This window comes from Numida meleagris, chromosome 8 (genome assembly GCF_002078875.1).
Source record: "Numida meleagris isolate 19003 breed g44 Domestic line chromosome 8, NumMel1.0, whole genome shotgun sequence".
Taxonomy (NCBI): Eukaryota; Metazoa; Chordata; class Aves; order Galliformes; family Numididae; genus Numida; species Numida meleagris.
Genome location: NC_034416.1, coordinates 17522875 through 17592968, shown reverse-complemented (window position 1 = coordinate 17592968; position 70094 = coordinate 17522875). Strand labels below are relative to the sequence as shown.

Genomic DNA, 70094 nt, shown 5'->3' with positions numbered 1-70094 from the left:
TGAAGCAAGGACATTCAGCAGCAGAGGTTCCTGAGCAGGCTGAGGGAGCATCCCCTGAGACAGCGACTGAAGGGATCAGCCTTTGAGCAGAGTGTTTAATGAGTGATAAAATATAATTGTCAGCTCCTCTGGGCAAAATAGCATATTTATAGAAACAGCCAGCCACATCAAACCGGCCCATTTTATCACGCCAAACCTCACTCTATTCATCTCTTACCAGAGGAAGGGATGTTCCCCCAGTCTGGCTGAGTTGCTAAGATGCCTAGCGGTGTTACTCACGTACGAATGCCTGCAACTTGGCTTTGCCAGAGCACTTCCTCCTCACTAGCGAATTTTCGTTGTTATGGCCCAAGGAGGGAAGTGCAGGGTACTGCACGCAAGTCATTGCCACAGGGAACCAGTATCATTTTTCTTCCCATGTCTTTATCTAAAACTGCACTTTACTGATGATAAAAATTATTTTAATAAGAAAACGAGAAGCATTAACACATTGGCATGGGATGTAGCGGAGCATGTGACTGAGGTGAGGTACAAAGTAAGGAACACTCATTGCTGCTGTGAGGCTGACTCTAATGAGTAGAGATCAAAATCCAAACTACTCCACCATCCCAACTTTTCTCATTCAGAGACTACACTCTTCCAAGGCTGGAACACCAAGGTGGCTTTGTCTTGTTCACTGTAGTAACAGTGGCTGTGGAGGGGGCATCTCCCTTTTTTGTGCCTTCGTCGCTAGCAGACGGCTGTGTTCCTCAGATGCTGACATCCAGAGGTGATGTAGGCTAGTGCTGTGTGCTTGCTTGCCCTCCTGACCAATATATTCTGTGAATGGTATTGTTGAGTGTGTTAGTCATAGGTATGGCTGTGCCACATCTGGAGTCCTTATCAATAGAAGAAAAGCCTGCTTGTGCTGCTGGGTTATATAAAGTGAAAAGAACTAGAAAGACGTAGGGCAATAGCATTGCCATTATCTTTTGAGCTTTATATTTGTGCGAAGTAGAGATTTTAAATTGCAGTTACATCAGAGGGTGGCAGGTATGAATTGAGGATACTGGGCTGAACTTCAGCATGAAGAACATTAACTAAATTTCTACCTCAAAAGCAATAAAATAAATGAACATAATTATTCATTAACTGCAAAATCTGGACTGTTTGAATTAAATGCAGTCATTTAGCTCAATTTTGTAATTGCATTAATAATGGAAACCTCAATGTTGCTAGCTTTTTTCCTTTTAAAAAGAACTTAACCCGATTTGAATTCGTATGCAATTGGCACATGATAGCAACAATATTATTAACAATTGTCATCATTAGCAATATTATTAATAATAATAATAATATCATTGTAAAGCGTCATAGAAAATGCCCCACTAGATTTTGCCAAAATTCACTCTGAAAGCCTTTATCTGTCCTGCATCTATGGGAGAAGAGCTCACGTAATCTCTCATAATTTTGGACAAGAGGCAGAAGTTCGTATTCCCAGCGAACTACAAAGTAATTTGATCAAGGCCAGTGATAAGTCTGCAAAATAGTAACTGCCATCTCCACAGTGCTTTATTGGTGTTAATGAGTACTTCCCAATGCAAGAATAGCTCAGTAGTTGTTATAGTATACATGCTAATGATGGGTTGAATTCTGAATACTTTTAGAGATGAAAGTGCTGTGTTCGATGTTATAGTTACATTGTGGAGGTACTTAGACTTCAGCAAAGCCTTCGACACTGTCTCCCACGGTATTCTGGAGAAGCTGGCAGCCCGTGGCTTGGACAGGTACACTCCTTGCTGGGTAAGGAGCTGGCTGGAGGGCCGGGCCCAGAGAGTGGTGGTGAATGGAGTTAAATCCAGCTGGCGACCGGTCACGAGTGGTGTTCCCCAGGGGTCGGTGCTGGGACCTGTCCTCTTCAATATCTTTATTGATAACCTGGATGAGGGCATCAAGAGCACCCTCAGTAAGTTTGCAGACGACACCAAGCTGGCAGGAAGTGTCGATCTGCCTGGGGGTAGCAAGGCCCTACAGAGAGATCTGGACAGGCTGGATCTCTGGGCTGAAGCCAATGGGATGAGGTTCAACAAGACCAAGTGCATCATCCAGCCTGGCCTTGAATGCCTCCAGAGATGGGGGATCCACAGCTTCCACAGCCGGGTCCTGCACTTTGGCCGCAACAACCCCGGGCAATGCTACAGGCTTGGGGCAGAGTGGCTGGAAGGTTGTGTGGAGGAAACGGACCTGGGGGTGTTGGTTGAGGCTCGGCTGAGCATGAGCCAGCAGTGTGCCCAGGTGGCCAAGAAGGCCAATGGCATCCTGGCTTGGATCAGAAATAGTGTTGCCAGTAGGAGTAGGGAAGTCATTGTCCCTCTGTACTCAGCCCTGGTGAGGCCCCACCTCGAGTACTGTGTCCAGTTTTGGGCCCCTCACTGCAAGAAAGACATTGAGGCCCTGGAGCGTGTTCAGAGGAGGGCAATGAAGCTGCTGAGGGGTCTGGAGCACAGGGCTGATGAGGAGCGGCTGAGGGAGCTGGGATTGTTCAGTCTGGAGAAGAGGAGGCTCAGGGGAGACCTCATCGCTCTCTATAACTACCTGAAGGGAGGTTGTGGTGAGCTGGGGGTCGGCCTCTTCTCTCTTGTAACTAGTGACAGGACAAGGGGGAATGGCCTCAATTGCGCCAGGGGAGATTCAGGCTGGATGTTAGGAAGTACTACTTTTCTGAAAGAGTGGTCAGGCGCTGGAATGGGCTGCCCAGGGAGGTGGTGGAGTCACCGTCCCTGGAGGTGTTCAAGAAACATTTAGATGTTGTGCTGAGAGACATGGTTGAGTGGGGTTATCGGTGGTGGGTGGATGGTTGGACTGGATGATCTTGTAGGTCTTTCCCAACCTAGCTAGTTCTATGATTCTATGATTCTACTTTCTAGATACCAAAATCACTAATTCCTGTCTGTGAGGACAATGAGTGGGAACAACAGTCTGGCGTGGTGGTAACAGCAGTGTGATGTATGGGGCTCTCTGAAAGTGGTGGTGGCTGTGCACCAACATCCTTGCAGCACCAAAGGCGCTGTGCTGTGCTCAGTGCATCCCATAGCACAGCTAGTGGGAGCCTCGAGCCTCTCCTCTGTCCTTGGGAAGGCTTCTTGAAAATCTCCTGGACTCCCTATATTGTATTTAATGTTTTGCGTGCTTGCGTAGTTCCATCAAGTAAAACAATCAACCCCGGGAAGTTTTATGTATCACTTTTCATGTAAATTGGCAGATTTCCACCTGATAAACTGACTGAGCAAGTTTCAAACCCGTCGGCTCTGCCCGTCCCTCTCCCCAGAGAGGACTGGATGCTGCCAGCTGCTCCACGTACCTCCCCTACCCTCTGAAACGAAGGACCAAAAACCTGAATATATGAAATCTCATGGTACTTCTTCATACCAGTGCATACCCAAATCTTCCTTCTGACTTTAACCAGATTATCTATATTAGTAAGAAGGATGAGATTTTCCTCGTTATTTATGAAAATAATGCTGGCAAGAAAACCGTATTTTGCACAATCATTCCTCAGTGTGAGATACTTGGAGGCTAAATATATTCTTCTAAGATATGTCTTTGGGCGTCTGTTTTCATGCTGCATTCTCTCTACGAGCTGCACAGAGATGGCTTTCTTTAACATCAACGTATGCAGTGTGGGTAGATCTGAGCAGAGAATTCTGCCCGAAGATTTCTGTTGTCTTTTTGTTCTATCAAAGGATGTAGCTCTAATTTCTCCCATTTGTAAACTGCCCACAAATCACAGTCATATGCTTGGCTGAAAGTCTCGGGTTTTACCTTCCAAGCTGCTCTGAAAACACAGCTCAGGCTCTGCAGCCGCCCAGATTTAAATCCAGTCCTCTAACACGCAGGGTGGCCTAAAAGAGCGTGCATTCTTCATAGCACACAGCTATTGCTGCGCAGTCTTCACAGAAGTGAGCTGATATTCACAAAGGCTTAGTTCCCTTGCAGCACTGCCCAGTCTGTATTTTATGAGGACACATGAGCAAAGCTGCCCTGTGTTACCATTCTGAGGGGATATTTAGAAAATGTGAGTAAGTTCTCTCCCCATTAGGCATCATCAAGGGACACCATCCCACTCTCTTTGGGAAGCATAAACAATACCAGTTTTGTAATAAAATAAAAAAACAGCCGTTTGTCCAGCTTTATTTGTACAAGTGTCAGACTTCAGCAAAGCTTAATGCCTTTCCCTTACAGTGCATATCATTCCGCAGAGCTCTCTGAGGCAGTTCTTTTCAGTATTACTGGTCATGCTCAAGTCAACCGTCGTGAGCAGGCAGTGAGCCCCACCCAATGAATTTTGCTTGTTTTTAGCACTCTGTCCAGGCTCTTGGCTGTTAGAACAACCAAAAATTTCAATTCTTTATATTCCTCTGAAAGAGGAAGGGTCCTGATACAGAGCAATTCAACCCCCTTGTAGTTGTGAGCAGTGGAATCCCTACACAGAGCAGAGAATGACCCTTGCAAGGCTGACATATCAGTGCTATCTCCAATGCCTCACATCTGCCTGTTAGACTCGGGATGGATTTGAAGTCTGTTCTGTGGATATCCACATTTCCAGCACTCAGAATGCAAACATGTTTGCCTCTTCTTTTTAATTTCTTGTGCAGTCCTTCAGCTCTGTCACGTTTTTGAACGGGGAAAGCTGAGCACACAGACCACTGCTCCAAGCTGGTCAAGGAAAGCTTGCCTTGCCCCGGTGCAGGCGTGGTTATGAGGGTAGCCTTGACATTTCAAGCCCACTCTCAAAATGACTTGGTGTAGGAAAGACACATGTTCGACAGAATAGGCACCACCTGCCAATCCAGAAAAGCAGCCAAAAAAAAAAAAAAAAAAAAAAAAACAAAAAAAAAACAATTTTACTGTTAATGCATGTTCACAATCCACCCTTGATTCTTGTTACAACTGATTGGGCAGAAGCCAGTCCACGGGTGTTGCTGGGTCTGAAAACCTCAATGAAAGGCAAAGTTTCCTTGTGGAGAACACAGCTCCTTCTCTCGCCCTGCATGCCAGCACAACCCCAGACCTGCCTGGGCTGGGTCAGGCCCAGCTTGCCCTCGCTCAGGCCCTGATCCCGTGTGGCAGCAGGTAAGCCGATCAGCCAGCCCAGCCAGCTCCCGCAGCCCCGACCTGAAATAGAAACACACAGCAGAGCGCCGGCCACGCACTGAAGGATCCCTAGTGTCCTCCAGAGGGAGGAGGAGGAGGGCACCTTGCTCCCACATCACTTGCTGCTCTCTGCCCTCAATACGCCTCAGCGAGCGCTGCCAGGAGTGGCCGATGTCCACGTGGATAGAAGGGCTTTGCCCATGGCAGGCAGGAGATGACTGAGTTCAGCCCCTCCGGCTGTAGGCCCTTATTTCAGAGGAAGCTTGTTGGAAAGTTGAGGCTCTCAGCCCAGCTCCCCCCAGGGGTTGTGTACCAAAGCGTCAAGGTACTTTTTGTTAAAAATGAAAATCAATATTATATATATTGTATTTGTTACTCAGCTGGGCGGGCACGTGAATAGTGTTTCGTAAGATGCTCTTAAAGGATACATTGGGTCCCTACAGGACGTACTGGATTGCACATCTTTAGAAACAATGCAAAACAAATTAAAAAAAAAAAAACAACTGGAAAGTAAACTACTGCCTCTATATGTCAATGGAAAATAATTTAATTATGAAATGAAACTGCTGCACAACGCTGCCAAGAGGGCAAACAAATGGGAACTTAACAAAAAGGAGAAAACTGTCAGTCTTTTAGTGCACAACCATTTTGTTCTGAACAGCAGCAATTATGGAAATGTGCAGAAGAGTGTTTCACTGATGATACATCTGCAATATGTCAGGGAATATTTGAAGATTCTTATTTAATTACTGTGACTGCACAAATTAAACAGTGGAAAAAAGTTGTCAATGCTGTTTTTTAAAGCAAAGTAATAGATCCAGTGCCAAAAGCAACATGGTTAACGTCGGCAACTGAAAGAGTTTCCCTCTAGGCTAAGCCTTGTGATAAAGAAGAGATGTCACTTGTTAAGCACTTTTGAACGTGTTTGGAAAGGTTAGGAAGTAAATAGCCAGAATGATTGCAGACTGGTTCGGTAATGGTTTGCTCAGCCATATATTTCATCTCAACACATTCTTTGTGTTCCAGGTTACCCATAATTCTTGACAACATTTCGGTGGGCTATGTCTTCCCCCCCAGAAGTCACCTGAATCCCGGGGAGTGCTGGCCGTCCCCAGTGCCACCCATAGCATTTTCAGACACAAACACCCCTTGTTTCTGATAAATAAATAAAAATAAAAGGTGTTCTCCTGTTCCCCTGGTGTGCTGACCCAAGTGACACGGCTGCAAACACCAGTCCCAATACTGCTGTGCTGCGGGGGCTCATGTAAACTTTTTGCCCAATTTTCCCACCTGTAAATTAAACAGTTTTTCTTTTTTCTTTTTTTTCTTTTTTCTTTTTCCTTTTTTCTTTTTTTCTTTTTTCTTTTTCCTTTTTTCTTTTTCCTTTTTTCTTTTTTTCTTTTTTCTTTTTTCTTTTTTCTTTTTTTCTTTTTTCTTTTTTCTTTTTTCCTTTTTTCTTTTTTTCTTTTTTTTCTTTTTTTTCTTTTTTCTTTTTGTAAGGATTACCTTTGCCAATGCTTTAAGGTCTAATATTGAAGAGCTATCTACGAAACACGTAATAACCAATTTTAGACACCAGGCAATATCCCACTGTAAAACCCAGAGAAGCGATGGCTGTGCCTAAAAGCCCCATGCTGAGCTGCTGTCAAGGACACAGAATTTGTAGGACGTATGAATGGGAGCGTTTCCTCATGAAGATGCAGCGCTGAAGTGGGTTGTGTGCCACGATCTGCCGCAGTTGTCATGGCAAGTATTCACATTTCCCATAGCAACAGAGCCGGTAAATAACGGCATAAAACGCTGCATTTAGTGACCAGGGCACAAGTTAATTCTCTCATCGGCATCCTTAACTTGAGCGCTCTTCTGGAGACGAAGCACTCCTCTGAAAAGCGAGCTTTCCTTTGTGACGTTTCCTCTTCATAGTTTCATGGTGACTCACCCCCGGTGGCTGCGCCAGTGACACGCTCGGTGCCGCGCACGCAGCGCTGCGTGCCGCCTCGGTGAGCCCGGCGACATGATGACGGGGCAGCGAAGCCGCAGGGAGGGCCGCTTCTCTAGCGCTCTGTGCCAGCGCTGCCTGATGCAGGTCAGGCCAAGTTCTGGGAGTGAAAGGACTGAGGCTCTGCAGGAAACAATGCGCTTTTCAAATTGTTGTCTGAGTGTCTCTCTCTTGTTTTCCCTCAGCTGAAGGACTGTTATTCTGCAGCCTAGCACTGCCGTCAGCGTCAGAGGCAGGCAGAGGTATTATGTGGGCAGGGTGGGGATGAAAGATGCGTGGAACTAAAAGGTGCTCTGTAATACAGCCTCAACTCTTCATTAACTGTGCTCCAAAACAAGAGGGGTTTTCATTCCCATCGAAATAAATCTGTTGTAAGCCACCATTTCCCAGAGAGTGGTTTGTGATGTTCGGAGAAGCTCTGGGCTGGGTCTGCAGAGCCAGGCTGTGTGCGTGCGGTGCTGAAGGCAGAATTGTGTGCAGGGGTGGATGGCCTCCATGAGAAACACCAAACCTTGCTGGCAGACACAAGCAGGAACCGTGTGTCTGAACCCTTTATCTGGGGGTAGACTGGAGGTGCCGTGGCAGTGCCCAGCCAGCTGGGATGCGATGGGCAGCCCTGGGGTCTGGGTGGGAGGGAGGCGGTTCCACACGGGCACCACACTGGGGCGAAGAGGAGAGACAAGCTGTCCAAAGGAAAAAAACAATCCGTTTCCCATAGGCCTTCCTCTGCAGAATGACCCGAGTTCCATTGCAGGCAGGCGCATCAGACTGCTCCCTCTTCATCCCAACCCCTCGCTCACAAATCCTGAGCAAAGGTGACAGCATTCCTACTTAGGTAAGGAAACTCCAGCTGCATATTCACCTTCTGTAGAAACACGGAGGCGTGACCACCTGCAGCTGCGCGGCACCGGCCGAGTTCAGCGGGTCGGCGGGGGTTGGTTGCACTTCTTTGGACTGAGGTTTCGCAGCCCCGCTGGTAGGTGAAATCCAGCACGTAATGTTAGCTTCCAGCATTGCAGTCAATTCATTGATGGTGCTCAGCACCTCCTCTGTGCCCAGAAAAACTGCGCACATTTCTGTGAGTAGAGAGCGCATCCCACGCGGCTCTGTCTAATTCTTGACACGTTTCAGTATCGTTTAGTGGTAGAACTCTGTGACAAAGTCTCCCAGACGTGCATTTTAACTTGCTTCTGGGCAGGTATGAGCACAGCAGCATGGCACTGCAGTGCCTGGTGCGTTCGGTCTGTCTCGCTCCCAGGGTCAGATCTCTGTGGAAGATCACATCCTTTGTTTTGTGCGTTGATGAATTCATTTAGAAGGCCTCTGTGCTTGTAAAAACAACTGAATCAATAAAAGGGCGGGAGGAAAACAGTGGGATGCACCTAACGACCAGGCTGACTTGGGATCAGGGACGCACACTGTTTCGTTTCTTGCATGTATCCTAATAGACCACTGCGGGAGATGCTCAGAGAGCTGTGCCTCTCTGCTTTCAGCCACAGGTGATGCTGCGGCCACTGCATCACTCGGTGCTCCTTCTGCACACTTGTGCTCGGGCTGCTGAATCTGGGGGGCTTTGGCCCTTTAACAAAATTATTATTAAGTTTTTATTCTATATGTCAGTTCAGGCCCCTTAGCAGCTGATTATACTAATCAGAGGTGATTATTGCCTGTGCCCACTTAGCCCATGTTTAAATGCAGCAGCCTGAATTTGTCTTCAGCGCAGCTTCCAGAAGATACAAAGCCAGGATCAAAGCAAATTAATGCACAGGTATGTTATCCTATAGGATCCCACTACGATACAGCTGGGGGAGCTTCAGAGTCACTGGATGCCCACAGAACGATACGAGGAGAAGGGGTTGGCCCTGCTCTTCCTTTTGCAAGGTTCTTTCCCCATTTCTTTGAGTCAGGCAGAATAGCAGACCATGAGGATTCTTATTTACAACAGACAGTAACAGCTTTTCCTTTATAAAAATAATAGTAATTGTTTGAAGTACGATCAGCTTCATTAAAAATATTCTTCTATTCCTTTTCCCGGCCTGATCTCTGACTTTGGCACCTCTGAGATTTCCAGATGAGTACAAACATTCCACATGACTGCAGAGGAGCTGGATATCACTCTTGCTTCCACAAGAACCACCCGAATCTATATTCTACAAAAGAAGGTGCTGGATGATGGACATGAAAATGGTCGGTCCCCTAAAGCCTTGGTGGCATTCTGTCCCCAACGGTGATTAACTCGGTTGTATTCCTAATCCTTTTAAGGGGTTGCATAAAGCTTCAAAGTGGCACTCAGGTGCTCAGTGGGACAGCGAGCGGCTCCTGCCGGGTTGGACACCAAAGGGGAATCCCATTCACACTAGAATAAATATGGTCGTTTTTTCTCTGCCTTTAATGGAGTTTCCATTCCCTTTTCTGAGCCTAAATGAGAGTGGGATTTTACCCATCTTCTCATATGACTGTGGTGCAAACCTGAGTTTTAATTTTAGTCTTTTTGAAGGGGGAAAAATGAAGGCAAAGTTGCGTAGGCCCCAAGAACAGATGCATCTGCAGAGCAGATAATACACGAGAGCACACTAATACTTGTGGGGTGCTGCTCGGAGCGCAGGGCTGCACATCGACAGGATCTGGGGCAGTAGGTTTTGTATATTACACGTGAATATGACTAAAATATCCCTGAAACTTCAGCTATATTCTTTAGATTCAACCCGCTAATTATTTAATCATCTCCCAACTTTGATTTTGTTAAATAACCAATACCATCTTTCAGAGCCGAGAACTTAATCTGCAGAAAATTCTGTCCCCGGAGAGGATCAAAGTGACTCCAGCAGCGTTAAGCACACGCCCACAGCACTTGATCTTGAAAAAAATGAAGTGTGTGTTCAGCTCAGCCTATCCCTTCCTACGGGTCCCCGTGCTCTAACCTAAGCCCCAGCACTGGGATCAAGGACCTGTAGAGATTTTGGAAAGCAGAGGTCTGAAAATGTGACAAAGGCACCAGAACACAGCCAGGCTGCGAGGGAAGCGCCTGCTCGCTCCTCTGCACCCACCGTCACCGTCATAAAAGATGGAGAGTCTCCTCACAGATATAAATACGAAAAATAGGTGTGTACATAGGAACACAAGGGTGCAGTAGCTCTGTTTCTCTGGCACAGCTCAAACGAATGAAGGATGACTAAAGAAGAGGGAGCTCAGAATCTTTGCCCGGCATGGTATTGAGGTACCAGCGTTGTGCAGCAGTGCCAGCACGATACTCTCCATGTCCTGCCTGTCCCAGAGCACAACACCTGAGCCACATCCCAGGGCCCAGCAGATACCAGACCGCCCCAGCCCCTGTGGATCCCTGCGGTGCTGCTTCCACTTCGTTGCCTCTGTTCCCCTCTGTCCTTTTGGTGTGGCTTACCCCAAGCCTCCCAGTGGCTGCTGCATGAAAAACCAGAACATTGTGTTGAATTTACGGGTGTGCTTCACAGTGAGACGGGGTTGGGTGCTGGTTCTGGTCTTGGCACTGTGTAAGGTTCCCCAGAGTGCTGGGTACGGGCCACAGGGACAGGCTGTAAACACATACATGTAAACATATATATTTTCTTTGCTGTACTTATTTTATGGCCAAACTCAGTCACTCTTTGGCTTTATAGCTGCTGGCGTGTCTTTGCAACGCAGCATTGCCAAAAAATTATACCAGCAGCTCCAAGGGTATGGCACACATGGCAGAGAAGAGCCACAGCTGCCCACCACTGCAGCATGCTGAGCAGCGCATGGGTTCTGTTGTGTTAACAATGTCTGCCTCACTGCCCCTGCTGAACTTTTGGAGGGATCTTAGCAGAGAGTGCGCTCTTCAGAATGAGGTAATTAAAGCCATCCATGTGGAAACTCTTCCAGCATTGCCATGGGGAGAACAGCCCCACGCTCACCCAGCCTGCTCCCAGCTGAGGCTCTGCCTGCCAGGGGACTGGGTTCAAACACTTCAGATACAACACAACCTCTGGTCAGACAATCACGTTACTGTGATTAATGCGTGCCGTGACGTCCCACAGGGTTTTGCTGCATTGTAGCAGTGTTGGTGTTTGCTGAGCTCGCCGGGCTCTCAGGATGGGATGTCCGGGCTTGACCCTGCTCTGCGGGGGGAATCAGCACGCACCCAGCATCTGGATCCAGAGCTGTCACCATGCGTGCAGTGCCCGCAGGGAACCCAGCCCTCTGGGGCCGCATCCTGCACACGCAGCCCACGGCATCTCTCTGTGGGGGCTCACTTTGAAGCATCACACCCGAGGAACACGTGGTGCTGTCCCCAGGATGGAGCCAGTTCCCCACATGACTGTACAGGCAGTAGCATCCTCCTGGTGGCTGCCGCTCGCTTAGGCGGGCTGCCCTGCAGAGCCACATCCCTGCTCAAGTGAAAAGCAGAGGAACGCCACATTTGGCAGCTCCTTGCGCCTTGCCTGAGAGAAGGTGGGAAGGAGTTTTGCCATGTGGAAAGCTTGCCTTCTTTCATGGGACCAGGTTGTGGTCCCACGAAACACCACTTCTCAGTGGGAAAACAAGCTTTGCCACACACGGCAGTTCACATAGCCACACCGTGCTTCCTCTCAGTAAGAGAGCAGAAATAATAACTGCACGCAGAGGTGCCCACTCCCTTGCCCTCATCAGTAACAGCAGATGCTCCTCAGGGTTCTTGCTGGAACAACATCACTTCCCTTTCTGTGCATTAGGTTTCCCTGCAGCAAAGCCCATCGTCCAGAGCCCCCTCTGGGTTCCGTTCTGTCCCCGGAGCTGCACCAGGGAGATGGAGCAATGCAGAGGGAGCCCTGAGCTGAGATCGGGTACCGCCGTGGGCAGCACTGCAGGCAGCAATGCCCAGGTCTGCAGCACCACAACGCCACAGCTTTCCAAGAGGAGCTGAAAGGCAGCAGCAAAGCCGACCTGTTGGTGTGAGTGCACTGCCTTGGGACTGTAAGGGGCTTACAGGATGCGGGTGCCCGCAGCGGGTGGGACGTAGCTCAGGGACCCCAGCGATGCCTTCAGCCTCCATGCCAACGCTTCAGGCGCTTACAGGGCAAAGAGAAGCGGCACTGAAGTCCCGTCCGTCAGCGTTACCCAAAGGAACCAACGAGAAGCGGCCGCAGAGCCCCGGGCCCGCAGCCCCCGCCGTCGGCACGGGCCGCTGCGGGAGCGGGCGGGGGCCGGGAGCTGCCCCTGCCCCTGGGAGGAGGGGAGAGATTCACGGCGGAGAAAGGGAAGGAGAAAAGGAGTCGTATGAGGAAGGAAGCAGCAAATGTTAAATCAGTGACTCATGGTGCGCAATGACTAATCACGTCAAAGAGCAGCTTGTTTGGGGCATGGACTCGGTGCCGAAAGCCGGCTGGAGAACGCGGAGCGCTGCTGTGCCCGGCGGTCGGAGCGCTCCGGTGCGTTCCCCGTGCGCCCCGCGGGCGGTGCGGGCCGGGCTGCGGCCACGCCGTACTTCGGCCGCACCGGGCGGCACTGACCCACTTTCCGCCGGCCCCGCTCGGGCTGCGGGCTGCGCTCCTGCTGCTCGCTGCCCCGTCCCTTCCCGTCCCGTCCCGTGAGTGCGGGGCGGGGCCGCGCTCCGCGGGTGTCGGTGCGGGCGGCCGCCGGTGGCAGCGGGGCGGGAGGAGGAGCGCGCCTGTGCAGTGCCGGGAGGCCGGGCTCTGCCCGCCGCCGCGTTACACAACCGGCCGCCGCCACCGGCCGCTCCCGCGAGTCCCGGCGCAGCGCCCCGGCAGCCCGCACCGCCCCATGCCGTGCGTCCCGCGGGCAGCGGCGCCCCGAGCCGGGCGGTGACCCCCGGCGCCGCGGGGGCAGCGGGCCGGGGCCGGGCATGGCACTGAGAGCGGCTCCGGAACGCGCATCCTCCTCCCGGACGGTACGTACCTGCGGGACCGCCGAGCCGCGGCGGGGGCTGAAGGTCCCCGTGCCCCCGGGGGGGAGCCCCGCTTAGCCCTGCCCGCGTCCGACACCCCCCGGCGGTCCCGGCGAAGTTTCGGGGAGATGGGAGGTTTCCAGCGGCGACTTAACGCCGAAGTCGTGTCGCGTTCCCAAAAAGCGGCGCGGGACTGGGGCTGCGGCGCGGGGCGTCGGGAGCTGGCAGCGGGGGGGCGGGGGTGCGGGGAGCGGCCCCGGGCGGGGATTTGAGGATGCGGGGATGCGGGGAACCGGCGGCGATGCGGGGAGCCGGTAGGGCTGCGGGCTGCTCCGTGCTGCCGGCAGGAGCCCGTTCGCTGCAAGCTGCCGCGGGTTCCATCGGAGTTTCCTCGTTCTGCCGGGAATTTCGGTCAGTTTGGGAACGCGGTTTTCTGAAAATACGGTAGAGAACGGCTGCGAACTGAATCTCGCGCCCAACTGTAGAACGTAAAAGCCAGGTTGAAAAGTTACTCCTCTCGCGGGGGCTACGGAAGCGTTCGGTTTTACGAAGCGTTTCCGTGAGAAGCAGGAATTCGGGGGGACTTGAGGGCTCCTCGTGGGGATCGGCCACGAGTTCGGTTTGCGGGAGGTAACTCCGAGCCGCGGGCTTTGACGGCAGAAAACACGGGCGGCCGGCGCTGGGCTGGGAGCGGAGCGGAGCGGGTTCCTCCCGCTCAGGGTTCGCGGTGGAGAACCGCCGGCCGGCACCGAGAGCTCCGTCGGGAGCCCTTCTGCGGCGGGAGCGAGCCCGCGAGGATGCAGCGGCCGCGGTGAGAGCCGCTCGGGTGCCCCGCGGGCGGCCGGGGCAGAGCTGTGCCCGAGCGGGGCTGCCTCTTGGGCACGGCGAGCGGCGGGGCTGCCGGAGCTCACGGGGTGCGGGGTGCGAGGAGTCGCTTTGTTTTTAGCAGAATGACGGCTCCCCTATGTCCTTTATTTCCTGGATCGCTGCTCACCGATCCTCAACATGTGGATACGGGAAACTTGCCTTAAAGGAGCAGCATTTGTGGCTTGCACGGTCTTCTTAGGTCCTATGAATGCTGTCTGAGCTGCAGCTGTTTCACGAGGATGCGGTGTGAACCCCTTGTTGTGAATATAGTGCAACACCACGTACCATTTGGTTGGAGAATTTGTTTAATTCTTATAAACCTCCTGGGCTGCAGTGCCTTGCTGTAGTTATCCAGTCAGAAGAAAATGTATTTAGATTTCTGGTTTCCCGGACAATACAGTCCAAAACCAAAAAGAGACTTGTCCTGCTGTGCGCTCATGGAGCAGATCAACGTGTCGGCGATGTGGTGTGGAGGAGCAGAGCACCCTGAGCACTGAGAGCGTGGCGGGGCTCCGGGGCTGCCCAGCAGCCCATGGCACGGAGGAGAGGCAGCTGGGGAAGCCAGGAAGGGAGACTGTGGATGGAAGGCACTGGTACCTCTTGGGCTAACCCAAGTGCGTTCACTGCTCGGTCTTGAAAGTTTTTCTGGACGATGTTATAGGAAAAAAGTAAATGGCTGTAGGAGTGGTTACTAATTCTGTTCATTCAGAGCAGTGGGTTAGAATTATTTGACCTAGAGAAAAAGTAGAATTGGTTTGAATTTTTTTTGGTAAACTACAGACTTCCGTGATGTTTGGCAGTAAGACCTGCAGCGGTTCCTGTTTCTTCACCACTCCGTTTATGTCTCCAATCATTTCACTGGTGTAAGACATGTCGAGTACTCAGAAACAGCTCAGGGTTCAAGATTAAAAGTAGCGAGTAAGTCTTAATTCAAGTCACATCGTGTTGGAAGCAGCATTAGATTTCAGAGGTACTGATGTCAAATCCAACTTCTGCTCATCGGTAATATCAGGAAATGGTGCCGTGTCTTGACAGTTTGGAAGCAGGGCTTGTCTATGCACACAAGTTGCATTGGTTTTGGCCTCAGTTATGCAACTGCCCAAGAATGATACAAAGGGTTTAACGCTGACATAGCTCTCTCCGAATTGGAGGAATGAGCTGTATGCCCGTACCAGAACGCTGCATCCAGGCGCATGCTGGGGTAGTTAGGGACTGTAGTGGAATAGCAGCTTTAACCAAAGGAGTAAAATCAAAATCGTGTGGAACAATACTGTTGGTACTGTTAAAGTGATCCAACTCCGTTTTCCTTACACACCTCCTGTTTCCTTGTTTCTCTGCTGTTTCTGGTTGTGTGCTGCCCGTGGCCCCGTGCCGAGCCAGCCACCAGCCAACAAAGCTTTGTCACCACAGCCCCCAAGCCCTGCAGTGAGCCCCAGCTGGTGGCAGAGCCCCATGCCAGCTGTGTCTGCAGCAAGCCCTGCCACCTTGGAGCCATTGGGTTTGGTCAGAACACGGGGGCACGTGCAATTAATGAGAGAACTCAACCTACTTCATGTTCCATTATTGGCTTTGGCCTTGCCTGCACAGAGAGATTACACCGGTTGACCTTAAGTCCATTTTTAAAGTGATTTGATTAACCTGATGTGACCTTGCGCAAGGGCATTCTTATTTTGGTGCGAATGAACTTATTTTGGTTTAACCAAAACCTGCCTTTTGTCAGCTTAGGCAGAACTGAAATAAACCATGCCCAAACTGAAAGGAGAACTTGTGTCTGTACAGAACACAACCTGTGCGTGAAAGCGGGGCCTTCTGTAGGATCTGGAGCAGAGGGCGGCATTCAACAAATCTGTAGGAGACTGGCAGCTATTCGTAGCAAAGTTAAAAAAAAACAAAACAAAAACAACAACAAAAAAAACCACAAATCAAACCAAACCAGACCAAGAAAAATTGAAACATCTTGGCGAGACAAAAGGAGTCTCAGTGATCTCGGTTCTGGAAAACCAAAAGCACTGCACCAGGCTTGCAGCGAGGCTGTCCTGGGCTCCTTAGTTGCAGAGAGGGGAAGTGTTTGCGTCCTGTACACACCGTCCCAACACAACCAAAAAATAGAAAAGTGATGCAGGGAACTCTAGGCTTGCTGGCTTGAATGCAATAGTACATGGTGTCTCGTGACGTATTTTGTAGGAAAGAATAATTAGACATGGAAATAATGAGGAAGAAGAAGAAATTGCAGTGAGATTTTATCAAAGACGGATTGTGGGAGACTAATCTAACATGTTTTTTATATAACAGATTTCTTAGGTGGGGTAATGCAGGAATGTGATTTATGTAGGGCCAAGCACTTGATACCGTGCCTCACGGGACATGGTTGCTTAAAATGAAGGTGGCTCAATGCAAGAGCTGAATGGTGGAGCTGGAGCTGGCCAAGCAGAAGGTACAGCAGCTATATCCAAATAAAGCTGTACGAATGGAGGAGAGCGGTGCTGGCAGAGCCTGGGAGGGACTGGGACAGTGAGAGCACGGTGCTGCTGCTTCAGGCCCTGCGGCACAGGGGGGCACAGGGAGCTCGGGGAGGTGGGGTCCATACGGAACAGCGCCAGGCTGTCACATGAAAGGAATTTAGATGACTTTGTTGACTGGAGTGATAGAAATGACATGACATTTAATAGCCCTGGGTGCAAAGCCGTGCCAAGTTCTGCATGTAGAGACCAACAAGAAATCCCTGTGTGAAGCAGAGCTCGCTGTGGCAGGGACAGGAGGGAGAGACACGTGGCACTGGCTGCCTGTGAGCAGGAGGTGGGACAGTGCTGTCAGGGACGGTAGCGCCGTTTGTGGGTGTCAGAGGAGAGTAATGGGGCACGTTCCAGGAAGTGTGGTTTTTTTCACTGTGCAAGAGCTTTCTGCTGCCGGTGGAGTAGCCCAATGGGATCTTGTGTAGCTCTGGAGACCCGGGGCAAGAAAATGTTAACTTAGAACAGTGGGAGGGCTAGGGATGTGGTCACACAAACGAGCTCTCTATTGTATGATGTGAGAGTAAACAGTTTAATTTGTTTAGCTCTGGCCAATTGAACAAATGAGGGGACGGGTTACAATAAGACTTTTTACGCACAGCTGGGACTCAATAGCAAGGAGGAAAACCCATGTAAGTCAAAAGTTAGCAACCACACAAGATTAGATTGTGTAAGTTGGTCGTGAATAAATTTGAATGGGAAATTAGAAGAAAGCTTCCAACTACCAACTACGGTTGTGTAATGGTCTTTCAATTAGGATGGTTTTGAGATAGATCTTGATAATCTTATGAAGGAGATTACACAATTAAATTGGAGAGCTAGAGTTCCTGGAGATAGGAAATTAAGTTTGCAGAATTAGACCTTTGGTCTCCACTATATTCGTATTTTTAACGTAAGGTTGCAAGGAGAGCGGACCTGGTTTTGTTTGTAGCGCTGCACTGACCCTTTGCATCACGGCTATATTTTTGGGAGCTGGGGTGAACTTGCTCATGAGGTGAACTGTAACTTTGTTGTAGGGTGTGAGGATGTGTTCTGGGGCTCCTGGCTGAAGGCTGAGGAGGTGCTGTCGAGTCAGCCCTAACAGCACTGATTCCTGAGGCTGGAGAGTTCATCTTGATGTCCTCGCTGATCCCTTTCTACCTGATGCTCCTGAAATGTGTTGCAAAGCTGGACTTCACGGCGAGCTCTGCTCTGGTGCCGATCAGAGCAAAATGCTGTAAATTGTGTAGAAAAAATAGGAGGTTGCTGGCCATTAGGGATGAGTTAGTATTTTTAACAGGACGGTTTTTCTATAGGGAAGTTGATGTATAATAATGCGCATTTTATTACATTTTCTTATTACAAGAAAAAGAGAAGGAAAAGGAAAAATAAAAGACAGAAAGCAAGCAGGCAAGCAAGAAGGAAAACAGCTTGACTTAGCCTGGAGCAGAGATCCCGTACCTGATAAGCTGCCTGTTAAGAGAAATTGAAATATGGAAAAATGACAGTGCAGATGAGGATAACACTGAGATTGCAGACGAGGAAGTGTGCTAACCCAACTGCGCGGAGCTGCTGAAATGCGTTGGATCATCTGACTGTGCCTTGTATTCTTAGCAAACACGATTGTATAATTGATTAATTTGCCAACATTGCTGTAGCGCAGCGCTATGGTAACTGAGAGGCTCCCCAAACATGGGCTGTGCTTTAGCCGAGTAGCAGCTCAGCACCACGCAACCATGCACAGCCTCTCCCCAGGTGGGATGGGCAAAGAATTGGGAAGGTGAAGGTGTGAGAGGTGGGTTGAGGTAAGGACAGTTCCCTAGGTAAAGCAAAAGCCACGCATGCAAGCAAAGCAAAACAGGGAGCTCATTCACGCTTCCCATGGGCAGAGCAGATGTTCAGCCGCTTCCAGGAAAGCAGAGCCCATCACGCGTAATGGTTTATTGGGAAGACCAACACCATCGCTGTGGATGTCTCCCCTTCCTCCCTCTTTACCCCAGCATGATGCTGTATGGTACGGGATGCCCCTTTGGCGGTTCTGGGTCAGCTGTCCTGGTTCTGTCCCCTCCCAGCCCCTCTCTGGGCAGGGCAGCACGCAGAGCTGGCGTCCTTGGCTCTGTGTAAGCACTGCTCTGCGACAACTAAAACATCAGTGTGTTATCACCACTACTTTCATCAAAAATGCAAAACACTGCATCATACAAGCGTCTGCGAATAACATTAACTCTCTCTCACCCAAAACCAAGACAACACTGTCCCAGAGAGCACTGTAAAATGCACCATTCCTCAGGAGGGAGGCAGGGAGGACCTCAGAGGTCCAGCTTTGGAAGGATGATACACACACAAGCATGTGCCAGCAGTTGGAAACAGCCCCTGACTGGTGGGGATAGCGAGTGTGGGGCGGTGTGTACTGATGGGCATGCTCGGGGGCCGTGCAGGTGGCGGCTCTGGCCAACAGTCGCCCTCTGAGGAGCAGGTGGGCCAGGCACAGCTGTGCCCCCTGACAGAGGCAGGGGACGCCCATGGTCCCGAGCACCCCGAGCTTGGTCTGCAGTATTGGTGTCAGCAACTGCCATCCACGCTGCCCTCAGCCCTGGCTCTGGGCAGGGATTTAGGCAGGCCCCTCTTGTCCCCGTGGCAGTGTGACTTCTCAGCAGGCACTCTCTTTCCCCACCATTATTGTTCCCTCTGCCCTGTAAGTGATGTGTAAGTCAACGTGAGGTGCTTTGCTGGGCACCAGGCGTGGACAGGTGGATTAACTGATTGACTAATAGCTAAATGCGAAGATATTTGTAGGTGTGTTTTTTCTTGTTTACAAACTGCCCGAGCCTAAGCAAGATTTTCAAGTGTGTAGCAATGGCAGGAATCATATCCATAAAAATGCTAATCTCCTCTCTTGCTTCATCCATTCAACCCACAAACACACGCGTACACACATGCGTAAAATAAATTAATAAGGATTGTTTGTTCTCTTCTGGGCTCAGCCTACTTTAATCTGAGTTTATCCTACAGCTCAGCATGGCACATTGCTTCAGGACCATAAAGTTTTGACCATAGGCACCATACTGGGTAAACCATTTTTTGGAGAAATAAATAAGCAACAGATGAGCTAATAAGAGCTCCCTTGCCATTAATTGTTTTGCATACACGTGGCAGTGCTCTGAGAAGGCTTTTACGCAAAGGCAGAGGCTGTATCTGTAAGAGTTGAGCTGACTGGCCCCATGGAGGCAAGGGCTGAGCCCGCATTTCTGACTGTGCAGTAAGTGCCGATCCCAGAGTATGTCTTTATGGATTGAGGAGGATGCTGTGTGTTTGGCCCAGTGTCGGCTTGTTGCAGCAACCAGCAATTAGAGAGGCAGTAATAGCTGGGGATGTGGCAGCCGTGCTGAGGAAGTTTGGCTGTAAACCTGTTTGTCCCGTCTCCAAGCTCAACGTGTGCATCCATGATTTACAGTAAATTAGAAATACTCAGATCAAACTGTTTCTAATCATATTTTATTAAGTGATGTATTAAGTAAGTGCTTGCATTAAGTGAATCATGTGTGGCAAAAAGGGAGGTCTTTGGTTGGCTCCGCTACTGCTGGGTATGTCAAAGAGGAGTACCAATGGTTTGCTTTTCACTCAGAATAACTGGAATGGCTTCATTTGGAGCAGGCTTCCAATGGAAGGGGCACAGTAGGAAGTTTTAACAAAACAAACGCTTTGTGCTAATCTTAACACCTACGTTTTCTATTTAATCTTGCTTATTGCGGAGAGCCGAGCCTCGTCATTTAGTGGAGACAATGAGTCAACGCAGAAAAAGTGAGCTACTTTATTTTCTTTCTGCCAGGAGCTCTGGGGTTGGCCTCCCACATGGCAGATGCAATATGGAGCTGTGTAGTGCAGAGGGGATACACGCTGGCCCTTGGGGCCAGTCCTGGGACAGACAGCTCTCTCTGCTCCTGCTGCCTCCATGAAACTCAGTGCCTTTCTTAGCTGGGTGCCCTTCACCTTTTGTGGGACTTGGTTCTTCTGCTGTCTGTATCTCACTGGGGATGGAGCACAAGTCCATGACTCAGGAAAGCCTGCACAACTGAGGAACCCTTGCTGAAAATTGATATTTGGGGAGATTGTGTGCAGTTCTGGTTTTCTTCTTTCTGGAAATTATTCAGTTTGGAAAGAGAGCGTCTCAGAAGAGGGTCAAACAGGAAAGCAAATGTAACTCTGCAACAGTCCTGGTGTACTGTCCATACAGGGGAAAGATCCTGTGCCTAAAATGGGAGAAAATGAAGTGCAAGGGACTAAGATTGGAACTAAACCATTTGGAAACAAGAAATGAGGCTGGATCAGAACTCCATCTTGCCCAGAGCACAGTTTAGAACATGGAGCTGAATTCCTTGAGTGTATTTATTTCTAGCTAAAAATGCAGCTAGTAGCACAGACAAGATCTAGAGTCTTTGGCTGATTTGATGGTTGGTAGTAGGCTGTTGTGACTAGGGCAGAATCTCTGTTTTCTCTCAACGGATGGAAAAATACTAACTCAAAAGAGGACGACAACTTCTATGTTTTTGTTTTTGTTTTTATTATTATTTTTGAAGGAAAGCATATAAATGTTAATAAGCAATCCATCTGGAATAGCATCTTTCTTAAAAGTTGTAGTTAGCGGTAGTGTATTGTATTAATGTGAATTTGATTGCACAGTGAGTAAAATTTTATAAATATAAGTCATCTTATTTCAAAAGCTGCTGTACTGAGAGACTACGCTGGGATTTTCCAATATAGTCCAGTTTGTGAAAAGATCTATCAGTGAATAAATTGGATGATGAGCTGCTTGACGTAGAAGGCATAGTGCTTATTTGCGGTGTCTTGAAGTCCTAGGAGAGACGAATTGTCAGTCTGATCTTCTTTGGATTGTGCTTGAAATCTACTTTTTATGAGGTATTTCTGACTGTTCCAGAGTTTACTGCTCAGAGATACGTAGACTTTGTTTCTGTTTGACCTACAGCTCCTCAAGGTCCTTTGCAAGCAAATGCAAGCAAATTTCCTTCCGTTATTTTTATTTGCTTCCTTGACTGTGAAGTAAAATTTGTAGCGATTATTGGTGTTGCCAAAAGTTTTCTTGTGACCTGGTTGCTATCATCAGACCTGACTGCTAGCACAACCAATGCACAGTGGGAGCATAATACAGCTTATGCTTTGTATTTGGCATCTTCAGCACAGCACTGAGGAGCTCTGCAGTTGACTTGAGAAGGTCTTTGCAATAATGTAGAGCATGGAGTTTAGAGCCACTCCAATGCATATTTTCTTTTCCTTCTTTTTTGTAAGTCTTTGAGATAGACTTACTACGGAAAAGAGGATTGCTGGATTAATTAAATCAGAATAACCAAGCATTCGTTTTCTCCCTATGTTTCTAACAGTGTCATGGCTTTGAGAGTCTGCCCATAGAACAGCAGATGTATGGCATTTAATTTGGTGCCTTTTCTGACATAAATGTCATGTTTTATTAAGGAATCATCACAGTCAGCTTTACTAGCAGCTGGTATTCCTCCTAGCCTTGCAACACTTGCAGTATCTTCAATCAGAAGAGAGCCTTGATAAGGAAATGTTGCTGGAAGGAAGACATGCAATGCCAGAGTCTGGCAGAGCAGGACTGCTCTTCTGCATAGAGGAAGCAAACATCTGTGACATATTAAAAACTTGTGACAGGTATAGGGAGATAATTCCCAACCTAATTCCACATCAAGCTCTGCTCCAGCTTCTATATCTCCTGACAGGCTTCCGAAGCCCTGGGTCATAAGGTTAGAGAGAACTGCAGGCTGGTGGTGTCATCCTCACCTGGCAGTGCAGGCCGTCCCCACCGCAGCCCGCACCACCGGCGTCGAATGGCCTGTCATCACCCTTCCATTAAGAACGACTGTTTCTAAAACATTAGCATTCGTGTCAGGACTAGAAATGGATCGGCACAGGCTGAAATCATTGTCAGGAACAGATGTGAGATACCTAATCAGTTACTTCCTCAGGAAAATGAGTTTGATTGCGTGAATAGTTGTAAATATTTCATTCAGCAGTTCAGCTACTACAGCAGTGGTAAAGAAGCTTCCGCCACTGACGAGAAGCATTTTGTGGTACTGCACTTGATTTCTCATTCATTTACACTTTGGTGTCAAGGGAAGCAGCATGGGTCCTTAGGTCACTCTTTGTGGCAGCCTGGCTGTATGCAGGGCCTGCAATTTTTGCCACTGGGGCACGATCATGGCACAGGTTTCAATGTCAGTGTGAAAGCAACCATCTGAGCACCCAGATGTCACTCCGGGCCCGGCCCCACGCTGGCTCCAGTGCTGGGCCGCAGCAGGGAGCGTGGCCGCTGCTCCTGGTGGCAATTAAGCAGTAATTAAGGACACGGTTTTAATTTCATGAGCAGTTGCCATTTCTCACTTATCGACAACAAAAGTAAATCGAGGTGGAAGGAATGTTCATGCTAGGAAGGACGTAGGGCTGATTTCTGTGAGCTTGCAGAGAGTTTTACTGTTGACCTTTTGCAGAGGGGCTGTTGAGAGGAGGAGAAGGAAGGAGGAAAGTTGTTTTTCTCTCTGCCTAACTGAATGTTTTTCCCTCTTGAGTTGAGTCTAAACCACTGTGAAGCTGGCTCGTGGTTTGTAGGAGACATACACGACAGCAGTGCACGAAGAAGGAGGCTGTGAGTACAGATGATATTTGCCTCTCCAGCACAGTGTGAAATCCTGAGGAAACTGGGACTGCTAGCTAAAGGTCACGGACGTTTTTAACTTCTGCTGCTGGCTTCGTGCCACGGTGTAAGTGTTCGTCAGGGGTCATGCTGGCCTTGGTGGTGTTACATAGTCCAATTGTCACAGAAGCAAGTTCCCCTGTATCCCATATGGTTTGTGGCCATGTTCATGGCAGCACCTTGCTTTCCATCAGCTGGTTCTGATGTTTATCTTCTCATCCAGCCGGGTGTTACTGCGTTAAACACACTGTGGACGCTGCTGGTCTACGTGGTTTAAAGTGCTATGGTCAGGAAAGCCCTGAGTAACAGATTTGTGTCTGTCCTCATTCTGGAAGGCACAAGCCTGTCCCACTGCCTTCCCCCAGGAGTTACACAGAGCCGTGTGCCAATGGATCTTCCTCAGTGAAGGCCTGCGTTCTGCCACACGCTTTGCACTCTGCCATGGGGAGATGCCATCTCACACCGCAGCCGTTTCAGCTGGCCAGGTCTCTAACCTGAGAGCCAGGGAGCGCCTGTGTCTGAAGGTGCGGATCCACTGTCCTTCACAGCGCTGCCTGCATAGCCAGGATGCTCTGCAGGAGGGTAATGCCCATTGCTGCTGCTGCTACATTTACTACTGCCTAGAGAACAGCTACCCTTAGAGAGATGGACCCATGCGTTTAACTTACTGCTTGTGCTCGAGTCCTGATTTTGACTCAGAGTAAGAGAATTCTTGGTACTAGGCCAATGCAGATATGAAATAAAACATACTTTAAAATGTTCTGCATGCTCACACTATTGTTATAATCAGTGTAGAGCACTTTGGTGTCCAGAAAAAACACACGTGACTAATTTCATTGACCCTCATCCTTTTGGGATGTTACCAAATCTCTGTCCCACATCCTCCCCTCTGCCAGGGGTGAGGAATCCCTGCCAGCCTGCAAGTCATGAGGGACTGTGTGCTCTCCAGCAGAGGCGAAGTGTCAGTGCCTGCCCTGCCTCTCCTCCTGTAGCGTCAGGGCTGGAGCATGGGTCAGACCAAGCCTCTTGGAGGGTCAACAGCAGGAGCGTGTCTGTTTGATGCCTTCCTCTCCCCAGAGTCTCTGTGTTTACTCAAATCTTTTTTGCTTGGACACTGTCTGGGAGGGACGCATCTTTTCTGGTCTTATCAAGTTTAAAGAAAAAAGCCTCCATGAGAATCTCCAAAGTGAAGCGGACATTCAGCCGTGCTGAGTCATACTTCGTTATTTTGGCTGATTATCCAGCCAGCCATGCAAAAAATCTGCAAGGGAAAAATTGTGTGTGAATATCTTATCTGTATGACAGAATGAGGACTTGGGTCTTTGTGCATAATATGTGTAGCAATAATGACCCAGTATTAAAGTGCTCCAGTGGCTGTCATATTTGTAGTCTAAAAATGGTAGCAAGTAATAAGAGAGACGTGTTGATGTGTATCCTCTCCTTTTGTCTCTCAGAGCAAAAGTTCTGCTTTCTCATTACATTATTTCCAGTGCGCATTTGCAGTACTGCGCAGAATGAGGAATAAGGTTGCGGTTAATTGTTTAAACATTCTTTTATTCCCAAAGCTTTCAGAACAAATCACGTCTTTTGAGGAGCTTGTTCAGAAGTGACATGGGCAAGATATCGCAAAAGAGAATGTTGGATGTGAAGTTAAATGTATCTCAGAGAAGAGAAAGAGAAAGTGTGGAGGTTGTTCTAAAGAAGGAAGGAAAACCAGCTATATCATTAGCGCTTCCAGTAGCATATGTGGCAGCAGTTCTTCTTGAAAAAAAAAACGTGTAAGCTTCAAGAACTCAAATCCATCCTTGGTGTAACTACAATGGAATTACAGTTGGATCAGCAGCTTTGCTGGTTCATACGTCTTCTGGTGTTACTGAGCACAAATACTACCAATGAGCGTTACTTGGTCCAGTATGCATTTGCTGACTGCGTTTATCATCAGTCTGTCTTCTTCACAGTAAACAAGGAGAAAGTCTGGTAGCCACAGAAAATACTTTGCATCATGCAGTCTAACTGGGGCAATTATTAGCTATTCTCAGCTCAAAAGAGCTGCTCTTAAAGCTAGCTGAAGCACAAACGTGTGCTTGGTCTTCGGGACCCCATTGCAACTATATTATGTATTTGTATGCAGAGAGTAAAACATGGATGGAAAATTACCATTTCAAGACAACTGCGAGGTGTTTTGGAAACTCTGAGTAATGAGATGAGTTTTCTCACAGTAATGCTCATGTCCAGTGCTTAATCATACACTTGAAACAGTTGGGTTCAGACCTTATGAAAAGTGTTTACTTACTCGGCTTTAAGTCACAGGCCAAGAAATAACTTGATCGGATTAGTCGGGGTTGAATAGGAACAGCAGCAAACAGAATCAAATGAGTGTGAACGGTGCCACTGTACTCTGCATTAGAAGAATATCTGCCAGCTGCCGTTGCAGAGCATAATCCTGCAAGATGCTGACGCCTCCGGTTCCCGTTCCCCGAGGGAGCAGGCAGGGCTGCTCCGGCATGCAGTTCCCATCACTCACCTGAGTGAGTTTTTCCTCTCAACTCCTTCTTTTCCCTCTTACATAAAAGTCGGTGCTTTTGTACCTCCTCTTTTCGGAAAGGCTCTCGGCGCTTGCAGGGATGGGGTGCGTGGCTGGTTATTCTCAGCCACAAGATTACAGCGATGGCAGCAGCAAGGTCAGTGGGGCATGAACACAGCTCAGCTGGAGAGCAGATGTGAGCAGATCATTTAAGGGAAGCAGCTGAAATTCTCGGAGCCAAATGAGGATAAGACAAAATTTTGAAATGTAAGCGCTTTGTTTAAATTCCTTTTGACTTATGCACATTATACCTGGAACACTGCGGAATTGAACACACTGAGAGGGGAAAGAAGTTTCTTATGCTTGAACTTGGATGCGTGAAGCCAAAGATATAAAATGAGGTCAGTTAGCTCAGCTGCAGCGAATCCTTTGATATTCATTTAATGGATAAGTAGATAAAACTCTAAGCAAGCTTGCATGCGAGACTTTGAATTTAAACTACTAAAGCTCTTTATAATTTTCTCGCAGATCTCTCACGTAGGGCAGTACCACTGCTCAGATAACTAGTGCCGCTCCACTCCCGCTGCTGAGCACCGCGTGGCCCCGGGGCTGCGCTCTCCTTCCTTCTGCCCGAAACGTTGCAGAGCAGTGGGCTGGCGCTGGGAAATGCCATCGTCTTGGCAGCGCTTGGGTTGGAGCTTGGGACTGAAGTCGAGAAGTTTGGATCAGCAGCTGAATTCTCCTTTTCTGCAGGGAGGCATTCGATCTCGTTTAGAGCTATCTCTAACCCTCTTGTCATAATATTTCCTTTTTTTTCGAATAGCTTCCTTATGAATTGAGTTCCAGAAATTCCAGGCTGGTGATACACATGAAAAACAGATTGCAACAGAGAGCAGATTAAATTACTCAGGTCTAGGATTACTGAGGCAGAACATTTCTTTTCCTTCATGTTGTTTCAAAAAGGGAGAAGAATCTTTTTTTAATTTTTTTTTAACTGGAACGAGTTTGGGGTCAGTGAGCTCTCCTTCCACTGATGACTCAGTGGTCACCTGAGGAAAAAATAATGAACTGTTCTGTTGGCTTTTTATCCCTCCTTCATTTGAAAATCAGTTCTTATCAGTGCTGCATATTTAAGGGAGTTCTAAGACTGCAGCCTGATGCTTCAGGAAGCTTTTTTTAGGAGGGAAGTCTTGACTGAGTGCCAGTAGACAGGGCTAATCGTCGGGACATCTGGATTCACTTCTTAACTCTGCTGCCTGACCTTGGCCAATGATTTAGGTCAAGCTTTTCCAAAATGTGCCTTGTTTGTAGGTGCTTGTGCTAGGTTTCAGCATTACTGAAAATTAGGCTGTAACTGTGTTTACTGTTTCAAATCCAACTTCACAAAACTGGTACACTGTTAAAAAGAGACAGAAGTGAAATGTGTGCCCTTGTTTCCTTGCTTGTACAACAGGGATAACTGTGTTTGTAGACTGCACTGTAAAAGCAGTAGAGAAGAAAAGGGATGGCAGCAAGCCACTTGCATCGCATCAGGAAAGTAGATATAGTTAATAGAAAATCCCAGGGAGCTGAACAAGAACCAGACTTCCAAGGTCTCCCACTGGTCATCTGGCACCACCTAGTTTGTTCCTGAGGCAGAACCTCAGGATGTGCTCGTCACAGAGACGGCAGATCCATCTTACTTTCACAAGTGATAGGACGGTACCTCACTTCTCCTAACTCCAAGAGCGATCAAGTGCTGGAATGGGCTGCCCAGGCAGGTGGTGGAATCATCGTCCCTGGGCCTGTTCAAGAGATGTTTAGATGTTGTACTGAGGGGCATGCTTTGGTGGGAAATATTGGTGGTAGATAGATGGATGGTTGGACTGGATGATCTTAGAGGTCATTTCCAACCTTGGTGATTCTATGATTCTGAGGTCTGCTGCTGTTGCTATCAGGCTTTGGAGTGAGCTGAGCATCTGTGGAGCAATAGCCAGGGGAGCTCTGTGTGTATGCAGAAGGTGTGAAGGAAGATCCTCTAGTCCACAGATAGCTCCTGCTCTCTGCTGGTCCTGCAGCCTGTGAGCAGATGGACTTGAAGCCAAGTCATGCAGCCCATTTTTCACTTCACCAGAGCAGAGCAGTCTGGAAGTGCGGTCCTGGAAACAGCAAGGACCCACTCCTGGCCCATAGGAAGGCTCCTGCTTTTACTCTGCAAGGCAAGCAGCCCTCAGGCCTCACTGTAATTTTGTCAAATGTCAGAGCCATGAGGACGGTCGCTGCGAGCCGTGCCCTGCAGCTGGGGCCCTGACCCAGCAGGCCGCATGGGGCTGTGCGCAGCCACCATGGGCGCAGGCCTGGCGCTGCTCGGCTACCAGACACCATTGGTTTCTTTTAAAAAGGTGTCGAGATGATTTGCTCTGAACCTATGCTGAATGAAACCGTGATCATATCCAGAATCTGAGCTGTGGGTTTATGACCAGATGCTGCCCATCTTTCTTAAGCTGCAGAGTCAAGTTGGTATTTTGTTGTGGTTTTTGTTTTTAGTTTCTTGCAGCTGCTTTTCTCATTGCTGAAATTTGTTGGGTTAACTTCTGCACACACACTGCTATTATCTTGTGTGATTAGCCAGAGAAGTGAATATGATGGAAGTGCCCCTATGCGTGGCAGAGGGAGCCCTGCTCTCCTTCCTTTCGCAGCCACCAGCAGGAACGGCTCCTGAACCCCAAACACCAGGAGATGAGCAGTGCTGCAGCCATCCTGAATGTCACCACTGCTGTCCTTGGTAGAGATTGTGCTTGGTAGTTGTTGCAGATCACTCTGAACTAAAACATGTGTTTACATCTGTGTGTCTGTGCATCCCCATGGGCCGTTGCACCATCAGGATCAGACAAAAACAAAAGCAGAACTTCAAGAAAATGCATGTTTTCTGGAAGTTTTGGAGAACATTCTGTTCAAAAGACTTCTGGTTGCGAGATTTCAGTCTTGCTGCCTCTTAGTCTCCATGTGCCTTTCCTGGAAACGGTCGTGTGAGAACACGTCTCAATTTCTGCTGGAGGACTCATCGTGAACCACTGCCTTTCCCGCTGTTCACACCAGGGAGAACTGTCTGTGTGTAATTGGTTGGGGATTATTTGGCTCTAAGCATTCAGGTCTGGAAGTACAGTATCTGAATGAATCAGGTGTGTTAGCAACGTATTTATGGGTTAGAGGCATGATCATCTTTTCCTAATGCAGCAGACATTTACCTTTCCTGTAGTAACTGTGCAAATAAACACAGGTACTCATCCAAGACTGCAGAAATGCTATTTGCATACTCATTTTTATCCTCCCCTGCTAATGGCAGTGGTTTTGTGCTGTTGGCGTTGTAAATGGGCAGTCCTGCCTTTGGCCATGTTTTGAGAATTTTAAGAGGCTATTAGACAAATTGATAGAATTAATTAAATGTGTGCTCTTCTTGTTACAGAAACCCTGGAGACGTTTTAAATAATCTTCTCCGGTGTTGTATCTTTAGCCTCCGAGGCTTCGCAAATTGCTGGAACAGAACAAAGTTGGCCAGCTATTTTCTCCAGGATCTGACAAAAATCCTAGAGAACACGATGTTCCAGTAATCATCTCTTCTTTTCAAGTGTCTGTTCGTGTTTTTAATCTCTCTCCCCTTTCCCTTTGTCAGAAGGCAGCATATCCTAGTTAAGAAAAAAACACAAAACCAAAAAAATAAAGAGAAAACCTTCAGCAGCATTGTTCCTCCCCGTATCTGTCATTTCGCTTCGTTTCTGTGCTGAATCAGAGTGTTCTGATACAGCCTTCTTTGTGGTGTAATTGTTTTGTGTAATCCATTTTCTTTGGGCTCCTCTTAGCTTCTGTCTGAAGCTGTTGCTGCTGCAATGAATGTAGTCATAAATCTGTCACAGGTAACAGGCTGAATGCAGAGCTCGGTGCAGCAGGGAAGGGGATCTGCAGCTCGGGTTGCGCATCGAGGTGCTGCAGTTACAGGGTGGGCAGAAAAGGTTCCCTGCTGACAGATGAACAGAAGAGGACATTGAATTTTTGGTTCTCTCATAAATCCACCGCCACTCCCTTGTTCCTGTTTCTGCAGGGATGCTGTTTGACAATATGGGCATGGGCGGAAAATGGAAGTACGCGGTGGAGATCCGGGGACTGGGAGGTGTCCGACAGGCAAGACCGTGTGGCGTGGGAGCCAGCTGTGCTGAGGAGACACCTACCTGCTCCCACTGGTGTGGTCCGCAAGGCAGGGGTCCCAGAATAGCTGGGGAGTCGTGTGTGCCTCAGGCCTGGGCAAACCTGGGGCTCCCACCGCCAGGTGGCTTAGCAGCACTGAGGGCGTTATGATGGTCTGTTTTGAATTGTAGAGTCATTAAGGCTGGAAAAGACCATGAAGATCATCTCATCCAGCCAACAGCCCACCCCCTCCATGCCCACTGTCCGTGTCCCTCAGTGCCACATCTCCATCACCATCTTCTTGAACACCTCTAGGGACACTGACTCCACCAACTCCCTGGACAGCCTATGCCGGTACCTCCGCACTCCTTCTGAGCAGGAATTTGACCTAATATATTTGACCTGAACCTCCCCCGGCACAACTTAGAACCGTTACCTCTCACTACTCTCTCCACTTCACTCTTACCCTATCACTAGTTAAGTAAGAGCAGAGGCTGACCCCCACCTCACCACAGCTTCCTTCCAGGGAGCTGTGGAGAGCAATGATGTCTCCCCTGAGCCCCCTCTGCTCCAGACTGACCCATCCCAGCTCCCTCAGCCACTCCCCATCACGCTTGTGCTCCAGACCCCTCACAGCCCTGCTGCCCATCTCTGGACACGCTCCAGGGCCTCCATGTCTGTATTGCAGCAAGGGGCCCAAGACCGCACACAACACTCAGTGCTGAGTAAGAGAAGAGGGAAGCAAGGACACGGAGAGGGGAAAAGCAATGGAGAGACAAAGATGACAGATAAGGAACGAGGAGGTGGAGAGAAACCACTTTTGAGAAAGATGCCATTCCCTGAAAGCTGCAGCACTCCCTGGTGTGATGGCCAAGTGGCTGGGCAGTGCGAGAGCGCAGCGTATCTGTCAAGCACTCGCCTCGTGCAAAGCAGCCAGAAACATTCAGAGGCGCTCGCTGGTTTTTCAAATGTCATTTACATTAGCATCCTATAATTGAATCAGTAACACTTTACTGAAAAGGTTAAATTCTGCCTTTTAAAAATTAAATCAGCTGCTTAGCTGTCAGCTGCAGCCATGCCCTCCCATTGCCTCTGGAAGAGTGAAGCACTGGGATATTGACATATAAATCGTCTTGCTGGAGAATGCATTAACTCTTATTTACAACTGTGTTGTGCCACAAAGCACTGCTTCGTGTCACTGCGGGCTCTCTGCTGAATTCACTGCATATAAAATCTGTGGAAATTATTAGTGTGGCATGTTTCCATAATTAAAATACTTGCAGTGGTACAGATTTGAAGAATCCCTAACTGCTGTACATCACGCAAATGCAAAGTTCTATGAAAGTTTGAATGAAAGCACAACTAACTTTTTCTGCATAGAGAATATTTTTAATTGAGATAATTGGAAAAAGCAATCCAGTTAGCTGGGGTCAGGGCTGGTTTTAGGTGACCGATGAACGCTCCCAGTCACAAAGAAATCGGCAGCATCACACTCACTGAACAATCCCTACCTTGCACAGCCAAACCCTTAACATTAAAGCTGCACTGAAGCATTCATATGAGCTGTCGGCTTCAGGGTATAATTCTTACTAATCCTATATTCCCTTAAGAGGTATCCTCAACGTAGCATGAATGTTCTGATGTTTTACAGCTACCTAATAAATAAACATTTTCTTTACTCAAAACATCGCAGTTGTAGATAGCTCCTGAAGTCAAACAGCTCTGCAAAACAAAGAGTTAAAAACATTCTGTCTCCCATTCCTGTTCAGTAAAAGGTGTGCCATAGTGTTGTAGAAAGGATAAAGCAGTGCTTCAGCTTTTGGCTGTGTGTCTGAGCAGTCCACTGTTTGTTAAGGTTGTTGTACTCCATTGCTCCTTCTGTAATCCTGGCGACAACTTCAAATATGGTGATATTTGAAAAGTCTAACGTACAACTTACCCGTAAAATGCTCTGAGTGCTGTTTGAGACACTTTTTGCAAGGGAAGAACAAATCTTTTCCCTCTTCAGAGGATGGATGCAACAATGGATGTGCATTTCTTGGTGACAGTACTGAGCATCACCTGCCGTAGGCTGCATGGGAAAGGATGCTGGCAGCACTACAGGTGTCCTCTCTTCACCTGCCCGAAGAGTTCAGGAGTCCTTCTCACCGAGTGCTGCAGGAGAGGATTTTCAGGAGGCAATAAATAAATTTTGATCCCTCTGGTTAATACAGTTAAGGTCAAAGAGATTCTATCTGGAGCTATTTAAAATACTCTTAGCATGCAGACACACTGCTGTCAGTAGTGCTAAGTGCCTTACCTTGCTGAGGAGTGTATACAACCCTTATGAAACTATTCTTAAGTATTCTGGTTACTATATTTAGCACTGGCTCATAACAAGACAAAAAGCACTTAGCTAAATGTAGTCCTGAAGTGCTTAATCCGGCTAAGAATATTTTGTCCTTAGGTGTCTCCTGCTGAGACTTTTTATAGCTCACCGTCCTGCTGCATCATGCAAAAAGCTTCTCTGCACGTTTGGGCCTGTGGCTTCTTGTATGGCCATTTACTCTGTCTGAGCCTGGGCTGGCACTGACTGGGGACATCACTCACATGCACCCAGGAGAGACGCGGGGCAGCCTCGTCGCCCCTCACCTTTGCTGGCCATGCTCAGTAGGATGCGGTAGCTCTGCTGGAGACCAGGGAACTGGAGCCCCGCTCCTCATTTAGGCTTGATGAGCACTAAATGGATCCCATGTACAAGGCAGAAGATCTCTCTGGTTCCTGGCAGCTTCCAGTTGTCAGACAGGCAATGGGCAAGGCAATGGGGAGGTTTCTGTGCAAAGCTTTGTGTTCAAAACCCGGAACTAATCCTTTTGTTTGACTCAGTTTTTGCCTTGAGGATGATGAGACACTGGAACAGGTTGCCCAGAGGGATTGTGGATGCCCCCTCCACGAATGCATTCAAGGCCAGGCTGGATGGGGCTGGGAGCAACCTGTTGTAGTGCGAGGAGTCCCTGCCTCTAGCAGCGGGGTTGGAACTACATGATCTTGAAGGTCCCTTCCAGCCCAAGCCATTCCAGGATTCTGTGCTTAGGCCTGTGTGTGAAAAATGTTTTCTGAAAAATTGTAATAAATCTGTTAGTGTAGATCCAAGTGTTTTTTTTTTTTTTTTTAATATAACTCATTGCTTTAAAAGGAATTTTCTTTTTAGCTCTATGTATCAGAATTTACTAAGAGTTAGCAAAACTTCAATGTGAGTCATCCTTCTGGAGGAGAAACAACGATATAATCTTGAAAAAATAGCACTGACCATGGGAAGCAGCAGCCAAGATAAGAATTTCAGTTGTAATGTAGGTCAATAGGATAGCAAATAAGATCACATGCTCCTTTTGAACTGGGATAGAAGCTTGTAATTTGACCGGCATAAGGCTGCTGTGAGACGAGGCAGAGCAGGGCCGCCGTACCTGAGCTCCTTACATAGGTGTTGTTCTCAGCTCCAGCTTCACCGAGGATACCAGCCGTTGCGTAAGGCTTTCCCTGGAAGTTCGTGTTCTGAACTGAAAATGATGACTTGATCTCAGCTGCAGTTTCCTGAATCGCTTATGGCTGAAACACTTGAAATGGTTTTTATGTTTATGCGTTACTCCTGTACTTCTGCTATGTCAGGAGCTTCAGTCCTGTTCTAGGTAACGTCTGCGCTGTGCTGGATAAGCCTCTCTCATGCAGTTTGCCTGAGCCAAGTGCTCTGAGCAGATGGGCTGACATCATTCCACTTAGCTGCAGTGAGCAGGCGTTTGGCCCATTGTCCCATGCTGCTCACACCAAGCTCCCCTACAAAGCCCTGTCCCCACACCACTGGACAGGCTCCTGGTGTGCAGCAGCGGGCCCCACACAGTGAGCCCTACCCGTGCCCTCTCCGGTGCATGCCATGAGTATTGCACAGTGGTTCTTCGTGGTCTTCTCGGGCTTTCTTCCCTTTGAGGTGCTTTCATGCCTTTGAGAAGGGAGCAAGCTATTGCTTCTCCTTTGGGTTATCAGAAATGTAGGCGTGTTTGCTTGGTCACTGTGGCTACAAGTGCATAATGGTGGTGGTGTCAGTGAGCATTTTGCAGTGTCTTGAGCTGTCTGAAGGTAACAGAAGTGATGGTGAAGCTGTGACTCAAAGGAGGGCTTCAGGGGCATTAAAAGTTTGTTAAATTTGGAAGCACAGCGCATGGCTCTGGTTGGGGATGCTGCTCTCAGGCATGGCACCTCAGTTTCATTCCTCCATGCTGCTGGGCGCTGTGACATGTTGGACAGTAGAGACTGCTGGCAGTGGGTGCAGACAGACCACAGCCCCAGACCTGGTCCCAGCAGTGGGTCCCAGAGTGCTCATGGTCACACCCGTGCACAATTCTCATCTGTGCTGTCATACTTCTTTGGCTTGCAGTGATTGCTGCTCTTTAGGCTATGTCTTGTTTGCAACTCTGTTTTCACTGGATTTGCTTTTCCTTCCAGGATTAATTTTTCTCCATCTCTATTTACATGGTGATAAGAAGTGCTAATCCCACTCCGTCAGTCTGGACTGATGAATCTGAGGAGTAGAACAGGTAATGTTTCATTTGGCTGTTAGCTTGCAGTGACTCAGGCAGTGAGAACCACTCCCTCCCTTTGAGTACATTCGCATCTGGGGACTAGAGAAGTCACACAGTTTCCTCTGCCCAGGTCTCCTGCAGGGAGGGGATTCCTGGCCCCAGAGCAGGGGTGAGTGGGTGAGTTTCTGTTGCATTTCACAGGATCACAGAGCTGTAGGGGTTGGAAAGGACCTCTGGAGCTCTCCATCTAACCCCCCTAAAGCAGTTCCCTACAGCAGTGGCACAGGAAAGTGTCCCATTGGGTTTGAGTATCTCCAGTGAAGGAGACCCTCCACCTCTCCAGGCAGCTGTGCCAGGGTTCTGTCCCCTTACAGGAAAGGAGTTCTTCCTCATGTTGGTGTGGAACTTCCTATGTTGCAGTTTGTGCCCACTTCCCCTTGTCCTGTCACTGGACTGAAGAGCCCAACCCCATCCACTTGTCTCCTGCCTTTAGATACCATGAGCGGTATCTTTGACATGCTCTTGGTTGTGGATGGTTTTATTTCAATTTACCAGCCAGAGCCACCGAGAATGAGTCCCCAGGGAAGAAGTCACCCTCACTGTGCTGAATTTGCCATCATTGCGTGGGGGGTTGAGAGTACCACATCCTTCCTGGGAATTGGCTCTGACTGTTCTCACCAGCTGTGCTGCAGGAACAGTTAGCCCACGGTGACTGCTCGCAGGCAGACCCCGGGGAGGCCGGCTCACGTTCCCTTCCATTCCCTGGGTGATGCCAGCTAAGGAGTGGTTCTAGCTTGAAATGTCGGCTGTGAGTCCCCATGGTGGGACGCAGCTGGGAGGTGTGGTGGAGCCACCAGCGCAAGCAGCAGGCGGTTGCTGCAGGGCACTTCAGGTGAAGCTGTCTCATATTGTCCCTTGGATCATACCTTGCTGTTGCCTAATACTAATCCTGTGGGGGATCAGCACAGCTTCCTCCTTCCTCCTATGCCCTTGCACCAGGATAGAAATCTCAGGTGCTCTTTAAGCACTGCAATGAACGCCAGCAGCTGGGCTGGCTCCCCCAGGCACAGCACACACAGTGCTGCCTGGCCCAGACACCGAGCTGAGGTCAGCTCTCACATTTGCTGGGAGATGTTGTGCAGAAAGCAGGGCGCAGGCAGGGCTCCCTGTGCCTTGTGTTCCCCTGGCTCTGTCAGGGCTGGGATTGCTTGGGATTGGGGCCATTTCATGGGGGGGACCGCAAGGGCAGCCTGGGGGCTGCTGACTCTTTTCCTATACAGTTTGGGCATATGGCAAAGGTTTCACTCCCCAAACCTTTGGTCAGAATAAGCAAGAAAGTAAATAACGGAACGAAGGCTGGGGAAGTAGATGATAAAACCATCCAGGAGGTCATAGCACACAAACCAGTAAGCTCCATGATCTGACATCCTGGGCAAGATCAGGCAGTGTGTCTCAGTAAGTACTTCTGTCCTTTCCTTCCAGAGCCCTGCGCTGTGTAGACGAACTGATGGATGAAGATGAGAAGGACAGGGCAAAGAGGTATGAGGGATGCACAGAGCACGGAGCATGGAAGCTCTCCCGAGGGAGAACAGTAAATGCTGTGTTGTCTGATGCTGAAAAAGTACTTGGGACACTCGTGTCAAAGTCAAAATTCTGTGGTTTTCAGGCTGTGTACAGCGGACCACGTAAGATGTAGTTATGTCATCATTTTCGAGCTCAGTGCTCCTTGGATTGCATTGCCTTGCCCTCAGAATGTCATGTTATCCTATAGCTATTTATCGTCCCAATGATTTTGTTGGCCTCACCTGGGGCAGTGCTGCTTAGCACAGCGCAGAGCTGGTGTCCCTCCAGAAGAGCTTGGCTCCGTTGTAATTACTCATCATGCACCAGTGCCAAAACAGAGAGGGCTGCTGCAAATGCTGTGTGTGAGAACCTCCAAATGCCAACCTGAATGTGAATGGGAGTGCTTGCTGCATACCACACTCGGTCGGGAGCACAGGGGGCATGTATCGTCATGAATACGCTTGTAAAGAAAATTAATGACTGCTGGAAGAGGTTGTATGAAAATAGCATTATCTGAGCTATGAGCTTTGGAAAAAACATTTTGGAAGAAACTGAATGGATTTTCTTTCTCCCCTAATAAAACCCTAATAAAAGCATTCTTAAATTGCATTAATGCAAGTTGGAAACTAGTCTGTGGTTTCCACAGCCAGACTCTTAACATGCCCAGTTTCATAAGTCATGCTGCTGCTACATGAGATTTTCAAAACCAGATAGGAGAGCTTGTACTTGACTTTATTCTGCAGTCAAGTTGCCTCTGCACAGTGTTCTCTGGCAACAAGCTACTTGTGCAAGTACAAATCCAGGAAGGAGGCAGCCTTCTTGTTTTGACCTTTACATGCTTGTATACTAACAGCAAAACAAGAGTGGGCAAAAAGGCAGTGTGTGGTGCCAGGACTTTCTTACTGGAGAAATTTCACCTTCGTGTAGTCATCCCTTATTTTGAAAGAGTGAGAAATGCTGCAGAGATGGACGTAGGGATGCTTAAATGCCTGTAAATGCTATTTGCTACCTGCAGGCATTCCTTGCTGACCGCGAGTTCGGTCCTGCTGCAAGGCCCTGAGTACCGCACGCACTGACACCCCAGCCTAATTTTGCACAAGCAAGCGGTCCCAGCAGAGCTCAGATTCCTCAGCATTTTGCTCAGATGGGGCCTTGTGCCGAGGTGCAGACCCTTCATTTTACTGAGTGACATTTACATTTCTGTCACGCAGGGCATCACGCAACAAGTCTGAAAAGAAGAGGAGAGACCAGTTCAATGTCCTCATTAAAGAGCTCTGCACGATGCTGCAGGGCCACGGCCACCCCCTCAAGATGGACAAATCCACCATACTGCAGAGGACCATCGACTTCTTACAGAAACAGAAAGGTACTGAGGGCACCCGCCTGCCTCAAATGTCCTCTCTTCCTTTTCTTGGTTTCTAATGTGTCTGCATTGTGACGATGTGAAAATGGAGTGTTGCATGTAAGAAGGCTTTGTGAGGAGAATGATCTGAGGATGATTCCTCTGAAAGCCTCTTAAAAGAAATTGTGTTACTTGAAAATGGGGGAAAAAAAAAGTCCTGGTGATTATGAGTAATGTTGCTTTTTTGATGCTTTTTCTTTAAGAAATCACAGCACAGACAGAAGCCTGTGAGATTAGACAAGACTGGAAGCCTTCATTTCTTAGCAACGAGGAGTTCACCCAGTTGATGTTAGAGGTAAGAAGAAATTAAAGCCGCACAGATTAGTGGTAACTAATCAGTTCAGTGGAGGCGCTCAGAGATGCAGTTCCTTTCACCTGTGGGTCCCCGTGTTAATGATTTCTCCTCTGCTGGCACATCTAATCCAAACCTGACGGAGACCAGTGTTGTGCTAAATGCTTTACGGGCACAGAATTAAAAATAGGACTGTTTCCCTTAAAGATAAAGGGCATTTCATTTGGAAATGAAGACCAGTTTGTCCCGGATTTGGCTCTGGAAACACCCAACGAGCTTGCATTTTTCCTTTCTGAAGGATGCAGCTTTGGTTTTGTACTGCATGTTCCTCAGGTGAGGATATCTCCTGCGCTTAACAGGCAGCTGCTGCTCTTTGCCCCGCCAGAATCAGGGTGTGTGCTGGGATGCTGGGCCGCGCTGGGAGGTGCGGTGATGTCTTCATTACTCCTTTTCATCAGGATGTCATGACTCACCTCCTTGGAAAAGTCTGTTCATTCTTTCTGGGAATTTCTTACCAAACAAGCCACTTTGTTCCAGCTGAACCAAAACAAATTTCCCTCTTAGAAGTGGCCGGGGAGTGAGCCCTCTAATGGGCTGAGCCCATTGACCAGGGAGGGCTTATTTTAGCAAAAGCAGAGAATCACAGTGAGGTAGCGAGTAACTGGCTGCAGGGGACACTGCTGGGTGCTGCTTCTGTATGGCATCTCCGGCTCCCTGCAAGCTGGGCTGCAGAGCAGCCTAATGATGGCTTCAGAGGAGCTGGCTTTGTGCACGGTGCAGGCTGCAGATCAGGTCGCCAACACCTTGGGAGTGTTACAGAAGAGTAGGGACAGAGCCTGGATCGGCAGCACGAGAAGGTGTTGTGGAGAGCAGAGAGAGCGCTCAAAGAAGAAAGCAGATGCAGAGACTGAGAAGGCACGGAGAACAGGGACTCCAGGCCAGAAACCATTGTGAAAAAGATAGGGAAGACATATTTTCAAATTGTCACTTCACTTGCCTAGAAAATGAGGGCTTTAAGCACATTAAATAAGGCTTTAGATCTTGTCCTTAGTCTCGTCCTTTGATCTATGTCCATTAGTCATGGATTGCTAAAAACCAGTATCCATCCATCTGTCCATCCATCCATCATGCTGGTTTTGCTGTGGTGATATCTAACATCTCCTTGCACGCTGAATTGGTTAACTATTGTGCAACTCAGAACACATAACGAAGTGACTGAAGTCACTGGGATTGTGTGGGTGTAGAAAATTTAACCACCACTGCCTTGCTTCATATAAAATAAGCACTCACTGGATGCAAAATAGAAGTCAATTTAGTATTAATGAGCAAATAAGAACATATACAAAGAATGGTGAATTAAACAGCACGCTTATTTTTTTCCCCACATTGAACTATCATTGCCATAAGCGATTTATGTTGGGTTTAGATTCCAACAGTCTGAAACCACGGAATGAATTAGCCTATTTATTGCATTGGAAGTCGCTCCCATGCGTAATTCTTTTGTTTTCCTTTTGTCTCATCTTTTGTCATTAGGCGTTAGATGGCTTTCTCATTGCTCTTACCACTGATGGGATTATTATTTATGTATCCGATAGTGTCTCATCTCTGCTCGGACACTTACCGGTAAGTTCTGACAACGCAATGCATTGCAGGATGGCTCTCCTGCCTTAACACAGCCCCATCACTGCAGAGATGGAGCTTTATTTTGTCCGTCCAAAGAGCCAGCTGACTGTGAGTGATGGATAAACCCACAAACTCTTCGGGAGCTTCTCAGGCACCTGTGGTTCTGTCTCAGGTTCTGCCAGTTAGCTAAAAAACCTGTGCAGAATCACTGTCCTCATAGCTCACCACCTGACTGCATGTCTGAAGGATTGGGGTGGTGGTTATCCCACAGGTATGTGGAAAACTTCATGTTTTTGTGCTGAAGCTCTTCTCAGACAAGTTCAGAACAAAATGTATGCTCTCCTAATGGCATTGGGTTACTCTTCTTCGAGGCCAGGGTCTTCAGTGCCAAAAATGGTAGAGTTTTCTATTTCTGTTGGGTATGGAAGCTTCTGCTGGCTCCTCAAAAATGTTTCTTGTTTTTATCTGGCATAGATTATGCTGTGTGAGGATAAATTTGTGCCTGAATATCCTAACTATCCTGGCTGAATGTCCTAATGTGCAGAGAAACAAATATGTGCTGACATTTTGGAAGAACCCCTTTAATCAGGGCGTGTGGGTTCATCAGCACCAGGGCACTTGCAGGACAGGTTAATTTTGCCAGTCAGCCTGAAAGGCCAGGGGAGGAGGTGAGCGGGAGCTGTCCTGCTTCTGTCTCATGCTTCCAAAGGGAAAGGTTTCACATTTTCATTTTGAAATGATATTTCACTTCCTGTTGTGTTTCTGTGGTACCAGGGCTTCTCCAGCTTGCATCTGGCTGAACTGAAGGGCATCCTCTGGGGCCCGCTCAGCCTTTTGCAAAAATAGATGGCCACCTGGGGGTGAGATAACCTAAGGGTGATATTCTGCCCTGGATCCTTGTGTTAAGTGTCTGCTCGACTGGCAGCATCTGTGCTCCACTGTAGGATGAAAACACGTGTGGTTGTGTCAGCCTGTGCTGTTGAACATGACAAAGCGTTCTTTTGCATCAGTCAGATTTGGTGGACCAAAATATATTAAACTTTCTGCCTGAGCGGGAGCAGAGCGAGGTGTACAAGCTCCTTTCTCCACATGTGCTCATGACGGACCCCGTTGCAGCTGATTTTCTGAACGGTAAGCTCTTTGCTCGTCTGTTGATCAAGGAGATTCGCCACAAGCAAACAGCTCCCGGAGGGAGCTCCCAGCTCTTTAGTTCTCCTGTCTGCCACTGCTGCTTTGCCTCTGTGAATATTCTGCGGTTCGATGCAGTACATCAGCTAATGTTCCTACTTGCTGCCCATGCTCGATCTGGACAGTCTGTACTTTACTGTTTGCTTTGGCTCGCAGGACAGAGGGAAATTGCCCTCATTAGGTACTTTTCCCAGAGTGGGACTGAGCCTGTGAAAGGAGATTGGGGTCTGGGGAAGGAATGAGGGCAGGAGAAATCCCAAAGGGTTTTGGCAGAGTCTTGTTCTTTAGAAACTGGCGTATCTCAGGACACTTGAGAAGCCCTCTTTGCAATTTAAGCAGCTGCCCTTCCTATCTGAGCTGCCCACCTGGGTCTCTGCTGTTGGCTGCTGTCCTGCTCCCAAACCATCCCCACTCTGCCAGGGGCAACTGCCACTGACTTCAGCCCCAGTGGAGCTGGGTACTACGCAGCCGTGGTGGTCACATGCATCGTAAAGCAGAACCGGCTGATCACTGCTCCCACTAGTTACATGCTTGCTTGTGGGCATCAGGAGCGTCCCAACAGCGGCAGGGTGGGTCTAAAAATCTGGGCACATTCCAGATGTTGAGCATGATAAAGTGCAGGCTGCTGGTCATGTTGCTGATGTCTCCCTTTCTGTCTCTCTTTTCAGTGGAAAAGCAAATAGAGTTTTGCTGCCATTTAGCGAGAGGCAGCTTAGATCCAAATGAACCTCTGACATATGAATATGTGAAATTTGTAGTGGATTTTAAATACTTTACTCACGGTAAGTAACATCTCCAGCCTACCACTGCCTCTTAGCCTCTCTCCTTTAATTTTGTGTTCTTCAGTAGCCACCTAAAGCCTTGTTTCAGCTGAACAGGCTGTAACCAGCAGGGATGGAGTGTGCTGTGGGTATGTTAGAGGGGCTTTTCATGTAAAGATGCTGGGCAAGCTGCTGGTCAGAGAAGGGGCACCAGACCAGCCCTCCCTCCGTTTGATTCACTGCCAGTCGGGGACCAGTTTACTGACTCATTTAACCAGTAAAACACGCTGTTCTGTTTCACTCATGATAGCTGAGTGACACTTTTTAAAAATGAAGTAGTGGAGCAACTCATAAAATCTTGGATCTTGCAAGTATCGAGCTGCAGAAAGGTGCTATTTCCTGCAAATCAAATCTAAAAAAAGGAGAAATTTCTGGATTTCGTGTGAACAATTTCCTCAGGACAGTACTCCAGCCTTTTGGTCACCAAATTTTTTAACATCCAGTCATGATTTACTTCGTATTGAAAAAATAAGACTCAGGCTGGGATAATGCAGTCGTTCTTTCTGTATCCTCTTGATTTCCAAATTGAGATTTTAAAGGGGCTCTTGCAAAATATGCGCTGGAAATGAAGCAGAAATGCTAGCAAGGAGGCTGTGGCTGTGTGCTGTGAGCAATCAGAGCTGACTTGTGACGCTTCCCTGCAAGCCAGGGGTAGGTGGTGCAGCCCTGTACAGCCTAAAGGATCGTGCTTTGAATAACGTCAGCATATATCAGTGTGGCATCGTGGTGTGGGTAGGAGCTTGTTGCTTGGGTTTCATCAGTCGTTGCACCTGTTCTGACATGAAAAGAAAAGTCTCCTTCCTTTTCGTCTTAAATAAATTGTCTGGTTGTGTCTAGTGCCTACACCCTCCTGCAATGGCTTTGAGTCAGCTATTGCACGAGCTTTCAGGTCAGCCACAGAGGAGCAGATTTGCCTCGTAGCAACGGTTCGTCTCGTCACACCACAGTTCTTAAAGGTGAGGGCTTTCCCACTGCCATACTCCTTCTATGCTGGGTGGTGGTCTTTTCCAGCCTTTATGATTCTGTGATCCAGCAGCACAAATTGGCTGTGCTGAGGGCCTGGGAGCGGGGGGTGATGTTTATTTTGGAAGGAGAACATATGAAATGGGAGTTGCATTTGAGAAGAGGTGGCCACGTGGTGGCAGGTTTCAGGGCAGCAGGCCCAGCTAAACTGCTTGAAACGTTGGGGCCGCTGAAGAAATAGAGCCCACTGCTCCTTTGTGTAGAAAGGCACCAGCACCTCGAGGCCCTGAGCGCCACAGCTCATGGGTTTCCTCCTGGTGGCTGTGTCCTGTGGCACAGCGCAGCGAGGACAGGGATGGTGACCAGAGGTGCTTCTCACTGCAGGGAGCACTGGCCAGCCCAGCTCCAGGCAGGGCCTGCTCTGCCATCCACCTGCCATTACCAGGATTTACACAAAACCGGGGAGTTTCGCCTGTGGATGAGGCCCTCAGACTATTTATCTGAGCTCTGAGACCCAGCACAGGATAAATTGTTCAGCCATTTTTCATCGGTTTCTTCCTCTATAAAACAAGGTTGATACATTCCTTAGAGGAAGAAAAGCCAAGTACTTTAAAAGCCCTGTGTTTTTCTAGGGTTTGTTATATATCATATTATAAATGATGCATTCTTGGTCTTGAGAGGGAGCTCCTTTTGTCATTGTGCAGAATTAAATGTCTGAATGAGCCAACTGTTTTGCAGGAGCTCTGCAGCGTTGAAGAGCCATGTGAAGAATTTACATCGAGGCATAGTTTGGAGTGGAAGTTTTTATTCTTGGACCACAGGTAAGAGATTTGGTCGCTGAAGTGTAAGCAAACTGTAGTTTAAAAATAGAAATGTTTATGTTGCAATTGCTTGAGATCCCAAGTAAAATAGCTATAATTAAACTACACTACATAGATAGTGATATTCCAAACTTAGTTATCCAGCTTCCTTAAAAGCTTTGACCTCTGTCATATTTAAGGTAGTTAAGAAACCACGTAAGTAAAGGGTGAATGTCTAGAGAAAAGTCCAGCTTCACCAAGGTGTTAAGTCATTGATGCTGAGTGCCATGGATTCTATTCTCTCTACCCCTTAGCTCCTCTGCCCACCATCTGCAGCTTCCAAGCACCCACTAAATGTTTTGCTGTATTGATAAACTTTCGATTTCCACTCTGAAAAATGATGGAATTTAGAAAAAGCAGTGGATTAGATCGTTTAATTGCAGATTTGCTTTTGACTGAACACAGTAGGGTAGGCATGGGGAATGAAGAAGACTGGAATGACTTCATTAAGCTAATTAATATAGGATTCATTTACTTCAGAAGAGGCAGGAGGGTTTTGCTCTCTCTTGCTTCTCTTCATTCAGCATGGAAACATAAACACGTTGCCAAATGCGCTCTCCATTCTGCCACCCTTCACAAGCTCTGCAAAGCATCACCTCTGGTAGGTGAGGCTGGAGGAGATAAGTTCTACTGGAGAGGGAGCAGAGACTGAGTATCATCTGCACATCTGGATCAGAGAGAGGGAACACAAACAGGGAACAACTTGCACTGCTGCAGCAGTGGCGATGCGCGCTCATGCAGCTCATGTTGAAGTGCAGACAGCCCCACTTACTGCTGTGAGGGTTGGCACAGCCAGCTCGTTAGTCCTGTTGTTGGGATCTGACTTCAGTGACTTCGTTAGACTTTAATTGGCCTGCCCAGTGAGGCACACTTTTAGAATCAGGTGATTTAACAAGGATTCCTCAAAGAGCCCTAAGCCCCTTATGTCACTGTCTGTAGCAGTGAGCTGGCTCTCCAAAGGGCTGCGCCCAACAGCTGCTGTGAATAAGGCAGGCAGGAGCTTCTTCGCAGCATATCAAAGAGCCTTTTGATGAATCTGGGTTATGACTCAGAGAGGAAGCTCTGTGCCGTGCGCTCGCAGCCGCTCCAGTCCCACTGGAATCCCAGTGAGGAGACCATTGTTGCTGGGAGTGGATTAAGCTAACGCAGACGCTGGGACAGTTTGTGACAGCACCGGATCCCAGAACCAGAAGGGAATCATGTGGGCTGTCTCATTGAATCACTGCTTCAAATCTCTCTCCGGTGCAGTTCCTGGGAACTCTAGGATGCTGTGAAATGTTGTTGGGTATTTTCCTGTTTCTTGCTTGGCTACGTCAGCTCACAGAGCTTGATCCTAGAGGCGTGCCCTCAGTAGGAGCACTGTGTGCACAGGACCTTTCTTATCATGGCCATGGCATGCGTGGAGTCCTGATGAATAATGCAGAAAGCACTCTAGAGATCTGGATAGATGTCAGAAAAACAGGGAAAACTGTTTTCTTAGTCTATATATACGTACACGGAAGAAGAAAACCTGTGAACTTTAAGTCTGCTTCTGTTCTTCATTCTCTTGGCTTTCCCTCCTGCTACTAAAAGACTGCAGAGTCTGCTCCAGCCAGGCTGGAAGGTGGGTGCCCCGTCCTTTGGGCTGCTGACCCAGCCTCCAGCCCTGCGCTCAGAGCCTTCTGAAAAACAGTGCTTTCCATTTGCACAGCCAGCTGCAGGCCCCAAGGCTGGAAGTTACGCTAACAAGGCACTTCTAAATGGTTCCACAAGCAAGCCAGCTCCTTGTCAAATGACGGATTAGGAGCATTTTGTGGTTGCTTTCTCATTTAAAGAAATCTGGCGAAAGTCGTGGAAGCATAATACTTCCCTGATCAGCTTAAATGTTTATCTCATGTGCATCTGAAAGGCATTACTGTCTTGAAGATAAGCATGTCGAGAGACACCGGCCAATCTGCCAAAGAGACAGCAAGGACACTTTAATAAATACATGTATTATCATCATTAACAGAAATCTGGGTCACATGAGGAAAAGGAACACAGTGAAGAGCCTTTGGCTCAATAGGGCTGTATTGTGGCTGAGACCACTTTGTACTGAGAGTGCTCTGTGTCCAGAGATTTGCCTTCAGAGCGCAGAAGTCTGGTTCTTGCAGACAGCTCCTTGTACTGGGTCAGGTCTGGCACATCGCTTGGGATCTGGAGCTCCTGCTGAGCCCTAGATTCTCCTGGGGGTGTGCTGCAGGGCTGCAGCTGAGCAGACCCCCATCCATATGGCCTTGTTCTCCCCCGTTGGCCATTTGCTGCCAGGCTGCCTACGACTGCGGGGAAGCACTGGGGAGGGTACGGCCAGGACTTAGAGCCTCCCTTCAGGAGAGCAAGCCAGGGAAGGGAGCAGTCACAGACCTCTTCTGGCCCTCGGTGCTTGAATAACCTCTTATGCCCCCAAGGGGATGAACATGGAGCTGGGTCATTTGGAAAGACAAGGGAAGACTTCCCATATTAATATCCAGAAGCTTCCCACTTACTTTTTCCTCTGCAGTCACTACCCGGATGACATTTATATCCAACCTGCTGGAGCATTTTGCTGGGGCTCCGGGTTATTACACACACAAACATCCATAGCATTTCTCAAGCCATGTCTCACGAGCATGCTTAATGGATTGAGTCACTGCGTACGCACATGCCCTCCCTACACCCACATAATGAATAGGCTGTGAAGCAGTAAACACACACCTTTTCATTTTCTCAGTTTTTGCCTCTTCTCTGTGTCTTCTGCTTGTATCCGGCAGTGCATCGCTGTACGTATGAAAATCTGCTCCTGGGTGGAGGCGCCCAGTGGATGCAGCTGATGGCTTCGGTCGTAGCATTGCCCTGGTGTCTCAGTGCAGGTTTGTGCTCACCACCTGCCCTTTGCTTCCCTCCTAGGGCTCCGCCTATTATAGGATACTTACCCTTTGAGGTGCTGGGAACATCAGGCTATGACTACTACCACGCAGATGACCTGGAGCTTCTCGCTAGGTGCCATGAACACTGTAAGTCCCTCCACAGTGTGCCCATCTGTGATCTCACGTGCCACTCATGCAGAGCCCTTTGTTGTCATCGCAAAAGGTGTCTCTGTCTGGGAAGGAAGGAAGAAAGGCTGTCTTAGCAGTGCCTCCCTGGGAGCCTGAATCCCTCAGCAGTCACTCAGGGACCCCCTGCCCCCTGTGTATGAGGGCAGGCCTGGCCCTGGGAATGCTGTTGACTGTCACCCTTCCCGGGGACTTTCTGAGAGCCAGAAGGATCTAATGGCACGTGCCACTTGCCTTGGGGCAGAGCGGGGCTGTGGAGCAGGGAGAGGGCACTTGTCCTTCCACCAGCAACGTTTGTGGACACAGAAAGAAGGCCGTGGGCTTTTAGTGCTGATTTTTCTGAGCGTTGCACCACTGTGAGGGTTTGTCCAGTTCTGTCTGATGTGGGACCACACCAGAGAATGTCCACAGCCTTGGCAGGGCAGTGCAGAAGATGGCAGCAGACGTGGTGTACAGCTCATTGATGTGGATCTCCAGCCAGAAGAGTGCGAGAGAAGCTTTCTCCCAAGGACTGTATTTTTCCGTTTTGTTGCATGCACTTCAGAATCAGATGCTGAACAAGAATTGAGTCTGCCTGCTGGTTTGCAGTGCCAAGAAATGAAGTGTCATGATGCACTTTGTAAAACGCATCTTGGTAATGAGATATTTTTTTGAGAAATGTTGCTCACAGGTTTCTCGTTGGACCAACTTGCTGTTTGCCTGCCTGCTATCCCTGTTTGGAAGGAGCTTACCAGCAGGGAACACAGCTGCCCCAGGCAGCGGGGCGGTGCAGGCCTGCCCTGCAGTGCTGGCAGCATGAAGCCAGGGCACCAAGCAGCTCCACGATCCCCAGCGCATCTTCAGCTCTCAGTTGCAATGCCCCCACCTCTGCCACTGCCCCTTCACCATGGACACATTTGAGATGCTAAAGGACCTAGCAGAGAACGGAGAAGATGACTTTCAGAGAGAATCTGTTCATGTTTTACGTCTGTGCTTACCACCAATCTGTCATATTCTGGAGGCATGTTTGCTCAGCACACCTGCAGAGAAGGCTCTTTTAGCTGTACCGTTCAGACAGGCAAGGTCAAGTGCTGTGAGTGACTTCCAGGAGCTGCTTCAGGACACCTCGGACAGGACTGAGTGCTGGGCAATCAGCAGCACGGCACGTTAGCCAGAAGGCCTTCTCTAAATGCTCCTTCTGAAGCCCATCCCCGTTAATGGGATGGCTGAGAGAGGCAGCCCCAGCAGTTAGCAAAGCAGGGTTTGTAAAACTGCCCGTGTCCTCGTGGCTGGACTGGCTTCCTGCTGGCAGGTGGGCTGCCGTGGGCTGGCATCCCATCCCACCCGCTGTGAAGTGCAGTGGGTTTGCTTCAACCACATTTGTATTCCACTTTGCGTTAATTATGGGTATTTTAAATGAGCATGTTTCATTTTGTACTGCCAGCAGTGTGGGAGCAATTAAAGTGGTTATTTAATGTAGTTCCCCTTGTTATGTTCCTGTTATACTACAGCACCTGTGATTTTTCTGGATATACCCCGATGGTCTGTACGAGGCCTGTTGCTTTCAGGGCAGCTCTTACAGCTCTCACTGTGACTGCTGACTTCCACCATCATATTGTTTGTGCCATTAGGATCAAGCCCACCATCTCTGAAATGCATCCTCATGTATTTCTGAAAGGCCAATGTTTGTTTAAATTATATTACTTCTGCTTATTACTTTCAGAGAAGCCCACTAATAGGTTGTAAGAATATAACCAGTTATAAAGTTATGCCAATTAGCAGTTATAAGAACAATTTCTAAGTATTAAAATACACTCTTGTGGAGGTTGGTAGCAGGAAAGAACCCAAAGGAAAGCTGGGTGCGTGGCTGTGTGCCTGTCGTGCTTATAAAGCCACAAGAGCAGCATTAGCGTGGTAGCAAGGCTGGGGCTGAGCGTTCCTTCTAATCGCCTTTGCGCCTTGAGCTCTCTGGAGGTCGCTTGCTATAATGTGCTTTCTTTTTGTTTACCAGTGATGCAATTTGGAAAAGGCAAGTCGTGTTACTACCGGTTCCTGACCAAGGGCCAGCAGTGGATCTGGCTGCAGACACACTACTACATCACCTACCACCAATGGAATTCCAAGCCCGAGTTCATTGTGTGCACTCACCTGGTAGTTAGGTAGGAGCAAGCGCCAAGCACTTTAAAGTATGTGTTCCATGTCCTCGTCCATTATGTTTCCGGTTCTGTTTTGTGTAAGCCAAATATTTGCTGCGTGCCTTGGCACACTAAGATGGAATGCAATTGTAGAAAGCTGTTACGACAGGAGACCTGGGGAAAAGTGTCATGTGTTTTCACCACACTTCAGCAGCTGGGCCTGGAAGCCACCACTGTCCACATCCATCAGAGTGCCCCCAGGAATGACATGGCAGGACGAGGAGCTGGAGCTTTGACTATCAGATGGCTCCGTGGGTGTAAATGGGGTGATACGTCTCCTGCCAAACCTTTGCTCGGAGCGTTATGTACTCAGGGCAGGTCAGTGGCTGCTGTCCCACTGGCCACGTTCCTTGCCCACGGTGGCACCTGGGGTGCTCTGCAGTGCTCTTGGCTCTGGGCTCGGTGGCAGAGCTGAGCTGGAGCAAGCCGAGCTGTGCCAGGAACCTGCTGCCTCCCATTGCCAGCACACAGTAGTGCTCAGAGCACAGGTGTATTTGCTGAAGGCATTGAAGAAAGAGCGACGTACTGATTTGATCTGTTAACTTGAGTCATGTTGTTGCTGGGTGCATCTTTCCTGAAGAATCCATTTCCTTAGGAATCAAGTTGTTGTGATTTTTTTTTTTTTGCTCCCCCATTTTGCTGCCAAACATTTGGGAGACAAAGCACAAGTAAACTGGAAATCTTTTCCACGTTCAGAAGCACAGACTGAGGACACCTTACACCAATGCACAGGTGTCAGTGGTTGAGGCGCTGGTGTAAGCTATATGTAGAGTGCTATTTTAAGCAAACATCAGATGGAGCAATTGCTTCTGGGCTGCCATGCTTCAGGCAGTTGGGCTGTGCTTCAGGCTCTGAATTTATTGTGCAGGGACTTGTTTCAGTGCTCACACTGCTGTAATTAAGCTCAGCTCAGCAGCGCCTCTTGCCCCTCACAAAGGTTTGGCCCATTCACATTTCAGCAGCCCTAATTCTGACACCAGAACTGCTCAGAGCCTTTAGAACATTCTCTCCAATGAATCCCAGTGGTGAATCATGCAGCATTGTTCGCTGTAAATATTATTTAGAGGAAAAAAAAAAAGAGAGCAAATACAGGCACGTTAGAGGCACGTTTCTGGGGATTCCTGCATGCACATTGCACTGTGCAGCCAGCATTGTGTCTTCAGAGCTCCCAAGGGTGAGGGATTTTAACCCCAATGCAGCACACGTGGCGCTGGGTGCACCCCCAGAGCTCTGCTTTTAGATGAATTTTCCTTGAAGGCAACCGAGGCCAAAATTTGCAGAGGGATGTCTGCATCTGTGCTTGGAATGACGAGTTCAATTAACGCATTGACCCGCTTGGGCGGAGGGGGACTGTGAAGCACCCTGCTGTTTCTGACTGCAGACACTCAGTGCTTATTCACAGATTGCAAGGCTGTACAACGATGTTCCTCCAGCAACTTGTTTGTGTGTGCACACACGTGTGAGCTGTGCACAGCTTCTGACTCCAGAGGAAAGCTCTGTTGTAACCTGTGGGGCGGGACAGCTGCCATGCAGCAAATAGTACCCAGTGCCTCTGTTTTCAGGGGTGGCCTGGTCCTGCCACTGAAAAAAATGGTTTAATTTTCTTTATTGTTTTTATTAGTTACGCAGAAGTCCGAGCTGAAAGAAGGCGAGATCTTGGCCTTGAAGAGTCATCCATTGAACTGGCATCCTCTTCTGTAAAGGTACTGCGTCTCTTCGCGATTGAATGGACAGAGCCATCTCTTACCAATCTTCAGAGCTTACCTGTTCTTCCTTCTCCCATACTCTCCTCTCCTCCCAAGCCGTTGCCTGGGCTATGACTCAAGCAGGTGCTCAGGAGTCATACAATGCATGGCTCTAAGCTGCCCCATCTTGGTGCGGGCATGAAACTGCAAATCCAGCGGTTGCAGTCCCACTGCTCAGCTTGTCCATATCTTTCTGAGTGCGGGGCAGTACCGCCACGCTCCTGCTTGGCTAATGCCAGCTTGGCACCAATGCTCAGACAAAGGTTGGAAGTGCAGGGAAAACAATGCATTGGTTCTTATTCCAGATTTCAGCTCTGTTTGCACCATTGGGCAGGATGGCATCAAGTGACCAGAGCAGTAATTTTCATGGCTTGAACCAGTCTGGCATCCCAACACACCTGCCCAATTAACAAGGTCATTTTGATTCCTTTTAAATTCCTCCTCTCAATAGTTTACAGATAAGACTGATAAAGCAGCTCCAAGAGGTTTGTTGTGTAATTATCATTCCATTAGCCTCAACTGCTCTTCAGCCATTATGTCATAGAAATTACTTATGGGATGCACTGTGGACACTGTCCCAGAGACCTTTTGAGCTGGAGTAGGGGCCATCTTGCCAGCAGCTATTCTCACTACAGCACACCGCTGTAATTTTCCCCATGATAGCAGTGATGTTTTTCTGCAGCCATGAAGCTACATCTGGCTGGTGCAAGGCAGTGGGAAGAGCAGTAGGGCAATTGCACCCATTGCTTGCTCTTCAGGGAGTGGGGAGCTCCTGGGGAGACATGGGGAGGGTGACAGCACAGACAGCATGGTCACCACATCCTGCAGTAGAACAGTCATGTCGTGGGCTATTAGCCATAAACCAGCTGCCAGGTGCCATCTGCCATTTTGGTGACAGCTCCAGTGCCACACAAATGCACAAAGTTCAGCTGTTCCCTCTGGGATGTGTGGGTAGGGAGGGTAAAGGCATCAGGATGACCATCGAGGGTGAGCTGTGGGGTCAACTGGAGGGGACCAGCAGCACCTACCCTGTTATTTCTCCCCCGACACCCCCTCGCATGTGCTTCTCTCTTTGCAGAGCCATGGCAGCTACCTGGAGGTGGGCCGCTGCGGCAGCAGCCAGGATGCCAGCCGGGAGGGCATGTCGCTGTCGTCCCACAGCTCCCGCCGCTCCTCGCACACCGCGCTCTCCGACTCCGCCTGTAGGTGCCCGGTTCAGCGGGGGGGGGGGGGGGGCGAGGGGCAGGGCTCCCTCCCAGATCCGGGGTTGACTGAGAGGCTTCCATCGGCCGGGACTGAGTCAATGCGGGGGGCTCAGCTTCAGCGCTGACATGCTGTGGTGCTGTGTCCTCCATCACCTTCATGAGAGCAGGGGTGGCCAGGCACAGCTCTATTGCTGTGTGGCAGCAAAGCATCTCTTTTCCAGCCACCTCGTCCATCCGACACACCGACACCAGCACTCCCACCCGGCCGGCGGTGCCGGAGAAGGCGTCCCTGCGGCTGGCGGCGGCTGGAAGCGCTCAGGTCGGTGCTGCTGAAGGGAGGAGCTGGGAGGCCTTGGTCTCGCCCTTGGAGGGGTCTGACCCCCAGCTCCGGGTGTGTGGGGCCGGGGCTGAGATTTCCTGGGGCCTTGGCAGAGGCAAGGAGAGCTGCTGGAGGCACCACAGCCACCTGCTGTCTCAGGGTTCGTTGTTCCTCCAGGCCAAGTTCCACCTCCCAACACGTCTCTTAGGTTTGCACATGTTAAATGGCTTTTGTCCAGACGCAGACGGTGACACCAAGTGTTTGCTATCAATTAACAGGGGGCATGTGGGAGCTCAAATTCTCCCTTCAGACTCACCCTCAGACCTCCGCATGAAGCTTTCAGGCTTCCTGCACTTGTTTCATCACCAGGGCTGCGTGGCCAGCAGCAGCTGGTACCGTGCCTGCTTGGCACTAGAGGTGCTAGAGACCTCCAATAAGGTGAAGTCTTCATTTCTAGGCCATAGCAACGCCTCCAGCCGCGGGCGAACACCTCCCTCAGCAGCCGGCGGTCCCCTCCCAGCAGGCTGTGATGGTACGTGGTGCAGTGCAGCCCCTGCCCCGAGGTGGGTGGGAGGGAAGGGGTTGTGCTGGGGCTCTGCAATATGCAGGAGGGCTGGGCCCTTGCCCCCAGCCAAGCTAGGATGCTAAAAACACAGTTTAAAGGAAGGCTCAGAACTGTCAAACCGCTGGGGGCTGCTGAAGACTTGTCTGTGTTGTTAGCAGCTGGCACAGACTGATACAACATGGCAGTGTTATAGCCCTGGTAGAAGAAGAGGATGCCAAACAAAAAAAAAATGGGAATCATAAATCATAGCTAGTCAGGTATTCCAGCAACCTGCCTGCCTTGCACAAAAGAATCATGATCAATGTGCGCAGTGGGACCGGCCCGAGTCGTGCCCGCTCTCTGCCCCGCAGCCCGTGTACCACTTCCCAGCCCCGCTGGGCATGATGCACCAGCTGAAGGAGCAGCTGGAGGAGAGGACGCGCATTCTGCAAGCGGACATCAAGACGCAGCAGGAAGAGCTGCACGTCATCAAGGAGCAGCTCCAGCTGGTGCAGGACTCCAACCTGCAGGTACCGCTGCCCTGCCCCCGGACCGGGCACCCTTTGCTTTTCCTTGGAGCATGCGGATCGGTGACAGCGTCGTCTGCAGCAAAAGCATTTGGAAATGAGCTCTGGATGAACTCACAGTGTTGTCTCGGGCGTGGGGTGGCTGGCAGGATGTCTCCTGGGGGGTAGCTGGAGTCGCTGGCTGCTTAAGGATGGAGTCATTCTCTCGATGTAGGAAAGCAACCCCAAGGAAGGGGTCAGGTTGGTCAGAATTCACCCTGCACAGCGATCCCAGCAGTTAATGCCTCTTGTGCCATCCCGCAACACGTGACAGGGACAACGGCACCGGGGCAGTCGTGGCTCTCAATATCTGAGCAGGAGCTGATGTGATTGCCCGTCCCCATGACGTGCTGTCCCGCTGGGTTTGTGGGCACGCTGCCCACGCGCTGACAGCGGCCTGCTAGGAGCAGGCGGGCCTCCCAGCAGCCGGGAGCCCAGTGGAGCTCCGTGAAGGCCCCGCCAGCTGCACCCCTCAACACAGGCCGGGAGCCTGCGGAGCCCCCCTTTTCTAGCAAAGCCAAAGCTCCATCTAGTGGCAGTTGCCCAGCAAGGGCTGTCTTCTATCCCTTCCCGATGTGTAACGCGCCCGTGCCTCTCTTCTCATTAAAGATGCTGATGCAGCAGCCGATCCCCCTGGTCTTCAACAACGCGCAGCGCCAGAGCCCTCGGAGGGCCCCGCCGCCGTCCCGGCAACCCGGCACCAAGAAGGCCGCGCAGCCGGGCCCCATGGCCAAGCACTACGGGCCACACCCCGTGCCCACCCCGCGCCCGTTCCTCAGGGAGCCCAGCAGCACTCCCTCCCAGGTGCCTGGCTGCGCTCGGGCTCTGCCGAGATGTTCACACGGGGATGGGCGGCACCGAGCATAACGTGGGGGTGAAAGGGGAATTCATTTCTGGCCAAGAAGTCTTGGAAGGCAGCTGCGATAAACAAGTTTAGCGTCACTGGGCCTAAAGTCACTGTATAGAATCACTGAATGGTTTAGGTTGGAAGGGACCTTGCAGCCCCCCGAGCCGTACCCCTGCAGCCCTGACACCCCCAGCTCAGGGCCCTGGGCTCACCCAGCCCGGCCTTGGGCACTTCCAGGGATGGACGCCCACAGCTCTGGGCAGCAGTGCCAGGGCCTCACCGCCCTCCGCGTAAAGAATATCCTACTTATATGGAACCTAAATCTCCCCCTTTTCATTATTCCCTGCCCTGCCACTGCTCTCAGTGGCAAGTCCCTCCCCAGCTCTCCTGCAGGCCTCGGGAGCTGCTGGAAGGCAGCTATAATGTCTCCCCAGAACCTTATTTAGATGAAAGAGTGCTTACGCGTGCTTTGGGCAGTGCAGGAGCAGCTTTCCTTGGGGCTTGGCACTCCCATCCCCGTGTCCAGCTGTAGGACACCTCTGCTCCTGATGCTGAGGATCCTGGCCACTGCCACATCAGGGTGATGAATGCCAACAAGGCGTCTGTGCTCGTGCATGTACCATTCCTATCACTTCCTTCAGGGAGAACTTCCACTGCTCTTTGTCTTTTTCCCAACTTGAAGCTGTTGTTCTAGCTGTATAACTGAGAGCTTCAAAGCCTGACCTGTGTGTCTGCATCTGCATTTCAGGTACCACAGCAGCAGCAGCACCTAATGCGAGGAAATCAAGCCCAGCCAACGTGTCTGCCAGGGCAGACGAGCATTTCAGTGCCCCTCTACAACAACCCCACGGTGTTTTCACAAGCACATCCCATTGCAGTGGCTGCACAGCTGCCGACCGATGTTAGTGAAAGACAGACACAGTCTGACTACAGCCAGGACAGGAGCCTCAGGTAAGAGCTGGAACCGTCCTCCCAGCCCTGTCTTGCTTGCTGCAAAGCTCCAAAGTCTCTTTTTCCACCCAGAATGAGATCTATGGCAAAAGCATTATTCTTTTATACAAAGCTGTAAACTGCCCCAAGCTATGCAGCTGCCTTGCAGGGACTTGCCTGCAGGTGTTATCTCTGGGATCCAGGCACCGCAAAATACTCTGTAAAGGGACAGCATAAACTATGTGGGCTAGGGATCTCGCCATCTGTAAAAATGTATTTCTGACACGGAAGATGTGGCGAGTTTCAGCCCACCTCCATGGGTCCCAGTGATGAGAAGCGTCCTATTGCACTGGCTTTTTTCCATGGAGAATCGGTGGTACTTTGCATGCTTTCAGGGAGGGCTTAGGGGACTTGTTCCTAGAGGTTGGCAGCCAGCAGTCTGGACCTGGCCTGCCCTGACTGCCCCCTGTTTTCCCCCACTGCAGGATGCTGCTGGACCAGTCCATCCAGGCCATGGTGCCCGCCGCCAATGGCAGCGCTCCGTCCGCACCGAGCAGCACCAGCAGGCAGCCTGGGAAGTGAGTCCTTGCTTGTCCCTGCTCCCATGTGGTGTTGTAGCAGGGTGCTGCTTCATGGCTCCAAAAATTACTTTGAAAAACTTGTGTGCGAGCACATGAAAACAAACCAGACTTAAAGGAAACAAAATCTAAGCTGGTTAGGAGAAAAAGAAATGAGAATATGTACTTCTTTTAATTGCTAAGATCTTCAAGATAATTACAGTTCTTTGAAGAGTTTTCCTAACTGTTTGCTGGCTTTTGCAAAGCATGAAGTGCTTGATCAGGTCACAGAGATGTATAGCCTTTCATCCCTGATTCCCTGCAGTTCCAGTCGGGAATGCTTGATGGGAGAGGGATGTTTGTGTGGGTTTTGGCACAGTTTGACCAGTCCTGCTGCTCTGATTCCTGCACCATCAGGCAGCCGAGCCAGGGTTGGGTTCTCACGTTGGATTTTCTTCCCCGTAGCAGATTCGTGGCAGAGCAGCAGCCTTTGCCTCCCCCCGCGCAGATGCAGCCCATCAGTGGCAGCACGGTGCGGCCCCCCGCCCCCTCGCCCGTGTTCTCCCCATCTGTGATGCTCCCCCACAGCAGCTTCGTGTCCCACCCTGGCAGCTCCCCGCTGCACCTCCACCCCTGGCCGCAGCAGCAGGTCCAGCAGCACCGTCTCTACCTTCAGGTAAGGTCTGTGGCTGTGTGCTGGGCTGGGGTGGGGTCTGAGGGATCTGGGGAAGAAATGGGGCTCAGCTGACGATGATCAGACCTGAGCTGTGCGTCGTGTGCCCGCGTGCACAGCATTTCCAGCCTGACTTGGTACGCAGTTTCAAGGCTGTATTTCCATAGAGCCCAGCTGTCCCTTAGCGAGCAGAAGACAGAGCCAGGCCTTCAAGTATAAGTCATTCAGAGGGTCTGGGGTGGGAATCCCACTGTGGAAGTGACAGGCGATAAGGGCTCAGTCCCCTTGAAAACAAGGCTCCTGCTGCTAAGTGTTGGCGTAGCAAGGGGTTTTTATCAGCTGCAGTCACTGCTTTCTTTCAATGAACGATTGTTTCCCAACACAAACCTCTGGGAAAGGCAGTTTTGTTTTTTCAATGCATGTTTTCATCAGTGCATGCCAAGTGAACAGCGCTGCCAAGGAGAGGGGCTGTTGACACTAATAATTAATGAGTAATATGCTCTGCAAGACTTGCTGGGTTGGCAGAGGCAAGCTGTGGTTGTCCTGGAAAAGATGGTAGAAAGCAAGAGCAGGAATAGATAGCGCTGAAGTTACGCTGCAGGGCTGCATTTGGAGTGAGAAATGAATTGTTGCTGGAAACATGGGCGGGAGAGGCTCCCACTGCTGCGTGTGTGCTGCTGTCAGCCAAGAGAACAGCAGCGTGGCAGTGTGCGGGAGGTGAAAACTTCAGTCAACAGCAAGTCAGGCCTCGGTGCCACGGCGGGGGGATGAGGCCTGCTCTGTGGAGCAGCAGCCATGGGGCCGCCCATCCCGCAGCTGTGCTGCAGCTGCCTGCCCGAGGCCTTCATCTGGGCTACCTGTAGAGCTGGTGGGATGGGGGGTGCCACTGCCCCGCCATAATCCCCTGTCCGCAGCTCACTGCTAGGTGGGCACAGATCACCTTTGGGCTCCGGTACCCCTGGGCAGCAGTGAGGGAGGGGCGCCGGGCCTGGGGCAGGTCTGAGCAGCTGTCTTTGTGTCTCCCTGCAGATGCAAGGAGCCGAGGTGGTGCCGGGAGTCCCCAGCCCACGCGTGTTCCAGCCGCCCCACGTCCCGCAGCAGAGCCCCCTGAGCTACTTCCTGCACCCGCAGCCGCAGGGCCGCCATGCGCAGGGCCAGCCCTGCAACCTGCCCGACCTGCCCGAGATGCAGCTGCCCTGACCAACAGCCGCTCAGATCAGCGAGACCCCACCGGGGGACACCTCACCGAGTGGCATTGCCATGGGCCCAGCTGGAATCTCCTGATGGCACCACTGCCACCACCCAAGAGAGCCCGTGAGCTGCGAGCCCCAGCCAGGCCTGCCCCGAGGGAGCGCACCGTCAAGCCGAGGAGCAGGAGGATGCTCACCTAGGGCTCCTGCCCGCCCGCCAAACCTGCAGACTTGGTGAGAAAGGTGTGCTTGGGGCCGGTCGCCGAGCCGTGCCTGCCCGTGTCAGTGCTGGCTGCAGATCTTTGGCCTGAAGGGGACAGCAGCCCGGCTGCAAGCAGGTTGGCTGAGGTCCCCGTGGGGATGGCGGCACTGCAGACAAGCCCTGTCCCATCAGGGCCTCGGTGCTGGCAGTCACTGTGACGCTGATCCCAGCGCCCGCAGCACGCCGCGGGGTTCCCGTGTACATAGCTCGTCTCGCTCCCGTAGGTCCGTCGTGGAGTTTTTCCTTATTTCTATACCTCAGCCCCACCGTTTTGTTTTCCAGGAGATTGGATAATGCTGCTAATTTACGTAACACCACTTTTGCCTGAATTTCTTACTGTTGTTAAACCAGCTCACATCACAACCAATAAGATACTCCTCATCTTTTATTTTGGTTAACAAGTGCAGAGAAATTTATATGGTTTTTACTCCCTGTAGCCAAATATTTTCCAGGTTGTGTACAAAGAATCTTTGCTCTTTCTCCTCTGTTGTTTTGCTCCGTTCCAGGTGGATGTTGTTGTGTATGTTTCTTTACGTGAAAACAAACACACACAGTAGAACACCATGCGATGGCAAACTTTGTGGTTTTGCTCGGTCAGAGTTCAGTCTGACGACCCTGAAACATACTCACAATGACACAGGCGATGTTACAAGCCCGTAGGGTCAGCAATAAATTGTATTTTTGTAAATTGCCACTTTTTAACGATATGTTCATATTTAAGAATCGAAAACTAGTCTATTGCTCAGTGGGTGTATAGTTGTGTCCCAACTGTTTGTGTCTTTCCAAAGGAAAAATGTACATTTCTGAGGCGCTGGGGGCTGAGGAGTAACCGAGGGCACTGCTGGAGCCCAAATGCGGATGACGGCGTTGGCCATTGCTTTCAGCTTTGCAGGAAGGTGGGGAGGAAAACGCACGCGTGCAGAGGCACACGCACCAAGGATACACTATTGTACACTGTTGTCACTGGTGGGGGGAGAAGGCTGCAGCACGGTGGCTGTCCTGCACGTCCCCCCCCCACGTGCCAGCCCCGGCGTGGCAGCGTGGCTGTGCTCTTGTGAGCAGGGCTTGCCACGGAGGGGGTTTGCTGCCCTGCAAGGAGAGGGGCTGGGGGCGGTGGGTGCGCCGGATGGGGCTGTGCCCCTCCACAGCCCTGCTGATGGTGGCACTGGGCTGCATGGGGACGGGGAGGGCCGCGGGGTGGCACGGCTGTCTGTCGCTCGCAGCCTCTCCGCAGGGAGCGGGGGAGGTTTGCAGGGATGTTTACATGTGAGATTGGCCTTGCTAAAACAAGCAACCTAAAACATGCACTTTATCATGCCCCCCCCCCCCCTTTATTTCCAGCACCCACCCCAGCCGCTAGCGCAGCCGCTCACGGGCGGAGCCGTGTGTGCCAGGGAGCAAAGTCCCAGAGCCCCACGCAGGGCTGGCTCGGCCCTGCTCAGCCTGCCTCCGGCAGGGCACGACAGGCTCAGGGCCACGGGATTTTTGCCTTAATTATCACTCACGCTCAAAACATTAACGACTAAATGAATCTCTTTATTCAGGTGAATTCCTATTCGTTTACCTCGGTGTTAGCTAGGACCTGTGTTTTTGGGATCCCTTTGGAGTTGAGGGTTGCTGGTGGGCTCGGTTCCCCCCTGGGTGCTGATGAGAGAACAGAAGTGTGAGCGGGGCTGCCTGCGCCAGGGGTTGGGCTCCAGCATCAGCGACAGCCTGAGGCTTTCTAGCACACAAGCATCTCTATGCTAGCTCTATCTCCCTTCATATATAGATATACAGGTGTGTGTGTTTTTAATATACATATATATGTATGTATATGTGTATCTATATCTACAGGCCACACAATTCCAGACCTCTGAAAACACAGGCAGCTTTAATTAATAAAGTCTTGCACTTTTAGCGTATTTGTACATATAAGCTAAAGCCTGATGGGTACAATCAGGCTGGTTTGACAAACACGGTGAAAAACTGACTGTATATATTGTAACATATTCCATGTAAAAGAAGAAAAATCCTAGAAGTGACTATAAATCTTGGTTTATTTTATATGATGTCAAATATAGATACGTTTATAAATGTTATTATTCTTAAAAGTATTTTGTAATGGGAAAAAGGAAGTGTCTTATGAAGATGAAGAGTAAAGATTTTATTCTTGTCTTGAATCTATGTCCCCGCACAGCTCCGTTGGATGGGAACCTGTGCGTTTTGACAAGCTTTAAACAGATTATACATGGTATTTTCAAAAAAAAAAAAAATTTAAAAAAAAAAAAAGAAAAAAAAGAACGAAGAAAGAAAGGAAGAAAGAAAGAGAAAGAAATAAAAGCATACCTGTAAGAACTCTCACACAACTGTGCTGTTGTTCTTCCCAGGCCGTGCGGGTCAGCCCGAGGGATGGGGCTCAAGCCACAGGCTGGGATTTTCCTGGCCACTGCCACAGGCAACAGGGGCAGCACGTGAGCCAGAAAGAGCGAGGCATCACAGCCACCACGGCACGCTATCCATGGTTTAATTTGGATGCAAAAATGAGTAACTGGGCTAACTCAGCAGCACGGAAGCAAGCTCGTGTTGCGTGCAAGGCTGAACCGGACCCAGTCTGCACACCCTGGGTCCTCTCTTTTCTTCACCTTTTGGGCAGGTTGAAGGCCTAGTGTGGTTTTTCTATGGCTCAGTCCTTGGTAGGCATAACTTTAACACAAGTGATGCTTTTGAACAAACTTCTGAAGCAGCCCATCGTGAGAAAGAACAGTGCTTCAAACACAGGTTATTTTTTCTTAAGTGAAACATATTTTATTTAACAGCCCATTTGTCTTACAGTACTTTACATACAACACGTCGTATAAAAAGCCAACCTGCCAACACAGATGTGTTGCCTTCTTGGTAAAGTGACAAAGCTGTAGCAAAAAAAAAAAAGAAAGCAGAATAGCCTATTCTTCCTGGAGACTAATTGGAGTACTTCATTTTCAGTCCAGACAGCAACTGCAGTCACAATCAAGAACCCTGTATAGTACAGCTGGGTGGGAAATTTCTAAGAGATTCAACATACAGCTATTTCTTACTTGCTATATGTTAGCAAATTCTTCTAAAAAATATACTATTATATAGCCATGAGAATGAGGAACAAGTGGTTTGTCTTAGGAATGGACTGATGCAGAGGGGGCATGTTCTGAATCACACGGCAGCGACCATTTCCAAGTCCCAGAAAACGCTGCAGTTTGTGTTACTGGCAGTTCTCCCCGTGGGGCTGCTCCTCGCGCCGTGTTCAGGTGCTGGGGCGACCACTGCTGAGTGCAGCACACAAAGGGGCAGAGCAGCCGCCCCTCACGGTGGCCGGAGCTCACCCAGGGCCGTGCCGTGGGGACACGGGGCTCAGAGGCCGTCCCTGTGGGCACAGGGTACACTTGACAAAGGCATTTGATTATCAGCGATAATGACGGCCCAGCAGCGCACAGCAGCAGCTGCTGGGAGCGTCTGGGAACAAATCACCGTGGCGGGTGATCACACTGATGCCACCACAGCAGGGAGTGCAGTTTAAAAGCCGTATGAACAGCATGACCAGTGTTAGCGATCTAACGCCAGCCCCCGCCGTCCGTTTCCGTACCGACGGATGCACATTCACTTAGTTCCTAAGGCAGGACCGTGAGATAATGAGAACTGTTACAGAAGAGAAATGACAGATGTGAACCGACGCGTCCGCACTTCCTTAAGCACGCCGCTTCCTGCTGGTGAATCAGCTGCCCCCAGTTCAGAACGGCGTCCAAACGCCGCCCGGTGACATTGGGAATGAAGTCCCCCTGTGGGGAAGGGCAGCGAGCACAGCGGGCTGCTCCCCAGCCCCACGCTGCAGCTGAGCTCTTGCAGCAGGAGTGCGCGCACCCGCTGCGGTACGATGCCGTTACGGGTTCAACTTTGCAACATCAAACGTATTTAAAATGTATATTTTTTTTAAAATTCCATGCTGGTCACCTCTCTGTAACACAGATACAACAGTGGACAAGGATTGCTGTGCTGTCATGGACAAGGATTGCTGTGCAATTGGTCATGGCTCTATAGCTGCTGGGACTGACTATCAGAGAAACTGGTATTTCAAGAAGTTGCTCGGTTTTGCATAACGAAACCATGTCTTAACAGAAGGCCACTGTATTTTGCAGGTTCCTTCAGTCTTTTGTACTTAGATTTCACCCTGCGTGTACTTTTTTAAAACATCTTGGCCCTCCACCAAAAAATGTAATTGAGTTTTTAGAATGTCATGTCCCTGTGCTGCGCAGCTTAGTGAACAGCCTATAGCCTTGGCTGCCTCTTGAGATGAGCAGTACCCACCGTGGACCTACAAAAGCCGTCTCTCTTTTCATGGGGCCTCATTCATTTCAGCACAGCTGCTCGCATAAGAATCACTCACTGAGCAAACCTTATCTGAGCACGTCCTGGGCCAGAACATCAGCATCATCTGCTCTGTGTTTCTAAAACAGCATTAGGAAAACATGCACACAGTGTTGCCCTAGTTTGCTTCAGAAACATACACATGAATAAGTTAGTTTGTATATTTTATGCACAGATATACAGCTCAGAATTATGCTGTATCAAGTGTGACTACTTCATGATGGTTTCTGAAAAAAGCTTCAACATTTTTCACAATTTTTTTTTTTTTTTATTTACTGCTCATTCAATAAAACTTGAATACCTGAGAGTATGGGGGAGAGAAAGTAATTCATACATTCATTGCTCCTGATCAAAACTGTATTCTTTAGAAGCAGCACAAGAACTTTAACACCAGTTGCAGTGGTGGCATTTCCACAAATGCTTGTAACACAAAAGTCATGCTGCTCCTCATTCATTTTAGTATTGCAAGAAATGCAACCGACAGTGAATGATGCCATCCCCATTCTGCTTCTTTACAAAAAACATGCACGGTATAAAAATAACGATGCCCTGTAGAGAAAGTTTGTCATACAGGCTTTAAAAACAGCTCTTTTGAACCAGTTTAACAGAGATTTCCCGTTCCTTTTTGCTGCTGTTAAAATACAGACTCTTCCCATCTTTCTGTAAACCCATCCTAGCGCAAGCTACCTGAGGCTCAAGGTCAAATTCCATCAGAAAAGCACTGGCAAAGCTTACTTCCCCAGCATCTTCACTACGTCATTTTTATATATTTAAAAAATTCCACTTGAGGTTCACAAGGATTTTGTTGTTGCCCCGAATCCTGGCAGACAGAAAATATTCCAGCAGCGATAAACCAGAGAGCTGTAAAAAAGAATTCTTTATCACCAGGCTGGGGTGCGGACCCAGCGTAGGCAAAGGAGCAACTGCAACCTGCCCCTCCCAGTTCCACAGTCAGCATTCAGCTTATCGGGAAGCAGCTACAGATGGTCTGTCCTTGCACTTCCCCAACACTAGCAAAACTATGTATTTCATCACCACGCTCCTAAGATGCCAACAGAGGCTCTTGTGAGATGAATGACAACCACCACGGGATCAGGCAGCGTTAGTCACTGCCCTCCTTTCATTTCAATGATCTATACCAGCCTCCGCATCTGCCCGCAACCTGGATGACCAAGCAGCCTGTACCATTTTTGCCTAAACCGAAAGAGGATTGGTATGAAAACGGGCAAGAGATCTCAAACGTAGCCCGAGCTATAAAAGCAGGAAATTAGTTTTAAGGGCCACACTGCAAAAAGTGAGCCGTGGGCCAAGGGAAGGCAGTTTGCACAGCGACAACGAGGGGCTGAAATCTGCCACAGAGCAGGACCCCTGGTGACACCAAAGCAGGGGACTGTGAGTGGGGCTGCTTTCTTCCCCAGCCTTAGGCACCTGTGCCCACCACAGCCACCAGCTGAAACCTCTGTTCTCAGCGTTCACCCTGTTCCTGTCCACATGTGGGGTTTGGAAATAACCGACCTGGAATTCAACCTCTGAGCTGTTGATGATTCATTTTAAGTGGAAAACATCTAGATAGAAGTCATGACATTTATCACAGGAATAGAAACAAACGTGGGGAGCACGCACCATAACAGCTGTCATTCAGAAAAGTTTGTCACTGGTCACATCTGAGTATTTCCTATCACTGTTGCATATTTTAGTAGTATGGTAGGCAGTTTGTTCTTCAGCCCCTGCTCGGACCGAAACTTACGAACAATGCAAGAAAGTGATTGTGCTTCCAACTATTTTTATTTACATGAAAGCATACCAGTAATCTGATATTTAAAGCTAAATCTTCAAACCCCATTCCCTGTGTAAACAACGTACTCAATTTCTGTAGTAACAACGTTCATCTGCTAGTGCTCTACGTAGTTAACTGGGAGTCAAAGGCAAATTAAATTACACTCTAGTTCTTGCTTTAAGTTGCAAATTTTTAGCGCTCTCTATTTTAGCTTTTATCTCGTGAGGCTTCTCAAAAAATCTCACGAAGGCTGGCTCATTCAGTAAGGATGCCAGAATCTGTTCAAAGGCAAAAGACCATTCGTGGCTCCTTCTCACGCTCTGCGCTGCACTGCCCTCAGTCTGCTCAGAGCCGCCTTCCTCCTGGCCTTTCTGGGGGCTTTCAGCAGACACCTCCGTTACGGCAGCCGGACTCGTGACTGGTGATGTGGGACTCTGCAGCCTCCTCCCAACTTCTTCCATTTTCAGCAGGAGACTGGTAACCACTGCTATAGCCCGGTACAACAGTTCCTCCTCAGGATCTCCGTGGAATAGATTGTACAGGGTTTTTGAGAACTGGATGAACTGTGACTAAACAGACACACAGAGGAGACCGTTCAGAGAACAGCGACACGACTCTCCTGTTTCGCTACACATTGCAGTCTCAACCCAGAGCTTGCAGCTGATGGGCACCTGCTGCAAAAACTGCTCCACTGGCACTGCAGACATGGGCCAGCCCCGATAAACCTGTGTGTCTGAAAGCCCCTCTCTTACAGCCTACAGTAAGCTTACAGTTAAAGTAGTTTAGAAAACAGTCTGATGATTAATGTGAAGGTCTGGGATTTAAGGGATCCTAAGAAACCTTCAGAAGAATACTAACAGAACTTAAAAAGAAATACAGAAATAAAAATCAGGAGCGCGATACTCTGACACAGACAGTTTTACCTGATTCATTCTTGGCAAATCCTTAATGTTTTCTTCTTTTTTAAGAAGTTCATCTTGCCATTGCTTCAGATAGGCCTGAATATCAACCTTGCCCTTCCCTATTTGACAAAAAGCAAAGTGAGCAAACAAGAACTGAGAGCTTCCACGAGGTATGACGAGCAGAACAACTGCATCCCCGGCTCATTCCTTCAGAGCGGTGGGGCCAGGAGTTTACGTTACTCCCTCCTCCACAAGACTACACTTCCAGAAGCAGCTATCATGTTAGCACCACGCTGGAGATCGTGTGAATTAGAGTACTTTGCCAGCATGCACTTTCCCAGCTCTGCTCCCACAAAAGACTCCAGGATCCTCTACCTTTTTCAGGGCTGCTCTTCAAAGCATCGCTTTCAAGACTGTCCCCAGCAGATGAAACTAGAGTTTAGAAGAGAGAAAAAGGTATTGCTTTGAGAAAGGAGGATCACTGCTTCACTTCCTTTTATCAAAAATTCTTTCCTTAAGGAGCAAGACCCTCAAAAGACCCTCCCCAAGAAGAAACCATGGGGTAAAATCTATATATCTTTAATAAAAAAAAAAAAATAGAAGCCACCACAAGGCTGGAGATGACAAAAAACAACTACCATCAGCCATACCAAGTAGATAACCTTCAGAATGCTTTATGGCCCATGTGCTGAACAACAGTGAGGGCAGTACCAATGTACTACGGGTAAGGCACTTCTGGATAGTTTCTAAAAATCAAAAAGGATCTTTCTTCCAACGGAGTAAAACCAAACAGCTTTCCAACTCCATAAATTTAAAATCCCACAGTTTTCTTTCAACTTACACGATTTAAAATACAAACAAAGAATTCTGAAAGCCAGTGCCTCAGAGTCATGTTGCCTTTGGTTGTTACGTTTCTTGGGGCAGGAAATATCATCTCCTGAATGCAAAACTGCACCACTTCAACAACTGTCTCAACAGAAAGGCTTCCTACTATGCTGAAAAATGCTGACCAAACATACTCCTCTATTTCAAGTAAACGCAGCCTTTGAATTCATTCATCAGGCATGCCCAATTCAGGACAGAACGTCACTATTCTGTGTGCAGCTGCCAATGCAATGGCCCGTTAACGATGCTCATCAAGAAGCCACATGCTGCTACAGAAAAAAAAACTGCTGTGAAAAGAGCTGGTTACCCACAAATTCTGCACTGCTTTGTATGACAGTGCAGCTATTTACAGAACGTTTTTGCAGAAGATTCTTGCTAGCAGTGACAGAACAGGTGAATTCAAACCAGATTTTGGGGGCTTTCAGAAGAAAACTCCCCATTTTTCACCACGAGATAATTAACAGAATCCTTCCAGTATTCTGTAGGCAAAACCACACACTTACCGCTGAGCTGACTGAAGTGGATCAGTTCTTCTTTTGAGAGATCAACACCTTTGGAAGGGCTTAGAGATTCTACTTCAGTAAAAGCTGCAATAAATAATTGAATAAAGTGGTTTTGGAGCTCCCAAGCATTGTCGAAGGAGGAAGAAAAAGCAAAAGCTTTAGACTCATATATCATCCCTATGAACAAAACAGGAATGGCACTTGAGTGTATTAACTACTTCCCAAAGTATACATCACCCAGCAAAAAAATACCCATCTGTATTACGGCTACGGGACTGTACTGCAGCCAGGGCTCGTGACTACAGGAAAAAACAAAAGCTTAAAAAAAAAATAAAGGCTGCAAAGAGCCTCTCACTCACCTGGAGGGATGTGCAACTTAAAAAGCAGCTTGAGTTTGTCAGTGAAGCTTCCATTATACATGGTATCTGTTTGAGACAAGAGGAAAACAGGCTATTTCAACTGAACCAAGATTTAAAATACCCTCTTAACCTACACAAACACAACCCACAGACACTGGAACTCGACACGTGTCCTATCCTACATGGAGCACAACTAGAGATGAAGCTTAAAGAAGCATCAGCTGCAGCTAAGCCTAGGGTTTGCCTACACTGAGGAAAGAATGCGACAAAATTTTAGCACACTATCCCACTGAGTATCTCTGAATACCCAGTGAAACACAAAAGCATGCTCACTAATTAGATTGCAACACATCTGTAACAAGCTAAAACTGAGGTTACAGAAGAAAGTACGGAGCACAGGATGCCTGTGACTTACTGAAATAAAACCACAGCACCAAAGAAATGTAGCATCAAAGTCTTCCCAGCATTTGCCTTTCCTATTTCTGCTCCTGAGCTTTGAAAACAAGATGAAAGTAACAAAGTAATAACCTTGAAAACTTTCAGCTCCCCAGAGAGCTGGTTATCTTGCATGATCTGTGCACGAGACGGCTGACAGTGTGAGGAAGCATTTATCACCAAAACCACAAGGTCATGCCATTTTCTAACTTTCCGATGTTTCTGATGGTAAAGCTATATTTAAATATAATCTCAAATAAGAGATTACTCTCCAGGGGATTAACATTTCAGGGAAGTTACTGATTTGTAAAGCTCTCTGTTAGCTATCTCAACACAACTGAAGACAATTTGACCCTAAATTAAGAGGCTCCTTAAACTCTTCATACAGTGCTCGGAAGGCGATAACACTCAGGACTACTTCCAAGATGGAGCTCCCTTGTGAGTGTACTATGTATGTGTGCTGCTCTCCTACCAAGAACGCAGGAGAATTGTTTGAAGTTGATAAGGCCATGGGAGTTCTCATCCATCAGTCTGAATGTCCACAATGCTATAGAGTCTCTGTTTGCACAGTGTGACCATGGGCTCAGGAGATGACAGAGAACTCTGAATTGCTGGCAATCAATTCGATACTGCTCAAGATAGGGCAGGCTGGCATCGTGGTGTTGTAGAACAGGACTATTTACATTCCAGTAGCAGGAAAGAAAGTGCTCCTTCTGCAAAGGAAAGGTTATAGATATTAGATTGCATGAAGAAACTATTTCTCTGGGTTAAAGAAGCGGGGAATCAACTATGTAATTTGTTTTTAAATGGACACGTAAAAAAATATGCTGAATTTAGCTTTCACCCCAGTTAAAACTATTTCACACTCTTCATTCAGTCCACCATTAGGATGGATGTTTGAGAAGCGATGAAGATGGCATATTACCTTGAATAATTCATAAAGCTCGTCAAGATCATTAGGACTGAATTTTACATCCTGAGACACAACACGTAGCTGAAACAAAATTAAGAAAAAATGAATTGATGAGTAGTCTCTTTTTGGAATAAGCCCATAAAATGTGAGAGACTTAATGTTATATTAAAAAAAATAGTTTGGATATTCCAGGTTTTGGCATGTTACAATTAGGAGGAAGAACAGAATTATTTCTTAAAAGCAATTAGAGAGTGATCAGAAGGAGATGACTGGGAGAAATAATTTCTCCCTAAAAAGGGAACTTAAAGCTAGTCACATCATTTGCATACATGGAGCCTACACTATGAAACCCCAGAGATACAACTTGAATGTCAGACTATTTATAATGAACCAGTATACAGCTTCCTTTATAATGGACAAATGCATATTCAGCCCTTACCTGTGAAGCTGAATCCCCATTTTTAAATGAAGAAAAAAGAAAAAAAAACACAGGATTTCAAACAAGACCAGTATCCACCTTCACAAGATGTATGTTTTGTAAACTGAAATACAACAGTTAACATCTTAGCTAAATAAAAAGCGTTTAGTATTGGTTGCTACAAGCCACATCTACTACTGATAAAAGCACTGCTTGCTAAGTAGACTACTATTACCACCAGTTACTGCAGATAAGCCACTGAAGAAAGCAGACAAACCAAGGAAGAACCTTGCTACCCCAACCTTCATTCAGGAGCCTGAAATAAAAGTGTGATGTTGGTAGCTGAAGAGCTGCTACACCAAGCACGCATTACCACACACCCACACACACCGCAGACACAAGAAACAACACTTGGTGAATGCAGTACAGTAACCAGTGACATTTGCGATGGCTTCCTAAAGTAAAAATGCAAGTAATTAATTGTGTTACTGTAGCACTATGTCTCAAAGAGAAATGCATTAACAATTTAAGAACAGCAGAAAGAAATAGAGGGCAGCCTGTTCCAATCAGTGCAACATGTCTAAGTAATGCCAGCTTTTAGAAGCTGTATGTCATTACGGCATTTGTAATGAGAGCAGAAGGTCATGCTGTGATTCAAAGACTGCAGACATCACAGCCCAAACCTCAGCTAACAGACATCCTGCAGACGAGAGGGATTTCAGGCTACACAATGACTTATTTGGCTTTGGAAATTGTAGCTGTTCTTAAGATTTTCCAAAAAGGAAGGAATTTTACCAGAGGAAAAGGTTTTCTTCTTCAAGTCACTCACCACGTTCTGCTTGGTTGTAGCTTCTAACGTCTGGATCACGTACAGCCTGTTTCTGCAGCGCATGCTCTCAACATCTTCATACCGAATCTCACCATATCTCTACGAAGAAAAATACAGTTCTATGAAATCAGCTGCTGTTAGATACATCTAAGCAGGTATTTCTGTCTTTTCTGCATCAAAGTACAAGTGTGGACACACAGGAACACCACAGAAACTGTGAGCAAAGAATCATTTAGTACCACACCAAGACTCTCCATAAATAGTCAACTTTTAAAAAAGCAAGTGTTTAAAAGAGTGATGAAGGAAGAGAAGGAACTGCCGATTAGCTTGCTGTATGGGAAGACAAAGTCTAATGTGTATGTCGTCAGGCTTGAAGTTCACTTTAGTGAACTCTAGGTGGAGGGGAAACCTATCTACAAATGGATTAATACCCTGATCTAAATCTGAGGACAGAATGAGAAGGAGAAGCTAGATCTACATCCTCCACACTACTACAAAGCGAGACACTGCAAAAATCAAAGCAGTATATTGGAAGGAAATGTTAAAAGATCCTAACTGGTCTTCCTCACCCAGCACATCCCAAAACATCCACTTCCTGAGTACAGTAAGCTAATGACGTACAATTTCCTGCAGCAGCCATTATGTCAAATGTTGCCACCATCTGCATTGTAAAGTAATCAGACTCAAGTGAGTAAACACAAGCGCTGCTTCTCCCACGCTGTTTGTCACTGAGCTGATATACTACTAGACATGCTATCAGAGTGAACGAAGCATGACAACACGCGACCTGCGATGAGGCCAGGGAACTCAGGACAGCCTAGCAAGCACATTCTAGGCAGTTAAAAAAAAACAACAAACAGACAAAATAATACAAAGCCAAATCTATCTTATAACGTATATGGTTTTCAGTGAGTCTCAGCAAAACGCACAGCCTCATCCCTACCACTCCAGGGAGCTTTCCTACACTGGCCTGAACAATGTGGCCCACACAACGTAAGCACTGCATGGGATGCAAGAACATACCCACAAGAACACATACTTCATTTGATTCTCGAATCAAATCGGTAATGTCCACTTTGGGGTGGTGACCCTTGGCATCGCTGAGGTTGGAGCCCTGCTGCACAGCTGGAGGCAAAGGACTGTCTTTGTTGGTGACACTTTCAAAAAACCTGTGTGAAGCAAACACATGAGAAATCAGCAGGAAGCAGATTATCACAACAAAATGGTAACATCAGCATCAACTGAAAAAAACACGAGCAAAAATAGCAAATGAATATCAATGAGCAAAAGTAGCAAAAAATATCAGCATGAATAGCACAAATCTGCTGTAACAGTAGTACAGATACACAAACATAGGAACCCACTACCCAGAGGAGGCTGTAGAGCCTTGGAATTTTCAAGACACAGCTAGACAGTAACACAGCTGGTGTGACCTAGTGCTAACAGTAACCCTTTCTGTAGGTGGACGTTGCACCAGAGGCTTCCCAAGCTCTGGCCGCTTGGTTTTCCCCTGGTTCTCAGTGTGCTGCACAACCAGGGAAGAGGAATGGAGCCTTGAGCTGAACTGCGACCCAGGCAATCTTAATTCCCT

General features: G+C 48.7%; 2 protein-coding genes across 14 annotated transcripts in view; one reads left to right on the top strand and one right to left on the bottom strand.

Moving 5' to 3' along the window:
* PASD1 (PAS domain containing repressor 1) lies at positions 12415 to 59267 on the top strand. Of its 10 annotated transcripts, none has more exons than XM_021405681.1 (22): positions 12415 to 12537; positions 34255 to 34346; positions 35814 to 35870; positions 37106 to 37260; positions 37500 to 37591; positions 39122 to 39211; positions 40222 to 40342; positions 41068 to 41181; positions 42058 to 42176; positions 42922 to 43004; positions 45948 to 46054; positions 48084 to 48231; positions 49889 to 49970; positions 51091 to 51214; positions 51439 to 51536; positions 51994 to 52068; positions 52413 to 52610; positions 53256 to 53450; positions 54242 to 54444; positions 54909 to 55001; positions 55446 to 55656; positions 56683 to 59252. In XM_021405681.1, the coding sequence occupies exons 3-22, from the start codon at positions 35839 to 35841 to the stop codon at positions 56851 to 56853; spliced, it is 2511 nt and encodes an 836-aa protein (XP_021261356.1). In that variant the 5' UTR covers positions 12415 to 12537; positions 34255 to 34346; positions 35814 to 35838; the 3' UTR covers positions 56854 to 59252. The 10 variants fall into 10 exon arrangements, with proteins under 10 accessions (XP_021261356.1, XP_021261359.1, XP_021261362.1 ...); XM_021405684.1 differs by lacking the exon at positions 12415 to 12537 and adding an exon at positions 12885 to 13016 and having other exon boundaries at positions 52452 to 52610; XM_021405683.1 differs by lacking the exon at positions 12415 to 12537 and adding an exon at positions 12890 to 13016 and having other exon boundaries at positions 55449 to 55656.
* TBC1D8B (TBC1 domain family member 8B) overlaps positions 63246 to 70094 on the bottom strand; it is a 32879-nt gene continuing 26030 nt past the window's right edge. The window contains exons 13-21 of one of the 4 annotated variants that reach the window (XM_021405677.1): positions 69543 to 69672; positions 68504 to 68602; positions 67269 to 67337; positions 66816 to 67056; positions 65909 to 65974; positions 65550 to 65633; positions 64537 to 64593; positions 64183 to 64280; positions 63246 to 63828 (exon numbers count right to left, since the gene is read on the bottom strand). In XM_021405677.1, coding sequence (XP_021261352.1) covers positions 63418 to 63828; positions 64183 to 64280; positions 64537 to 64593; positions 65550 to 65633; positions 65909 to 65974; positions 66816 to 67056; positions 67269 to 67337; positions 68504 to 68602; positions 69543 to 69672 — 1255 coding nt within the window. In that variant the 3' untranslated portion in view covers positions 63246 to 63417. Of the gene's footprint in view, positions 63829 to 64182; positions 64281 to 64536; positions 64594 to 65549; positions 65634 to 65908; positions 65975 to 66815; positions 67057 to 67268; positions 67338 to 68503; positions 68603 to 69526; positions 69673 to 70094 lie in introns of those variants that run through there. The other 3 variants (XM_021405678.1, XR_002441437.1, XR_002441438.1) reach the window with 3 other exon arrangements.

Coding starts and splice junctions, on each gene's coding strand:
- PASD1 (XM_021405680.1), top strand. CDS start 35,839: ATGGATGAAGATGAGAAGGACAGGGCAAAGAG. Junction 49,971..51,090: donor TGGCATCCTCTTCTGTAAAG/GTACTGCGTCTC, acceptor CTCTCTTTGCAG/AGCCATGGCAGCTACCTGGA. Junction 54,445..54,908: donor AGCCAGGACAGGAGCCTCAG/GTAAGAGCTGGA, acceptor CCCCCACTGCAG/GATGCTGCTGGACCAGTCCA.